General features: G+C 47.5%; 1 protein-coding gene across 3 annotated transcripts; it reads right to left on the bottom strand.

Moving 5' to 3' along the window:
• Positions 1-19,950: 19,950 nt before the first annotated feature.
• Positions 19,951-56,485, bottom strand: AKAP1 (A-kinase anchoring protein 1). Of its 3 annotated transcripts, none has more exons than XM_055326583.1 (11): positions 56,355-56,485; positions 35,585-37,259; positions 32,920-33,053; positions 31,178-31,304; positions 30,463-30,590; positions 28,513-28,690; positions 26,939-27,089; positions 26,440-26,507; positions 25,052-25,125; positions 24,755-24,817; positions 19,951-24,195 (listed from the first exon to the last, which is right to left on the bottom strand). In XM_055326583.1, the coding sequence occupies exons 2-11, from the start codon at positions 37,233-37,235 to the stop codon at positions 24,121-24,123; spliced, it is 2,649 nt and encodes an 882-aa protein (XP_055182558.1). In that variant the 5' UTR covers positions 37,236-37,259; positions 56,355-56,485; the 3' UTR covers positions 19,951-24,120. The 3 variants fall into 3 exon arrangements, with proteins under 3 accessions (XP_055182558.1, XP_055182551.1, XP_055182565.1); XM_055326576.1 differs by lacking the exon at positions 56,355-56,485 and adding an exon at positions 53,080-53,205; XM_055326590.1 differs by lacking the exon at positions 56,355-56,485 and adding an exon at positions 42,595-42,615.
• Positions 56,486-71,464: the final 14,979 nt, after the last annotated feature.

The raw sequence follows: 71,464 nt of genomic DNA, 5'->3' as shown, positions 1-71,464 counted from the left end.
TGCACCACCCTAAAGACAATTGACACCTCCTACCCTACCTAGCTGAAGGCCAGAATCACGGGCCTTGCCCACCTCAGGTCACTGCAGACCAAGGCAAGACAGAGTTTCTCGAAGTGTGCACATGATGGCACTAGAACAGGGGCGAGGGGCAGGGGGCAGGGCTGGGAGTGGGGCCAGGTGGCTCTTGTTATATAAGTTCCAACTGTAAAAACGTACAGATTTACACACAAGAAAAGATAGTGTCACATTTTCCAATGGCCTCTCCCTAACATCTCCTTTTAGGTCTTTTTTTTTTTAAGTCAGGTTTTCTGGAAAATAATGTAATTCGGTTTACAAGATGTCCTTTTGTGCTTAGTTCTTTGGAAAGAGCAATGCGTGTCCAGGAAGCAGAGTTCCCACACATGCATCTGTGTGCCTGGGTGCACACACCAGCACGTACGTGCGTGTGTAAAACTTAGAGTATCAGGGGCTCCACTTTTGGCTTCCCCACTGTGCTGGGCAGTCTGGTTCAAGTCCTGCAATGGCACTTACTAGCTAGGTGACCCTGAATGAGTTTCTTATCTTTCTGCTCTGCCTTTTTCCTCTTTTGTACGCAGATGGGTTGTGAAGATGAGTGATAATGAATATTAACAAGGTGCCTGACACAGGGTAATAGTTACCAACAGCAAATTTGCAAGGTTGTGAGAACAGCCAGAGTGAATGTACCTGGCATGTGGAAGCTGCCCCAAAAGTGTCCCCTGAAAGGAATGGAGGCCCTGCGTTAGACATGAGATCCCACGGTGAGAAGTTGCAACGCGGGGTCTCCCCCACGCCTCCTTTCTCCCACGTGGCTCTCCCTTTATCGATCTAGTTGTCCTTTTCGTTACCTCTCTGACAGAATGGTCAGATGGGGAGTCCCCTTCCCTCCCACACCGTTGCTGGGTGGCAGGAGGATGATGACCAAAGGCTGAGGTGTGGCAGTATAACGGTTAATTTTATGTGTCAACTCAATTGGGTTGTTGGAGGCCCAGAGAACTGGTAACATTATTTCTGGGTGTGTCTGTAGGGGTGTTTCTGGAAGAGATTTAGCATTTGAATCAGTAGACCGAATAAGGATCACCCTCTCCATGGAGGGTGGGCATCATCCAATCCCCCCCCCCATGGCCCAAATAAGGAATCACAGGAAGAGTGAATTTGCTCTTTTTTCTTGAGCAAGGGTATCCATCTTCTGCCCTTAGACGTCAGTGCTCCTAGTTCTCAGGACTTCAGATTCTCCATTGAATCTGAATGCAATACTGCATTCACAGAGTAATATCAAAAGGAGCGATGGAAGATGGTAGTCATTCTACATCTTTATTTTTATTTTTTTTAAAGATTTTATTTATTTATTCATGAGAGACACACACAGAGAGAGAGAGAGAGAGAGAGAGAGAGAGAGGCAGAGGCACAGGCAGAGGGAGAAGCAGGCTCCATGCAGGGAGCCCGACATGGGACTCGATTCCAGGTCTCCAAGATCAGGCCCTGGATGGAAGGCGGCGCTAAATCGCTGAGCCACCCGGGCTGCCCACCTCATCCTACATCTTTAAATGTGTGTTGCATTCACTCATGTGCTGCTGTGAGAGTGAGAACTGGTACAACTGCATCAGGAAACTGTGGGGCAGTATCTTCTAAAGCTGGACATATCACACCCAAGCCAAGGGAAGTGAGTACCTATGGCCACCCAGAATGCATGCACAAGAATACTGTCTTGCTCTGTTGGGGCTGACAGGAAGAAACACCAAAGGCGCCTGGGTGGCTCAGTTGGTCAAGCTGGGTTCATGGTCCCAGGGTCCTGGCATCAAGCCCCATGTCAGGCTCCCTGCTCCGCGGGGAGACTGCTTCTCTCTCTCTTGCTCCCCCTGCTTGTGCTCTCTCTCTTTCTGTCAAATAAATAAAACTTTTAAAAAAGAAAAGAAAAACAGAAACATCAAAGACCGGGTGGCTTATAAACACCAGAAATTCATTTTGGACAGTTCTGGAGGCTGGGAAGCCCAAGATCAAGGCTTTGGCAGATTTGGTGTCTGGTGAGAACCTGCCTCCCGGTTCATAGACAGCTTCTCGCTGTGTCCTCACATGACGGAAAGGACAAGGGAGCTCTCTGGGGTCTCTTTTATAAGGGCACTAATCCCATTCCTGAGGGCTCCACCCTCATGGCCTAATCAGCCATCACACAGGAGCACAAATATTCAGTCTACGGTCAATATTCATAACAGTTTGTTCATAATAGCCCCAAACTGGAAGTAACACAGATGCTCATCAGAAAGAGGATGGGTAAACAAATTGTACATATTCATACAATGGAATACCACACAGCACTAACAAGAATGCACCACAGCTACGTGCAAAAAACATGGATGATTTGGGACATAACATTCAATGAAAGAAGACAGAGTCAAAAAAATGTACACTGTATTAGTCCATCTATGTGCAATTCAAGAACAGACAAACCAACCCCTGGTGATAGAAGTCATAATGGTGGTTGCCTCTTAGGGGTATTGACTTCAAAGGGACATGTGAGAACTTTCTGGGTGCTGTAATTGTCCTGATCTGGGTGGTGGTTACAGGGATGCAGACACATGTAAAAACTAGCAAGCTGTATACCTGGGATTAGTACATTTTACACACACTTTACTGTAGGTGTGTCATAGCTCAATAAAAGTGAAAAAAAATTATATTCTTTTGCCAGATTCTACTATGTGTATAGAAGCTACAAATGAAGGAATCCAGTAATTGTCTTGGGAAAAGCACATTTATATTGCACTATATTATTTTTCATGTGTATGGCCCTAATTTTAAACAGGTACACATTTGAAATATGCTACAATTTATTTTATCTATTTATTTGAGAGAGAGAATGAGCTGTGGGGGTGGGGGCAGAAGGAGAAAGAGAGAGAAGCAGACTCTCTGTGGAGCAGGGAGCCCAATGTGAAGCCCGATCCCAGGACCTTGAGATCATGACCTAAGCCCAAGGCAGCTGCTTAACCAATTGAGCCACCGAGGCACCCCTATGCTGTAATTTTTGAAACTTGTTTTGACATTGCTTCATTATTTAATAAATCAAAGCTTAAAGATAGGCAGCAATGGTCTGGCCCTCTCGAGTTTCTGGGAGGCTCAATCATGGACACAGCCACAGGACAACTAAAGACGGTCAGGACCCCTGATGCACAGCTTGGAGAAGCGGTAGGGTTTGGCGCGTGCCCACTTGGGGTTGCCGATGAGGCAGGAGGGTGGCCCCTCAGGGGGTCTAGTCCACACACTGAGCCCTTTCTGCCTCCTGCCTAGGAGGCACCTGCCACTGTCCCAGGCTTTCTAAGGCCCAGGCTACACTAGTCCTTTCCACAGCTTTAAGGGCATCCTAAGGCATGGCTCTGTGAGAACACAGTTCTCATGGGACTGTGAAAAGAGGCCCAGGAGCCAGAAAATGCCAGGAAACTGCCCACAGCGGGAAGTCCAGACTGACTTCCTGGCGTGTGTTGTGTGAGACACACAGGACCCCACGATTGGTTAATGCTCTGTTGTCACTGTCTTTAAAATTCTTAATAGTCGTTGGACAAGGGTCCTCGCATTTTCATTCTCCCCAACAGATTCAACAGCTGGTCCTGGAAGTCCAGAGTTTTGGTGTTAACAATTGCTCATTAGGAGTGAGCCCCTTGCTGGCTGGGCCACTGGGCCACACTGCTTCACGTCTGCGCCTCCGTAACGTGGCGGCAACAGCAAGACTCATTGGGGAGGCGTTAGGGGAATTAAAGCAGCCTGCCGCAGCGGGCCTGGCACGTTACAAGCACTCAGTAAAGTGTTGTGATTGGCATTAAGATGATTGAGAGCCGATTATTGAGGCTGCAGCCTTGCCTGGACCTGTCTCAGAAATGCCTTTTCTAAAGGCAGGAGCCAAAGAAAGAAGCTTTGGGATTAACTCTTCCAAAATAGCAAATGTTCTCTCTTCGGCATTAGGTCTAACACCAGCTGCATTATTACACCCCAGGAGAAATGTGTCCTCATCAAGTCACAAAAGCCTGGCTTCAACCCACAGAGAGAACAAAAAATAGTCTGAAATCCCGAAAAAGCCAATAGCATCAGATACACGGTATCCAGTCCATCTTTGATTTGGGGGTTCACTGAAGCATGGCTGACCGCGGTTATCTTGGGTCCTAGGTGTCGCTTCTGTAAATAGACTCTTGTTTAAAAAAAAAAAAAAAAGACTGACTTGGAAAAAACGAAAGAAACACAAGAAGCAGAGAGAATCCTTTCTGTCTATATCCTTTCCCACAAAATTGACAGCTCTGAGAACTCCAAGGATCCCGTCTGTTCACATATCAATTAACCTCTCATAGCCTCTTTTCTGCCCTTGTACACAGAAGTACACAGCTGGAGATTAGGAATGCAGATGCTGGAGTCAGACTCTGGGGGGCACCTTAACATCCTCACTACCCAGCTGTGTGGCCTGGGACCAGTCACTGCGCCTTTCTGTGCTTCTACTGCCTCATCCATAAGTAGAGATAATAATGGTAATTACCTTCTGTGGTTCTTGTGAGGATGAAACAAGATCATACATATAAAGTGTAGAGAATGGTGCCTGGCATATAGTAAGTGCTCCAGAAACGTTAGCTACAGGTCATGAGCGTGTAGCACTCAGCCTCAGATACACAGAATCATGGGAGAAGTAGCAGTAATGCCAGTTGTTGTTGTTTAGACTGCCCCAGGGTCTTTGGTCATATGACTGCAGATCCCTGCTGAGGAAGCCTCCAGAAGGCAGGAGAACCACAAGGAGTAGGAGTGATTGTTCAAAGCCTAAGGAAAACTTTTTTTTTTCCTAAGGAAAACTTCAACCTAACTGAGATCTTCTCAGCATTTCAAGGGCAGGGCACCCGGGTGGTTGAGTGTCTGCCTTTGGGTCAGGTTGTGATCCTGGGGTACTGGGATCAAGTTTGGCATCAGGCTTCCTGCAGGGAGCCTGCTTCTCCCTCTGCCTATATCTCTACCTCTCTCTGTGTGTCTCTCATGAATAAATATATAAATCTTTAAAAAAAATTTCAAGAGCTCTGAATAATTTTAGATGCCAGAGGAAAAAAAACCCAGACCTTTTAGAGGTCTACATCCCTCACCTATATATGAGGCTCAGAGAAGGCAAGTGACCTGCCCAAGGTCACACAGCAGAATAGGGGCTGAGCTGGGAAGACCGCTCAGGGTTTAAGACTTGCCACAGCCCTGCCCTGCTCATTGCCTTACAACTCATTCAGCCAGAGCTTCTGGCTCCTCACACAGTCCCCCCCCCACCCCTCCATCTCTCGGGTGGGCTTTCTATCAGGTTACAGACTCATCTCATTCTTGGCCACATCCTGCTGAAGACCCATTTTTCTTACTGAATCAGGCCGCCATTAGGTCCTGAAAGCCCCATAAGTCTTCTATGGATGAGCAGATCCCTTAATCTATTACTCCGCAGTCCTATTTATATATATTTATCCATATGGCTATATAAATAGGGCTTTGAGACATATACGTGGCAGGTTATTGCTGTGGCATAGTTGTTCTCCCCAAGAGGAAAACAAAAATGATGTATGGCTGAGGCTCTTTTCCATGCAGCAAGCTCCCGTCTGATTTATTAAGAGTTAGGTTGCAGCCACATGCTCCGAAGGTAGAGAATCTATTGCAAAGTTATCTAAGAACAGGACGCTCCGCTCCACATGCCACAAGGCAATCTAGGGTGTGTCCGGAGCTCAAAGCATCTTAGAGCAGTTGCTCACAGGCACTCGCTGTGTCCCGGGCTAGTAACTAGGATTCCTTTGGTTGCGAGTTGAAGCAAAAAAAGGGGGCGTTTGTCCTAAGGGTACTGGATGTCTCTGGGAACTCAGAGAGGAATGTGGCCCGGTGTCCAGAGCGGCTGAGCTGGCGAGCTGGACGCCAGGGTGCATGTCCCGGCCTCCGCTCTCCCATCGGCCAGGGTGACATCCTCCACGTGGACAGCCAACAGCGCCCCAGCTCTCCTGGGGGGGCGGGGGGCTCTGTGACTGACTCGGTGCTTTCTCCGTTCCCAAGTACAAAGCCCCACGGAGTGGAACTCATGTTCCCTGCTTGGTCCAAGGGTCATGAGCAGTCTCGAGAGCCCAGAGCAGCTGCTGCAGGCGTCACGTGGACACACTGGGTGCGGCAAGGAGCAGCTCTCTGATGAGAGTGGGGGGGCTTGGTGCGGAAGAGCCCAGACCAAGCAACCCCATCTGTTCCCTTCACTGTGTGGGCTCAGAAGGGCACTTAACCTCTCTGCGCTCCTGCATCCTTAAGTGTAAAATCAGGATATTGGTGTGCTCCGGGAAGGCAGAGGTTTGTGACTGTGCTGTTCCCTGATGTATCTCCAGGGTTTAATCAATGCCTGGAACATGGTCATGTTCGATAAATACTTATTGAATCAATAAATGAATGAGAACTCCCATGCAGGATTGTTGGAAGGATTGAGATAAAACATTCAGAGGGCACTCATGTGCCAGGCACTGGTCTAAGCATATAATTGAATATAGGACCTATGCTTAGACCAGTGCCTGGTGCATGTGTGCACACGTAAGAAAAAACTACTTGCCGGAGGTCACGCGGCCGGGAAGTGGCATTCTGAAGCCACTATGCTACCTTCCCCTTCACTGATACTCTCTCGTCCAGGAGTTTCCAGCCATGGGTCAAGAGATAGAGGGAGTCTGAAGAAATCTGGGGTACAGGGCATGTGTTCACACGTGTCTAAAATATTGTGGCCAACCTGAATAAATTAGGCTGATCGCAGATACATTAATGGCCATTCCAAAGTGAATACATGTTACAGTATTCAATGCAATACAAATTCATTGTAAATCACAGGGAATCCAGCTCTGCAGCAGAGAAGGGTGGCATTCTGTATGAACACTTGGACAGCAGTCTGGCATTTCCTAGTAAAGCCGAGGGTCTGTACACCCTATGACCCAGTAACTGTATCTTCAGGGTTATGCCCTAAGAAAGCTCCAGACATGTGAATAAGGAGATACAGTCAAGATAATTCGCTGGAGCTTTAAAAAATGGAAATAGCGTAAATGATCATCAAGAGGAGAATGGATAAGCTGAAGCATTCAATGACTTTCTATCCAGAAAAATAATCCAGTTACACCCATTCATAGAATTCACCAGCCTGCATTGGTCCTGGACTTGTGAGACGTTGGTCCATTCTCCTGACCAGGCCTCAAGGTTCTTCATTTGCAAATGGGAACTTGTGATTAGACCGATGCTTTTCAGACTGCTTGGCAAAGCCCTGGAGATGCTTCACAGGTTCTCCAAACGTTTGATTCAGACGTCATCCTTCAAAAACAGTTTTAACTTAAAAAAAAAAAAAAAACCCGTAGGGAACAACATGCACATGTCAGTGTGCTTTGTACAAAACGTTGCAGACTGGCATGGCACTGCTGTCCCATTCTCCAGAACTCGGAATGAGCTCCCTGTCTTCTCAGTCTCAGTGGGGCAGATCCCAAGACCACGGGGTGAGCAGCTGTTAGGACCTGTTGCCATTTTCAACCAGTAATCTGAATCAAGATTTCTTTCAATTTTGTGTAACCAAAGCAACACAAAGCAATAATTTGTACGTGGTGCAAGATGATCATTGTCCCCCATAATATCAAATGTGTAGTTTTTGTTAAATTTTATTTACTAACATAATACAATTTTTTAAAGATTTATTTATTTATTTATTTATTTGAGAGAGAGAACACAAGTGTGAGCGGGATGGAGGGTAGGGATAGAGGGGAGCAAACTCCCCACCAAGCACAGAGCCCGACACAGGGCTCAATCCCACAACTCTGAGATCTCCACCTGAGCCAAAACCAAGGCTTGGATGCTTACTGACTTGAGCCACCCAGGCACCCCAATAAAAATTTTTATTTTTATATTTTAAAGATTCTATTTATTCATGAGAGGTAGAGACATAGGCAGAGTTGAGAGGCAGGATCCCCACAAGGAGCCCGATGCGGGACTGGATCTCAGGACCCCAGGATCACGCCCTGAGCTAAAGGCAGACACTCAACCACTGAGCCACCCAGGTGCCCCCCAATAAAATTTTTTTTTAAGAAACCTTCTTTTTTAAAAAAAGGTTTTATTCTTTATTTTTTTTAAGATTTTATTTATTTATTTATAGACACAGAGAGAGAGAGAGAGGCAGAGACACAGGCAGAGGGAGAAGCAGGTTCCATGCACCGGGAGTGGGACTCAATCCTGGGTCTCCAGGATCGCGCCCTGGGCCACAGGCAGGTGCTAAACCGCTGCGCCACCCAGGGATCCCCCAACAAAATTTTTTAAATAAACTTTTTTCTTTGGGTAATTTTGTATTCACACTTACATTGTAAGGACAGTCCCAAGAGTTCCTGAATCAGTTCCTCCGCATCTCTGCTGTCATACAGGACAGCATTGTCACACGTGACATACATTTGTCAAAATGAAAGCCACCAACATATTAAGTAAAAAGCTGTCACTGATTTTTCTACTTATGTCATTTTTTCTATTCCAGGATCCAATCAATCCAGGAGACCATGCTGCCATGAGTCAGACCTACATTTTTATTGATCCAATGTCCTCATTTCATAAGTAAATGTTATAAATGTAAACCTGGGGCAGCCCTGGGTGGCTCAGAGGTTTAGCGCCGCCTTCAGCCCAGGGTGTGATCCTGGGGACCCTGATCGAGTCCCATGTCGGGCTCCCTGCATGGAGCCTGCTTCTCCCTCTGCCTGTGTCTCTGCCCTTCTCTGTCTCTCATGAATAAATAAATAAAATCTTTTTAAATAAATAAATGTAAACCTGTAGTTTTATACTAATATAGTACAAATTTTATCTTATTTTGCAGAATAAAATTCCAGGAAGATTTCTCAGAGGGGAAAACAAAAGGAATTCCGTGTGTGTGTGTGTGTGTGTGTGTGTGTGTGTGTGTGTGAAGTTTGTAAACAAGTGGAGGAGCTGCTCCTAGAGGACTTGGTATGACTGACAATCCCAGCACAGAACTAGGTCTGTCGGGACTTGCCAAGGAGAGCCAAGTGCCCTCAGCTCACAGGGTGGACATTTCACACCCGTTTCAGGTTGAAATTGCCACTGACTGTTCATCCTGGGGGCAGGGGCAGAGGGATGCTCTTCTCCAATAAGATGAACGTGAGCCAGGTGTTCACTTATTCATTTGTTTTTTCAACCTGCTATGTGTCAGCAACTCTAGGAGTGGAAATACCAGTGAACAAAGCAGACAAATTATTGCCTTTGTGGAGTTTATATTCCAACAGAGGAGACAATGACAAACGAGAGGGAAGTAAGCTCTACGGTGTGTTAGATGGCAGTGCCTAGAGAAAAAACAAGACAGGAGAGGGGGAAATGAAACGCTGGTGAGGGGAAAATTTTAGATAAGGAAGGAGCAGACATCTGGGGGAAGAGCATTCTAGGCAGAGGGGAAAGCAGGTGCAAAGGCCCTGAGGCAGAAACATACCTGTGTGTTTGAGGAACAGTGAGGTGGGCCAGTGCAGCTGCAGGGCACTGAGTGAGAGGGAGAGACCAATCAGAAGGCTGGATGAAACATGAAGAACCAACTGCCCATGAGAAAGCCCAGAGCCTTCCAGAAATACCTGGAGACCCTTTGGGATAGCAATGAGGCTCTAGCTCAGCAGCAGGGGCTGAGCATCCATAGTGAGGGGGAAGGGCCAGGGGGATTACAGAGGGGCCCAAGTAAACCACTGGGGTGATTGGATATGTTCCTTATCTTGACTGTGGTAATGCACTCACCAGGGCATTCATGCCAAAATTTACCAAGTCATATACTTTAAATACGTGCAACTCACTGGATGCCAATTATACAGCAATAAAGCTGAAAAATGTAAATGGACTAACCACTCCAAATAAAAGTTAAGAGATTGTCAGAGTGGAGAAAATAAAAGCTTTGACTTTGTGTCCCAAGATTTCATTTATATAATATTGTGTGTATGTACATAAATTACACATATTTAAAACATTCTTACATATTCTATATTTTATGTATGATTATATATATGATTATATACTATATAACGTGTGCTTTTATATGTGTTATATTTATATTATGTGAATATGTTTAGCTTTTTTTTTTTTCTTAAGTAAGCTCCATGCTCAACATGGGGCTTGAACTCACTACTCTGAGATCAAGACCTGAGCTGATAGCAAGAGTAGGACACTTAACCGACTGAGCCACTCAAGCACCCCTAGCTTTTATATTTTTTGTCTTTTATCTCTCCCCGGGATGTGGGGGCTCAGAACCCCTGCCTTGCCCCCTCATGCTCCAAAGTCTTTCCTTCCTGTCCTAAACTGGGGCTTGGCATCCCCAATCTCCCCCCCTGGGGGCTACGCTTCCTGAGTAAGTAGCCAGCCAGTGCAAAGGCTGAATAAACAGTCGGTAGAAATTAACTTGAACCTTCGGGGAGAAGAACAAAGACTTTGGACGTGAGCTGGGGAGGGAATCCTAATTGCCAGCGAGAGAGGAGCGCCCGCGGGCTGCAGGAGACAGGAGACGAGGGGTGCTGACAGTGGCGGACACCGGCGGGTGCACTGCTGACTTGGTAAGTAGAAGGGCAAGAAACCTAACGGGAATGAAGTCACCGAGGGAAAGGGGAAGTGGGAATGAGAGAGGAGAGGGGGTGAGGGGTCCCGGAGGCAGCCAGCTGAGGATATGTGCCTGGGGCGGGGGAGGGGTTCCAGCCTCCCCCCATTTGGGAACAGGGGCCTGGGTGGCAGGTGTTTGATGGTGACGTCCCCCTGCAGATGTAATTACAGCTAAGGAGGCATCCCATGGAGGTTCCAGAGGATGAGCAGGGAGTAGAGGAGACGGGTGGTGGGGTCTTCAATGTGGAGGAAATGATGGGCCTCCTGGGCCCAGAAAGGGGGGGTAGACCCCATCCCTCGAGAACCCGCAGAAGCAAAGATGTCCAACCGGTCTGAGAGACTTCTACAAATCTTATCCTCACGCCTACCCACGTGGGAAGCTGATAGGCACAAATAATAAACGAAGTGCATCCTAGATGCCATGAAATTCACATGTAATTCCCACAATTGGAGGTGACCCTAGTTCACAGATGTGCAAATTGAGGCCCAGAGAGGTCAAGTAACTTCCCTGAGATCACCCGGGTCTTAGCCGGTATGCCAGCCCATAGGCGACCATAGATGTCGATTGCCTGTGAAGTCGGGAGATTTCAGTCTTAGTGGCACATACCCGTGGTCAGATACATCGCGTTCAAGGGCCTAAGACCCAGCAGGCAGGATGTGTCCTTTTAGCACACCACCTCCCACCTGGACCACCAGACCTGGCCTGGATCCACCAGAGGCCAGCCTGGCACCACCTATCCCAGACCTCCCCGCCGCTGGCGCAAGCCACCTGCCAACTGCTCTGCACGCATTTTCTCATCTCACTCCTCCAGCTCCACCTGAACGCAGCTCTAACTGGCACCGGCGGGATCTGAGGAAGTTCCTGACCCAGAGGCATGAGAGGCTAGAACCCAAGACAAGGGAAGAGTCATGGCACTCTCTCTGGGGCATTTCTTCCTACTGAGTGTCTGTGGTTTCTGCTTGAAGGCAAACACAATCATTCATTCATTCAACCAAATATTCTTGAGGGCCTCTGAGATTCTGGGTCCTGTTTCACACGCCAGAGTTATAGAAACAAAAGATACATGCCTGCTCTCAAGGGACTCACACCACCAGGAAGTGATGTCACAGCCACAGGACAGGTGGTGCTTTCTGGGGACCAGTGAGTGGGCTACATGCCACAGGTGGGAAGCCGGGGCTGAGGGTGGGAGAAGTACTTCCAGAAGGAGGGGGCCTGGTGTATTAGGGGAAGAAGAGGAGAACCAGTGGTGGACACAGCCCCTGCAGAGGCTCAGAGGGGAGAGAGCCAGAACTTTCAACTGTTTGCAATAATGGTTAAGGGTAACAGTGAGCTGGAGGATCTAGAGGAGACTCACAGGTTCTAGGTGGCATCAAGGATCTCCCCCGAGGATGGAGGGAATGGCCAATGCCCCCATCCAGCCTGGAAATGGGGAGAAAGAAACCTTCCAGGAGTGTTTCTTTCCCTAAAAGAAATGGAACAGACTCTCCAGGCCCTTTGACCAGGTCTACCCAGGCTAGTCCACCAGGATCTGAACATGGGTAACCATGCCAGGCCACCTCCGGGTGCCCCTGAAAAGCACAGGTGGGACACGATGTCCCTGTTGCACCATGTTCTATATGTCCGCAGGTCCAAGTGCAAGCCATAAATATTCATAGCTGGGAAAACAAAGTGATGATCCCTTCGTGTGCTCTGGAAGAAACCACAGAGGGCACCTGGCTTTCGCATCCTCCTGCCTTTAAAGGCTGTGTCAAAGCCCAGGAAGGACTACACCTTCTAAAACCTGGCTTCCTTAATTTGTTTAACAAAAGACATCTCCATGCTCTGTGGCCTCTTAATTTCCGTAGATGTTAAAGTGCAGAGAATTAAAGAATCAATGGCCAATTAAGGAGGCACTGGCAGCTTCTGGCCAAGAGCATATTATTTATTTATTCAGCCAGCCATGCTCATTTTTAAAGCGCCAACTTTCCATTTTGTTTCTGACATCAAAAATAAATCAAACTAAACCGTACACGTCATCGCTGAAAAAAAATTATTTGCATGATGCATTGCCCCTTTGAAGGCTCAGTAGCCACCTGCAAAAGAAATTTTTGTCTGGGTAAAGAAAAAAAAAAAGATAGAAAATTCATTCTGGCACTGGACTCCCCTTAGGATACAGATAGGATTGGAAAGATAGAAATCAGATTTTAATTCACTAGTGATTTTTTCCATCTACTCTCAAGCTCCTTTTGATTTCTGAACATCCATTTTCCTGGACTGTCCTGGGAGGGTTGCAAGGTTTTAGTACATAAACACAGTGGTGCTTTGGTGGAATTTCAGAATGGGCAGAGATCAATAACCATAGTGGGGACAGAGGCTGGCTTTTTCTGTTCCTGGTGCTGGCCTTCCATCTAGAGTAGGGGTTACCCAACGACCCCCTATTTTCTCCATCCAAATGACACTATTTGACAGGCCTTACCTTAAAAGAAAGATAAATTGTCCACCCAGTCTCTTGTCCCTTAACTGCTCCCCGATTTGTACAAGCCCTGCCCAAATTCGGACAATCTGGAGTTGTTCCTGTGATAGGTATCTTTTTTTTTTTTTTAAGACTATTTATTTGTTCATGAGAGACACAAAGAGAGAGGCAGAGACACAGGCAGAAGGAGAAGCAGGCTCCATGCAGGGAGGTGGAACTTGGTCCCAGGACCCTGGGGTCACGCCCTGAGCTGAAGGCAGATCCTCAACCATTGAGCCACCCAAGTGCCTCCTGCGACAGGCACCTTCACTCTCCCCCTGCCCCTGCAGCCCCATATCCCACCTTACTCCCACCCCCCCTCTAGCAAGCCTCCATCCCACTTCCTACTTACATCTACCCAAGCTACTCCAAGGTCAATTCTAGGACAGTGATCTCAAACATCAGTGTGCACCAGAGCCACCTGGATGGTGTGTTTAAACAGTTTCTGATTCAGTAGGTTGAGGTAGGTCTTGAGAATTTGCATTTCTGGTAAGTTCTGAGAATGAGACCATACTTGGAGAACTGGTGGAAGCAGTTGTAGGGAGGAGATCCTTCCAGAAACTTGTGCTGTGGCGCCATCTAGTGGTCCGAGGCCACTGTGGCAGCGATCTGTGCCCGGCAAATGGCAAGACCCTGAAATTCACCCCTCCCCACACAGCAGGAACATCGCGGCTTGAGTGGAGTGTATTCACTTTTGCTATCCCTAGGTCTTTGTTAAGCTTTTTATTGAAATGAAATGGTCTCTCTTCATCCTTGGAACAACCACAGGGCAGAAATGAGATTGAAACTTTTTGAGGCCAGAAGTGACAGCGCAAACAGACTTTGGTGTTTGTTTTCCGAATACTGCTAACCAAAGGCATGACAACCCTCGCACACTTGGCAGACAGCAAACAGCCACCTAGGTCACACAATACTTAAACCCTAATTTACCCCCAAACTTGGTCCTGAACACTCCTGGCAGCCAAGTCAAGGTAGGAAATAAGAGTTTCATCATGTCCCGACCTGTAGCAAAGGAGCGTACCTTTTAAGAGGGAAATAAAACTGCTCCAGGTTCTAGGAGCAGTAGAGTTCAAATTTATTTTTATTATTATTTTTAAGATTTTGTTTATTTATTCATGACAGACCCAGAGAGAGAGAGGCAGAGACACAGTCAGAGGGAGAAGCAGGCTCCATGCCAGGAGCCCGACGTGAGACTAGATCCCTGGTCCCCAGGATCACGCCCTGAGCTGAAGGCGGCGCTAAACTGCTGGGCCACCGGGGCTGCCCTAGAGTTCAAATTTAAGAGAGCATGAGTTTAGCTATGGAGTTAATTGAAAATGCAGATTCCCAGTCCCATTAAGACTTTCTGGGTAGGGCTCAGCAATTTGCATTTTTAACAAGCATTCCAGGTAAGCCCTGAAGCAAATGGCCTGAGCCCCAAATTGAGAAACATTATCTGAAAGACTGTGACCTCCTCTAATGGCGTTCCTCTACCCAGGGCTGCCCTGCCACTGACAGGAGCCATCAGCGATGTGCACACATCCACCAGCCACCTCTTAAAAAGCAAAGGCACACGTGTAACTGATCATATCTTATTTAACCCCATAACCAAAATATTTCATTCTTTTCCTTTAATCATACTTTTTCTCACAAGGTGCATAGTTTACACTTACAACACATCTCCATCAGGACAAGTCGTGCTTCAAGTGCTCCACAGCCACACATGGCCAGGGACTACCATGTTGGACAGGACCACTCTCGATGTGATAAAACTTGGAGCAGATGGAAATGTTCTACGATCTGCATTTAGGCATCATTTATTGAATACATTCCACGTCCCACCAGGCCCCGTGCTAAGTGCTTTTCATGCTTCATGCCAGTCATTTCATGCCAGCCCTCTTAGTGATCTCAAGATAGAGACAATGCTAGGATCGTCCACTGCCACCACCATGGCCACATGTCCAGAGGGCCCAGAGGATGCAGAAGGAAAAGCCTAGTGGAAAGCCTGAGCTCAGCTCCTGAGCTGATTTGACTGAATCCAATCAACAGGACAAAGTGGATTCGGGGGTGGGATTGGCCTGGAACCACCCATCTGGTTAGAGAGGATTCATAGTGGCAAGCAACAGAAATGGATTGGGGATTACCTGGAAGGCCACTGGGCAAAGCAACAGGACACCACCCAGAAGGACAGAGTGCGGCGCTGTCTTTCAGGAGCAGGATTCTCAGTCCCAGAAGCACATCAGAGTCATCTGGTGAGCTTTTTCTTTTTAGGATTTTACTTTTTTTTTTTTTAATTATTTATTCATGAAAGACACAGAGGCAGAAACACAGGCAGAGGGAGAAGCAGGCTCCCCGCGGGAAGCTTGATGCAGGAATCCATGTCAGGACCCTGGGATCACAACCTGAGCCGAAGGCAGACACTCAACCACTGAGCCACCCAGGAGGCCCAAAGATTTTAGTTTTTTAAAAAATTATTTAAGTAATCTCTACACCCATCATGAGGCTCAAACTTATGACCCTGGTATCAAGAGTCACACACTCTACAGACTGAGCCAGCCAGGGCCCCTCCTGGTGAGTTTTTAAAAACCCCAATGTGCAAATAACTATGGAAGTTAAACATATTCCCACCTTATGGCCCAGCAATCCTCCTCCCGGGTACAGGCCCAGGACAAATGAATATATACATCCACCAAAACCCCAAGAATGAGTCATAGCAGCTTTATTCATTACATGCTGCAGAAGACACATATCTTCTCAGAACTCACAGCGAGTGGAAGCAGCATGATGCAAAAGTACTTGCTGGGTGATTCTATTCATCCAAAGTTCCAGAATAGGCAAAGCTAATCTTACCATAGTAAAAGAATAATGGTCATTTGGGGAGAGGATGATGGCCAGGAAAGGGCAAAGGGTATGAGAGGAACTCCTGGAGTCCTCAAAATGTCCATCTTCATCTGACTACATTTACCCAGGTGTATCTATGTTAAGTGCATCATGCTCTACCCTCAAGAATTGTGCACTTTGTTTTTTTTTTTAAAGATTTTATTTATTCATGAGAGACACAGAGAGAGGCAGAGACATAGAGGGAGAAGCAGGCTCCCTGCGGGGACCCTGATGTGGGAACTCGATCCCAGGACCCCAGGATCACGACCTGAGCCAAAGGCAGATACTCAACCACTGAGCCACCCTGGTGTCCCAAAAATTGTGCACTTTATGTACCATACTCCAAAGGTAATAATTTTACCAAACATATCTCAATGCCCAGGCTGCAGCCCAAACCAATGCAATCTTCATCTCTGAGAATGGGTCCCAGGCACTGGTAGTTTTAGAAGCGATTCCAGTATGCAGCCAGAGTTGGACACTACTGCCCTAGAACAGAGCTTCTCAAACTTGCATGAGCACATAAATCCCCTGGGAGTCTCATTAAAAGGAAGATGTGGGTTCAGTCCGATGGGGATTGGGATTCTTCTCCCAGGTGCTGCCAGCAGGCACTCTGGGATTGCAGACCACACTTTGCTACCCAAAGAGGGTCTTCCTGGTCGACCCCAGGTTCTGTGCCCACCCTATGTGAGCGGAGGGTTTGTGCTGGGTCACCCTACCAAGAACAGGGTTTCTACCAGGAGTGGGTCTACAAGACACAGAGCTGCCCACCGCAGGGAACCTCAGGGACCCTGAAGACTGTGATTCTCAAAGGCTAAAGGTTGGAAAAGAGGCAGGAAATACTAAGGCCGCATTTAAGTTTGATTAAATAGGGGAAATATGCAGGAGTGTTTACAGTGGGGAGGTCGGCAGACTTTTTCTGAAAAGGACTAGGTATTTTTGACCTTGCAGAACATATGGTCTCTAGGCAGGTCCTCATGTTCATGGTTGTAGCACAATGGACAATATGCAAACCAATGCCCGTGGCTGTGGACCAATAAAACTAGTTACTAACACAGATCTGGTTTGTGGCTGGAGGCTGACATTCTGCTGTCATTTGTGTGTGAGGGATGGGCCGTCTTGTAGAAAACACGAGAAACTAAATCATCTCCCCTGGAGAGGAAACGTGGAGGCCTGGAGGACACAGCAAGGAGACACCTCTCACTGGTGATCTTTAGATATCTTTGGAATCATGAATTGTGTGTATCACCTATTTACAAAAAAATGAAAAACACAAAGATAGGACTCCCATGCATGATGGATTTGCAGCAGCCTCCTGTGAAGATGTGCCTCTTACCATCTCTTTCTCCAAGTGTCCACGAGCCAGAGCTACAGGACAGGCCCCATCTTGGGGGAAGGATGGTGGCCCTCGCTATGCAGTTGCCCCCCACCACTTTCACCTCTTTCCTCGGCCTTCTCTTCCTTCAAGGTGCCATCCTCTGCAAGGCGCCCTCCCAGAAACACAGGAATGCTAGCCTCACTCATCCTTCCTGGCAACACGGCTCCTTTGGCCACCACAAGGAGCAGCAGAGGCTTCGCACGCAGGTTAGAGCAGAGCCTGGAGTCTGGAAGGCTCGGTCCCTGCCCTGGCTCTACTGATTTGAAGCCTGTTTCCCACCTCACCAGTGGTTGCTGGGAGCCCCTAAAGAAGTGAGGGAAGGCACCTCCACGGGAAAGCACCATCTGTGTAGAGGTCACTGAGCCCACCTCCCCGGGGAGAGATGCTTCCTAATAGCCAGTGTCTGTCTCATCCTGGCAGCGCCCCAGCGGGACGCTTGGCATACAGCAGGCACTCAATGGAGAGAAAGACATCAGTGGAACCTGACAGAGCTCCTGCCTGTCACCAAGCCAAGCAAGCTGGAGAAAGGCAAGAAATCCATCTCGGGTTGAGGTAGGAGGTGTCTGCCTTCCGGGGCCTTCCAGGGCTTCTCAAATGGCGTCTGTCTGACCAGATGTCAGCCGGGCCTATTTCTAGCAACAAACAGCCAAGATCTCACCTGGATAATTTGCTTTGTAAAAATACAAAGTCAGCCTCATTAATGAATCTTCATGAAGGCTCTTATTTACGGGACAAATCAGTCTAAAGGCAAAGCTGTCAAGTACCTCTGTGTTGATCTAATTCACCCCCACGTTTTATGGATGGGGGATGGGGATAGAGAGGGCCAGAAACATGGTCCAAGCCCCATGGTCAGAGCTCTGAGTCCTCAGAGGAAAGGTCGGGGACCCAGCAGGAGGGACCATTGATCAGGACAGGCTAGGACAGGTAAGGACAGGCTGCAGATAACACGCAGTCTCAACCTCGGGTGACTGGTGACAGAGTTGCTTTGCACACCAACATCCATGGGGGATTGCCTGCATCTCTGTTCTGTGACATCGTCTTCATGCAGGGACCCAGGTACATGGACTAGGCTCCACCTGCAACACAGCCATCACTGGGAGTGACAAGTGAGTCTGCCTTGGGACATGCACTGCCTCTATCTCCCTTTCACTGACCATGCCTAAGTGCAAACGCACAAGGTTGCACAATCCTAACTGCAGGGAGGGAGGATAGAATTTTTGGCCAGGAGACCTGCACTCCAGCAGACATGCTCAGCCTTATAACTGTTGGTGTTGTCAGGACAAAAAGACAGAAATGTTCAGATGTACAAGGTATTCTGAAAACCAAAAAATGTCAAAAATAATACTCCAGACAAAAGTGAATCCAAATAAAGACCTCGGGAACAGCTATGTAAAAAATAGTAGGAGCAGTAAAGCCGGCAAAACAAAGTTGGGCCAAAATGTTTCCTGGTAACGTGACTGAAGCTTAACAACACCATTCTAAAACTCTTGAGATAGAGGCATATGTGAAAAAAGTTTGGAGTTCTGAACTGGATTCTAACTAACCCTACCAAAACCCAAGTGTGGCATGCACACTTGTAGGAAGAAAGGCAGAAATCTTTCTGCTGAGTTTCTCTTTGGAGGGGAAAGGAGGCCTAACTACATATTAAGAGCAATATAAATTCAAAGTTACTAGCGAATAACTGATATCCACTGATAACACAGACACGATATTAAATGCTAAATTTAGGGGCACCTGGGTGGCTCAGTCGGTTAAGCGTCTGCCTTCGGCTCAGGTCATGATCTCAGGGTCCTGGAATCAAGCCCTGCATCGGGCTCCCTGCTCAGCTCAGAGTTTGCTTCTCCTTCTCTCTCTCCCTCTCCCGTTCCCATCCCCCCTTGTGCTCTCTGTTCTATCAAATACAATCTTTAAAAAAATAAAATAAAAATAAATGCTAAATTTACTACAGGGAAAAATTCTGATCAAGCAAATGAGAAAAGCAAAAGCAAAACAAAACCCAAAACAATTAGAAAAGAACAGAAAAATGAACTAAATGGCAAATATTACCACAGTGACCACAATGAAATCAGATTCACCTACTGACTTCTTAGATTTCACTGAAAAAATTTTTTAAATTCTAGTAGTGTGCTGTTTATAAGCCATCCACTCACCTCATTAAATAACAAAGAAATAAATAAAATTTAAAACAAAAAGCACCAAACAGAATACCACAGATATTTGACATTGATGAGAAAATATCTCCCATGAGCTTCTTTCAGAAGTTTCCAGTTAAAGGGGCACCTGGGTGCCTCAGTGGTTGAGCATCTGCCTTTGGTTCAGGTTGTGATCCTGGAGTCCTGGGATCGAGTCCTGCATCAGGCTCCCTGCAGGGAGCCTGCTTCTCCCTCTGCCTATGTCTCTGCCTCTGTGTGTCTCTCATGAGTAAATAAATAAAATCTTTAAAGAAAAACACAAGAATTTTCTAGTTAAGAAGGACAGAAAAATGTGACAATACCAAAATCTTTTAATGCACTTTTCTTGGGAATGGAAAGTACAGACCAAAAAAAAAAAAAAAAGGGTGGTGGTGATGGGAGAGGGCAAGAAAGAAAAACTAAATAGCAATAATTTACAAGCTCAATTTAATATATTACATAAAGCTTTATAACAAACCAACATGCATTACTTTTTCCAAATGTCGGTAAAACATTCACCATGATTGCCTTTCAAAAAAAAAAAATCATGCTAAAGGTCATCTGGAAAAATAAATGTGCAAAAGAACCTAGAACTTCTCGAATCAGATAAGGACAAACATAAACATAAGGCGATCAGTATGGGTGTGACGGTGATCAGTGGGACAGTCCGGTACCCAACATGGCAGCCACTGCGGCTCCTGAGCTCCTGAGCCATAGTTAGCTGAGAAAAGACAGCTGGAAGGGTAAAATATACACACAGGATTCCCAACACTTGGCGTGAAAGTACTATAAAATCTCACTGATATTTCTAATGTGTATTACATGTTAAAATGTTGGGTTCAACAAACTATTAAAATTTCACTTGGTTTTATCTTTTCTATTGAGGCTCCTAGAAAATTTTAAATTATGCACGTGGCTCACATGTTCTCCTGGACACTGTTGGTCTAGAAACAATCCAGATATTCTATTCTCTGTCCATATCACTGATGACATTTGCCAGTGGAGATTCTTTTCCCTTTTCAGATCATCAAAGATTAAAAATGTTCACTCTAGCCTAGATGCTACATGTCATTCCTGGCTTTATTTATATTTCTTACATTTTAATTCCTCATATAAGCAAAATGATCGATCATCTCCTGCCATGGTGTTTTTCCCGTTCTAAGTTGTAAAACTTTTCTGCAGGCTGATGATTTAATGACTGTAGCGTTTTTACCTGGGGGTGTGGAACAAAGCATAATCAATTCTCACGTTGCTTCAGAGGAGCCTTGGTTGGGACCTGCCTTGGGGCAACAGCCTGGCTTTGAGTGTCCAACTACAAACCACTTTCTAAAGTCACCATCTGGGGCACCGGAGTGGCTCAGTGGGTTAAGTGTCTGCCTTGGGTTCAGGTCATGAACCCAGGGAGCTCTCTGCTCAGCAAGGAGCCTGTTTCTCCCTCTCCCTTAGCCTACCACTCCCCCTGCCTATGCTCTGTCAAATATATAAAATATTAAAAAAAAAAAAAAACCATAAATGAAGTCACCATCTATTTCCAGGATCAGTCTCTGCCTCACTGGGGCATCATGAAGAACAAGTATTCCCTGCAAAACAGCACACTATTTGACACAGTAAACTCTCCATCACTCCAGCCACTCATCTTGATTTATCTTAAACCTGTGATGGTTAAGCGGCATGCTTGGGGCTGCACAAGGTGTAGCAGGAACCCAGGCTCCAGCCTCCATGCTAACACCCCACTGGGATCAGCCACCCCCTCTGCAGGGCCTCAGGACAGGAGGAGGGTGGGAGTGGGGGAAGCAGTTGAAATAAACACCTACAAAAAAAAAGAAGAAAGAAGGAAGGAAGGAAGGAAGGAAGGAAGGAAGGAAGGAAGGAAGGAAGGAAGGAAGGAAGGAAGGAAGGAAGGAAGGAAGGAAGGAAAGAAAGAAAGAAAGAAAGAAAGAAAGAAAGAAAGAAAGAAAGAAAGAAAGAAAAGCAGAAAAAACACCCACAGGGAGAACAAGTTGGAAGCTCTAGCCTCCTGCACCCAGCATGCCACCTGTCTCCCCCATACCCCAGGGCAGGTCACCAAGTCTCCCTCTAGCACCAGGAGTTTTCAAAGTCATACTTAAGCTGTCCCCCGGATGTTAACTCAGAGGACATATCTAAAATATACTGGCTCAAAGGGCCAGCATCCAGAACAGGGGAGGGAGGACCTCTATAAATCCACTCCTCTGTAAGAGCAACAAGATTATTAGCAAAATGGTCAAAATCAACTTTTTCCAAACTCTGTAATCTGAGAAGGGTGAATTCAAAGAGTGCATGCCCTTCACGAACCTCCAAACTCAACCTTTCCTCCCATATGCCAAAACCTCCTTAAATGGACCCATCCCTGAAGGCTAAGACTATAAGCCGTGAGTAGTCCACCTCCTCATCCCCATTGCCCCATCTCCCAGTCCTGGGAGGCTTGTCCAAAGGATCCTGACCCATCACTTGTCATCCTAGGGACTATCTCATTGGAAGCCCTTGTCTTGTCTGGATCAACTTGGCTTGGTCTCTGCTTGTCCACCACCCTGTCCCCCACCAGCCACCAAACTAGCTTACAGGCTCCTACATACCCAGTCTGCTCCAGTGATGCAGAATTATACAGAAAAAGCTGAGACTGGTTGTAACCCGAGCTGGCCCACATCATACCCAAATAATGCTGGGATTAAAGATGACCTGCAACTACAAATACATGAGAGCTCACCTTAGGCCAAGCTCCATACAAGCAGGGGACACTCCCGTGATTTTACTTCATTGCCTTGAGGTTAGTCCCATGAGCTAGTCCCAAGCTCTTAACCACTTGTTACCCACAGCCAGGGGGAGTGGCTGCAGATCTGTGGGAGGATTCCTTCAGTGTGAAGGACCCTTGGGCAGCCTCCACTCTCCAGAAACCCTGGAGGGTGGGAAAGCTCTGAGACATAGAGGTCCAAGGGCCAGAGCCTACCTTTGCCCTTAAGAGGAGCGGCCATTAAATCAAAACTTCATTCTGGAGCACCTGGGTGGCTCAGTGGGTCAAGTGTCAGCCTCTTGATTTCCGCTCAGGTCATAATCTCAGGGTGGTGAGATCGAGCCCCACGGGCTCCGTGCTCAGCAGGGAGTTTGCTTAAGATTTTCTCTCTCCCTCTTCCTCTGCCCCTCCCTCCTAGGCACACATGCTCTAAAATAAATAGATCTTAAAAAAAAAATTTCATTCTGCTCCTCATGTAGGTGTATACTCTTCCTACTACTGCAATAGATGACATTAATTCAAAGTTCTATTGAGAATGTAGAAAAGAAATGTAGAAACCAGTGCTCATTTAAATTCAGGCCTGGCTATCTGAGACACTCACGAGGGGAAGCCAGAGGAAGCTTGGCTGCCACCTTGTGGGGCAAGGAGAAGAAAAAGCTGGGTGGAAATGTCTGGCTGATCTTCCAAGAGCCCCAGGGATCCTTTACATGGATCCCTCTGGCCCCCTCAGGGCTCCTTTCCATGGGCTCCTCCAGCCCACCACACTCAACCACCTCCTCACTCCCCATTCCAACCCTCTCACCCTGGAAGAAATGGACTCAAAGCTACAGTGTATACAGTTCAAGATTTATAGAAGTTTAAGTTACTTTCTTATGTGGCACAAAGCTGAAGCCAGTCTTAAAAAAAGAATCAAACACACCACTGTAAGGTAATTCAAATAAGTTGATTTTTTTTTTTAACAAATTTGTACAGGAAAAAAAAAAAATCCCCGCTCACAATCTATACCTTATAGTCACCCTGTCCAGTATTCAGAAAGCCACAGGAGGAGCTGGCAGGGGCAGCTGTGCTCTGCAGAAGTAACATCTGCTTACAGAAGATGTGGGGTGTGGAAAAATCTTGAGTTCCCTTTGTTCTCCAGTGTATCTTATACAAAATATTACATTTTTTAAACATATATTTACAGAGTTTGCACAAATAGAAAATGGTTACAAATTACAACCAGGCTTAGCAAGATAACAGTTCCCCTCCCCCACAGACCAAGGCCGGAGGTATGACTGCTTCATTATTTACAGATGCATTAAAAAGTCTGCCTTCTAGAGACCTAGATGAAGTTTATAAAAACTGGTTAAACATCATAAATTCATTTACGTAAGCTGTACAAGTAATCAATACCAATTAGTGATTTCATGTCTTGCTCCCTGAAGAAAGATTTTAAAGTAAAAGAAACCCTCTCAGGCAACACATCTCTTGGCCTGTCTGCTACAGTTGGTTTGGTTCTGAGTGAGGGGAGGAGGTGGGAAGAAAGAAGGGAATGGGGGTGAAGGGGTGGTAAAGGACAACCTGGTTGAGACAGTTTTACTTTCACTTTTTTTTTTTTTTTAAAGGCTTGGAACCAGGCTAAATCGACTGGCTTGTTAAACACCGTCCTATGGCTTTGAAAGAACCCATGGTTCCCTCCTTGTCTCAGAGAGGAGACTTCTCAACATGACTACAGCAGGAAAAAAAAAGAAAAAAAAGAGGACTTTCTGGGGAAGATAACGCTTGTTATTCTGATGTAACGTCTTTGCCTCAGCGCCAAGCCCAATTTCAACAGTGCAAAAAGACTCCAGAAGCGGCTGTGGGGGACGGGGGTCAGAGGCTCGCGTAGTAGCTGTCTACCCACTGAGCAAGTCCTCGCTCCACCAGCGACCGGTTTATCAACACCGCCTAGAAAACAAAATTCCCTTGAGAGCTTTGCCCACTGCACCTCTGGGCCAGTTGTCAAGCCAACGTGGGTTTTCCCCTCTCTCAGTCTCAGATAACCATCACACACTATAGGTCCAAGAGAAATAGGGGGTGAGGGACAGGACTCTTCTAGGCCAACAGGGGCATTGATTTAATGTTCCATCGGCATGAGGGCAGACTTTTCAGCACACTAAAGAAATCTAAGCTTTAACACCATGAAATGGGGTGGAAAACCCAGGAGACACAAGGTCCCGAAAGGTTTAGCTAAGGTCCAGGAGGACCACTGACATTTCGTTGCGGGGCACTGCGGGATGTGTAGCAGCGTTCCCCAGCCTCTACCTAAGTGATGCCGCTTACCATCACCACCCTCAACTGGGGCAACCAAAAACATGTCTCCAGACTTAATTAAATATCCCCTGCAGGGAAGGGGGCAGTGGTCTATAGTTACATCCTCTGATTAGCTCAAGAGGAAATAATGGACGAGTCAGCTTCAAATCTATGGCTGCTGGCCAGTCACTTGAAGGAAAAGAACAGAACTTACTTCATTTCCAACCACACTCCATAGCTGAATTAGAGGAAGGCCAGTAGGACTATAACTTGTCACCTAGAAAAACAACAGAAGAAAGCAAGCACGTTTAAAAGCTACCCCGTGCACCACTCCTTAAAGACTGCTGGCCAACCCCGGTCCCAAGCCACAGAGGATAAAGCAATTCAAAGGTCAGTTCCCAAGAATCCAAGATCTTGGATAAGAGAGGCCGGGAGGCACTGCACAAGCCAGGCAGGAGGCTCCTTAGACAGACCCTCTCCTGTCCAGCCTGCCTGCCTCCCACCCACACACCTGAGCCAGCAGCGCTGTGTTTCCTGTCATCTCGCTCATGGCTGCATCCGCTTCAGGTGAAAAGTGGTCATCATCTTTAAAAGGAAAAAGAAAAGCAGCATTTAGGCTTTCACTGAGGCAAAGTATTCCTGTCACTCACACAGCTTCCAGGGGTTTTCCGAGCGGATGTCTCAGATGCCGCTTCACCTGCAAGAGCCACCTATATAGTAGGTACAGAGGCCAGGCCTCCATGGGGCTCCAAGCAGATACACCCACAGGGTCTCCACTACATGCTACCTGCTGTGGGACAAGAGTGAAGGGACAGGGACTCTGCCTTCAAGGGGAACATGCCACCACCACATTTAGGTGCTGACAGGGCTGAATCTTGTTCCACTGAGGCAGTGACAGCTGACAAATGCAGGTGTTCCCCCCACTTTCTAGATGGGGACACAAAGACAAAAGGGGATGGCCCAGTGGTAAAGGCTGGCCTCAGGTCCAGGCAGTGGCCACAGAGCGCAGTGTGGGCAAGTCCCCTGCTAGAGGGCAGGGCATGGGGGTGGCACTCTGCATCAGCTTATGCAGGTACACACAAGGACAGAGACACAGGTTCACCAAGGTCTGGGGAATGCCTGACAGAGGAGGGAGCGCTTCGGCGGGCTTGGATAGACCGTGGAGAAATGAAGGGGAACAGGACAAGTGCAAAAGAAGAAAACAGAAGGAGGCCATGGCCCAGCACTTGGGCCGGCAGGATGCAGGCAGCCTTCAATGCATCTAGTGCATTTCCCGGTGTGGACCAGAGAGAAGAGTGTGGGATGATCGCACTACCACCTACAGATACAAAAATCCTGGTCACCGGTAGCTGCAACTTGACCACCATCCACATATCAGTTCCTGGGTTATGTAACTCCTGAAGGACAGATACTATCCCACTTTCCAGAGGGTTAAAAAAACAAAAAAAGGTTGGGGGGAAGGTGAGGATAATAACTTGCCCAGGACCACTATGCTAGTCCCTCTGGGGATGGGGTCAGTGTAAGATCCCACACAGGTGAGTACCGGCAAAGTCCCCGCAGTCCCCGCCGAGCAGTACCGTGGGCTCCCATGCCTGCCCTCCACCATGGATGCTAGGTAGGACCCTGGGTCTCGACCACGTTTTAGAAACTGCTTGTGTTAGAAACCTCTCAAAGGCTGGCAGCCTGGATAAAGTCCACCCTGAAAGGTGCTGCTGGCATCACTAAGTATTCGTTAGAGATGCACGTCCTCAGGCCCTAGCCCAAATCTGTTCAATCGGAAACTGACAGGGGCAAGCAATATGTGTTAGCCTATGTCCTCTAAGTGCAAATAAGGGCTCTCAAAGAGAGAGACCTACTCTCAACCACTGTTCCCACCATGCCAGAGGCCCCATCTGTTACCTGACAAGGGCATCACACTGTCCAGAAGGACCTCTGCTCCCTGGAATGGCAGAGTCACAAAATCAGATCTAGAAAGGCAAGGGAGGAACACTGTTTATGAACTCACAGGCCAACTCCACTTCAGCCCATATTTACCTTGTGATGTAGCGCTGTGAGCCTCCCACAACCCAAGACGAGGCAAAGCAGAAGCATATATGTTACGCAGCAGGCCGCAACTCCCAGCATGCCTGAACGCAGGCCTCCCTGTGTAGCAACCTGACCTCAGAGCGTCTGCCATCAAGCTCCCAGAGAGAAGCTCTTGGGGCACCTCTGCCACAAGAGGCCTTTCTAGCTGGGAGGAACAACATGGTCTGTTTATATCAGACTCTGCTAAACCAGAGTAGGCACCAGAAGAAAGAGTCAACCTGTGTCCCAGGGTTGGCAGAACTGAGCCAGCTAGGCAGGAACCCCACAACCCAGGTACGCAGGGTGTGTGTTTGTCTGAGGAGGGTGGACCCACCGGATCTGCCGGAGCACGTCCACTTTCACTCTCTTATATCCACCGTAGTCCACATAGCGTATCTCCACTTCATTGCTCTCCTCATAGGAGGCCACCACTTGGGCTCGCCACCAGGCACCGTCCACACCGGGGGCAGCGCAGATGACCGTTACTGCAGGTCAGGAAGAGAGCATGTGGATACTCCTGGCATAGGGCAGGGCACCAAGGGTCACCCCAGTCAACACTACCCACCTCCCCACATCACTTCCAAGGGGCCAGTGTCTCCACAGGGCCAGGAAATAGCAAGGAGTCTCCAAAGCTCCCCTGGAGCCCAAGAGTGTATTAAGGGAAGGATCTGGATGGGAAATCTGGCCTCCCATGTGTACTACCCAAAAAGCTCTCCAGACCAAAAAAGCACTCTTCCAGATCCATTTACTTTGAAACCTACAAAAGCCTTAGATGGACAAGGATGGATCAGAAGAAATCAAGTAAAATCCCAAACTTAGAGAATGGGGACTTATATTCTCTAGGGAAAGTCCCAGAAAGAATCAAGAACCTCCGAGTGCAGCAGATCTCATTGGCCTATTATCTAGAGCCTGTTCTGGCCCGAGGTGACTCAGAAGTCGGTCAGAAGACTCCCAGGCTTAAAACTCGCCTTTTCTAGCCTTTGCTTCAGGAAGGCACCAAGAGCACAGGTATCCCAGGCAGCCACGACCAGGTAGCAAGTGTGCCAGCAGTCACCCGCCCTGTGACCACAGGGCCAGGACAGATGGAACTACAGCATGAAGACCTGCACACATGGCTGACCACACTGAGTCCTGACCTTGACCCTTAAAGGGAGCCTCTGATTCAATCACCTCTTAGATCCCAGTTTGGTCTTCACTGCTGGATCAAAGCAACATTAAAAGACTGACAATTAAATCCTATTTCTGCCACAGGTAGCTTCAAAGGTTTCCTTAAAAGCCTTGGTGCCCATCAGGGCACTCCAGGTTAGGAGTCCCTGACAGGAGTGGATGAAGAGATGTTCTGACATTGGATTCTTGCCAACAAGGGCAATAAGGAAATAGTGACAAAGAAGACTCAGGAGCACAGCTAAGTTTAGATCCCAGGTCCTGCTCTTATATCACCTGGGCAAGCCACCTGACTTCAGAGCCTGCTTTCTCCTTGGTTGCAGGAAGGTGAGTCACCCCACCCCAGGGGTCTATTGCTCTCAGGGAGCTTCAACAAGAACTATCATCTGGATCAAGGACTTTACATATAACACACATTGAATCCAACCCTGATTCCTGAAACAATGGGCATCACTCCATTCAACAGATAAATTGCAGAGCTGGGATCTGAGTTCATGTGTCAAAACTCTACTCTAACTCCATGGGACTCTTGTCAGCCAATGGGAAGACCTTTTCCATTGGGATAGTTGGGAAACTCAGCCCAGAGTAACTCCACACTGATGACAAAAACTTAGGGATGCTGTTCCCATGAAGAATCCCAGAATGGCCTCCTCCTGGATCAAGACCAAGGGCAGAACAGGTCACCCCCAAAACTCCTCCCCTTGAGAACCCAAGGCTCCCCAGTGACCCTGGGGCAGCACTTACTTTCCACTGGGGTGGGCAAGGTGGGGATTCCTGGCTGAGAGTAGCACAGGTACATCTGCTGATCCAGGCTACGCAGTGCATGGAAAGTGGGATGCGTGTGCTGCTGCACGAACAAGTGCCCAGCGTTGACCTGGTTGACCACAATCACCTCCACAGTGATGCCATCAGGGAGCATGAGCTGTAGAGAAAGGGGAGGGGCAGCAGGCACTGCAGCAATCCTTCTCTTATGTTTGGATAAGCCTTGAGGCACCAGGGCAAGTCTCTGAACTGGCACATCTTTGTAAAGGGCATGGCAGCCCAAAGCAACAAGGCACCCAAACGGCAGAAGTTCAAGGAAAACTATGTCAGCCATGGAAAGTGTGGCTCAGCAGCGCTTACCCTGCAATACCAACAGTAACCTGTAGAGGAGGCCTCAACTCAAGGCTGGGCAGGGAGGAGCTAGCTGGGGAAGTAGTGTAGGGGCCCGGGGCAGGGTCCCTCTCTCAAGGGGTCTGTAACACCCAACGAAGGCAAGGGAATGGGGAGCCACGGAGAAAAAGTTACTGGGGCATAAGAGGTGGGTGGGCCCCAGGCCCCTGAGCCAGCATCCTTGGCCCTGCTTGCTGACTCCAGGAGCTGCAAGTCCAACAGGACCCCTCTACTCTGTTCTCCTGCCAGCAAGAACCCGATAGTCTGCGTCACACCATCTCCTCCTCTCTGCATGCCAGACCTCCTACCAACTCATTCCCACTCTGGGATTTGGAATGTAGGTTTTCTCAGTGGCTAGGCCCACATCAAAGACTTGTCCCTAGACACTAGTTTTCCTGTTGCCAAGTTACAGACCACATCTAGGTACTCTGGACACAGGAAGATGTGCCACCTTCCTGACCTTCATCCCTCCCTGGGGTGTGGCTGGTTGAAAGGCACCTGGGATCTCCTCTCCAGTTCTACCAAACCACAGAGAGTACAAGGGAAGGAAGCCATCCCAGCTGCTCAATTATTTAAAATTAAAGAATGGGTCTGGTCCAAGCCTGCTGGGGAAAAAAAATGCTAGGATTCAGAAGTAAAGCACAGAGTGGGGTCAGACTGTTCCCAAATATCCAGAGGGAAGTAACAGGACACTCATCCCTCCTGCCATGGCATAAGCATCTTTGGAGGGAGTGGAATAATACAGAACCAAGAAGTCAGTCATCCCAAACAAAAGCGAAGGAGACAATTTTCTTGCAGCAGCCCATGTGTGAAGTATAGTCATCATCTCTGGTCTACAGAACTCTACAATTCTACCTGGGAGATGAGGCTCAAATAGAGCTGGCAGGATGCTGTAAGATCTTGAGCAATAGGCCCCAACACACAGAGGCCCTAAGATAGAAGCTTCCTCCTCCTGCCAAGCTCCAGGAACAACCTCCAAAAGAGCCACCTGGCTTCCAGGGCTGGGTGGGGAGAATTTCTTATCCTTTATAATCTAGATACTTCCCTTGAGAAGGAAGGGGAAGGGAATCCTTCACCAGAGCCATTAGACCCATCTCGAGTAGGAGTAAGGAACATAAGGACCCACTACAAGCCCATCCAGGCCCCCAAGGCTGTGACTCCGGACATATCACCAGCTTTAAGGAGATCCAAACCAGTCTGGGTACACCCAGTCTCCTGGATAGACTATACTCCTTTCTAGGCAAATGCCTTGAAAACACAAAAGATGTCAGGGCAGCTGAGCCCGAAAAGAATGGTCCTTGCCAAGTGGGGACAGAGGCATGTCTGGTTTTGTACCAGCACTTCAGCCTCAAAGCCCAGCCACAGAGAACACAGGCTAGAAGCAGAAGCAAACTGACCACAGGAGGCTAGAGGGGAGGGGTCACAGGCATCAACAAGCTCTTGGCCTTCCTGACCCACGGTCTCAGGGATTTCTAATCTGGGGCAGGTTGGCATGAAAGGGAGACAAAAAGGTCTGGTCTGGTCCGCCAGGTGCATGCTCACCCAGGAAGTCATTGGAAGAGAAGGCAGTGCCAGTGATGGCAGTGGGGGAGCGTAGATATTGGTGAGGTTCAGCTCCTTGAACTTCTTTCCAATCAAGTTCAGCGCCTTGTCTACATGATGCTGAGAGCCTAAATGGGGTAGAGGCAGGAGAGTCACAGTGGATACGACAAACTACAAAACCAAACCCATGCACACACCCCACCCCGCAGCTTTCCTAGAGTTCAAAGGTATCTTTACAGAGCCAAAAAGCTAAGTTTTGCCTTAAGAAAGGTTATCTAAAGAGGACTGAAATCACCAACCTATCAAGTGATACCACTGCTGTTGTGTCCATGCTTTGAATGCAATAGGAGGCTAGCTGATGGGAAAGGCCCAGCCCTCACCAACCGGAGGGGAATCATGTTCTGCTCTGTGAGGAATTGTGTGAGGCAGCGGGCACCATAAATCCAGGCCACCCCAGCCTGCCTGCCATGTGAGTGCCCACGCCTCTCCTGGCCACAAGATCTGGGGGAGGGAGAGGAGGCTCCTTCAAGTAGCTGAACTGGAGAAGAGGGCTAAAGGAAGACCCCCCCCCATCACCACCACCATGTTCCCTTCACCTGGGATGAGCAGGGGTTTCTATTCAGAGACTTAGATTCCAAAAAAGGGAATAACTGAGATTCAAATGCCTTACATTTCAGGGAAGACAACAAAACCCAAGCGGACAGCTGCCACTGACCTTCTATGTGGCAGATCTGGATGTTCTGGGTGTAAGGCAGGGTGGAGATGTAGATCTTGGCACCAGACGTTTGCTTCAGAAAGCTCACATACCGCCCCTGCTTGCCAATTAGCCGACCAACTAAGTGCTGAAAGAGAAAGAGACGATTGGGGTGTTAATAGGAAACCAATTCCCTACGTTCCCAAAGACTTACCTTTGTTTTACACAAAGTGAAGCTCAAATATATCATTAACTGTGAACATACCAGCACTCATTTGCCAGGCACTGTTCCGAGCACTTAGCTATGAAACAGATAGCTTTATCACCATTTTACAGATGAGCTTAACAAGCTCAAAGAGGCTAAGTAACTCACCCAATATCACACTGCTAAGCGGCTGAACTACACAGTCTGGCTGGCTCCAGGACTCAGCAGTTCCCATTTCTTCCCTGACAACCTGGCCCACATCCAGAAGGCTGCAAAGCCAGCATCTTCTCCTCCCAAATCTACACTAGGTGAGGTTCCACCACAGCACAAGGGTCGATTTACAACTCCTCCGACCTCTTCAAGTCTATCCGGGTTCAAAGATAAAAAGGCTCCATTTGAAAATAAAAGTTGAAGAAAGAACCCTTGGGCTTCTGCTGCCAATTGATAGTGGGCCGGAGCCTTCAGAGCACGAGGCTTGTAGAAGTGCCCAGCGTGCCAAGAGCTCAACGCAGACAGAAGAAGCCCAACTTAGCCATGATGTAAGGCGAGCTCTGAGACAATCCCACACAACCGCACACCAGCGGAGCTACCAGGGACATGGTCGCCCTGTACCTAGAGCTGTCTGGGTGTGCCCTTTGCAACCACTAAGGGAGGAGGAGGCACGACTATCAGGGTCACAGGGCAAGGGGGGAACCACCAAGGGAGTCAGCACCCTGGGGTCAAAGCAGCCTGCCTGACCTAGAGTTCAAACCAAGCCAAGTCTCCATGGCGGTGGTAGGGAGCTAAGTTCCTGGGAGAATTCAGTTGGCCCATTATTTCTGAGCCCCCGCGATAAACATCAAGATTGAGCTAATAAATTATAAGTTAGAACAGCAAGAAGCTCGAAAACACTTTGGTACCCTGGATTTGGGGACTGGTGAAGTAAACGGACATTCCCACAATGAATAATGCAGTTAAAATTATATTTTCAAAAGAATAATGCAGGAAAATTAAATTGTTAAATATTTAAAAGCATTAATTAAAGCAACATAATCTCAGTTTTGTTTAAAAACCACAGGGTGCAAGACGAGAAGGAAACACAAGTCTTCACAGCCACTCCCGGGGGTAAGATTAGAGCAGCTTGTTATTTTCCTCAAACGTTTCTATACTTTTCAAGCTCTCTGAAATATGGATTTATGCTGTGCTCAATTATCAAATATACTTTGCACTGGAGAGCTTTGAGCAGAGCACCGTGAAGGGACTCCCGCTTAGCCCACGTCCTCAGGCTGGTTTTTGCTAGCATCTCCAAACAGATCTGAGCCCCAGCACACAGGAGGAAGCCCCAGGGAGAGCGTAAGTACCCTGTGTGTGAGTTTGAAGGGGACGAGAATAGGTCCCTCCTGAAGGCAGCTGAGGGAACTCCACTTGGCAGGAAGCTCTGTGGGCCCTGGCAGGGTATGACACTCCTGCTCCCTTCAGCCTCTGGCTCACTCGGGGGGCAGCTTCAGGTTTACTGTCTCCCTCTCCCTTAAGTTCGATGACCCTGGGCGTGTAGGAGTGTGGAGCTTGCAGCCCTTACCTTTGGCACCTCAATCTCCCAGATGATGAGGTCGACCTTCTTAGGACTAGAGGCTGCTTGGGCATTCTGGAAACTGTCAGTCTTCCTGGGGCCACAGCAGCCATCCACTGAATCCATGCTGTTCCCGTCCGAGCCTGCAGGGGTGGAAGCAGCATGCACAGACACACAGAGGCCAGCTAAGAGCAGTCAACAATGAAGAACTTCCAAATTCAGATTCCCAGGAGGCCCCCACCCCACACCCCCTCCTTGAGCTTGGCAGGTGACTGTCAACCCGAAGTCTAGAAGGGTTAGAACAACCCCAATGAAAGAAGGACTGGGGGTGTAGATACACCTAATTTTAGCCTGTCACTCACAGCTCCACTTGCTGAATTGGCAGCCACGCCCAGCCACAGCTGCTGGAGCAGAGACAAGTGGTGAGCTGGGAAGGGGAGTCCACGGGGTGGGGGAGCAGGCCAGCAAGTCCACATGGTCCCAGAAGCTGTATATGTGCTGGCTTCCACAGAGACCAACCAGTCACAAGGGGTCCCCACCCCAGCACCTATGCCAGCCCCTCAGACCAAGGGACCTAGGCCTGGGCTCCATGGGCAGTGAACTTCAGTCCAGCAGAGCTAGAAGAATCCTCCCTTGCTGGCTCGTCTGAGGGCCCCATTCTCATCTTGCACTGGGGCTCTACTGGAAGTAGATGAAGGAAGGAGGTCCTCCTTTCCCTCTGCTTAGGCCTGACTTGTGCAACTCTTAACATTCTGGGCTCATGGTGGATCTTTACCCCTTGGTCCCAAGACTGGGCTGAAGTTCATGCCCCAGACAACAGAAAGAGCAGGAAGCAGGCCCCTGGCATCAATGTGGTCTGCTGCTCTCTTGCTCAAGAGTGTGCCAGAGAGGCTATCCCAGAAAAACAGGGGTCCAGACCAGCTTAAGAGAAAGGCCTCTGGCTTAAATATGGAGGACTTAACTACCAGAAATAGATTGCTCCCAAGATTCTACTACTTAGGTTATTATGCACATGGTTTCTCCAAACTCTGGACATAATCCTTTGCCAAGCAACGCATGTACTGTCTGGATGCACAGTAAGGCTTAAGAGATTCTGTCCCCAGATAAGGACAAGTCACCTTGAGAGTGACCTTGTCCCTCAACATCAGGGGCCCCAGCCTCTCCTGGACAGAACAGGCCTGGCTGATACGGACCACTCCAGGGACACCCAGAGGTGGCTCAGACCACACAGCACTCTAGCAGTCTGTGCTCACAGGCCAGCTTCCTCAGTGGGCCCCCTAGGCACCAGGTAGGGCTGTGCATGGTCAGGTACATCAGATGCCAGGGAGGTGGGAGCTTATGCTTTGGCCAACTGAGGGCCAAGTGAGTGGTATGCCACGCTCCCATCTCTTGTTCCTGTACCTCCCCACGGTCATAGCCTTCTCTTCCGCGAGGCCTCAACTCAAGGCCTTCACCACACCTGAGTAGCTGCCACAACCAATCTAGAGGTGGCATGACACAGCTCTAATGGGTCTGTTAATTCAGCTTAGGGCCAGTGGATAAAGAGAAACTCCTTTATTCTTAGGAAGATATTTGTTTACCCACTTTAAGATCTTTTTTAAAAAAAAGCACACACACATTTTAACATCCCTGAAATTTGGATGCATCTTATATGCTCTGGCCTTCTATGATCACAATCCAATAACGAGTTCTCTTTCACTTAGAGGTACAGAAATCAGTGATGTCTTCTTAATCAAACCAATAGCCATCTTGGAGGTGACAAAATGTGGTGTGTGAAACACACTAGATGCTACTGAAAGAAGTAAAATTCCCCATAAAGACTCCCTGCCTTCCTGGAGTGGAGATGGTAGAGCATGGCTCCAGGACACACAAGTCAGAGACCCCCACAAGGAATTCATGGCCTCTCTGCAGGAGATAATGGAAAATACCCCAGGGTGGCTGTGAAACCAGGGTCAGGAGTTGCTGACCTGTCCATTAGCGGTCTGAACTGTCTATGCTGGGGTCAGCACCCGAAAACCCCAGTGGACACTTCATTACCGAAGTGCCCCTCTTTCCTGGGGGTGGAACTGCAGCTCACAGAAAGGAAATGGCGGAGGCCCTCTGCGGAGGAATAGTGGCGGCAACAAGGCAGGAGGGCGAGAGCCTCCCTCAAGTGTCAAGGTTGTGGCCGCTCTCTGGGCACTTACCCGGTAAGAGCTTCTGGAGAAGGAAGGCAGGTGAAGACATGGGAACAAGCACATGATTAAAAGGAAATAAACCATTAAAAAAAAAAGTTCACACCCATTCTTGGTACATGGGAATTAAAGCTAAGGAAGCCTCTCCATTACAAAAACCTTCAAGAGGTGGTTTGAGAGAGAAAAAGAGGCTCACACTGAGGTTAGTTGACAAACCCAACATTGAGCTGGCTCCTTCAGGAGGACTGGGGAGGGTCCTGGCTGCCGAACCAATTTACAGCTCCCATGGCTCTGCGGGTTCAGGACAGCCTAACTTCTCAGTTACCCACCAGTGTTACGCTGTACCCCGACTTTCTGCAGGCCAGCTGGGACACGGAGTTGAAGAGCATTACTACTGCAGAAGGAGCAGAGGGAGGGGCAGACCAGCAGCCTTTGCCCAGCATACAAAGGGAGCACCCCCACCCCGTCCTCTAAGTGAGGAACATCCAAGACCCTCCTACCTCCCGAATGATCTGCTTCTGCTTCCACGGTCCATCCATCCTCATTCCCCAAGTCTGATAGCTCCCCCTTCAGTACCCCATTGCTGAAGGGCACAGTACTTTCTGGCAGCGGTGGGGAAATGGTCTGGCCCCTGGGGCTTGAGTTGGTGTCTGTACACAAGTCTTCAAGCCCCGAAGTGCTGACGGAATCTGAGCACTGCTCAGAGGCCACTGAAGGGACATCCTGGCTGTTGTCATTAGTACAGGTGATGCATCCAGCACTTCTCACCAGGACACTTGCTTCATCTGGAGACTCTCCCTGAGGCAGAGCTGGCGACGGGCTGGGGGCCAGGGAGATGTGGTGTGCAGAGTTCTTTGGCTTTCTATCCTTAGTGGGGCTGGACAGAGGGCTGCTCAGGCAGCTCATGTAGGTCTTTGGTGATGGCAGGTCCTCTGTGGGCAGGTCTGGCAAGGGGAGGGCAGGGTCTGACTGGCCAGAGATCGCCACCACCTCTGCCACTGCCTCCGTCACTGTCTCCGCCACCTTCACCACCTCCACTACCTCCACAGTGGCTGGAGTGGGCTCAGCAGCATCTTGCCCCAGGGAAGTTTTCTGGCAGACTGGCACACAGCTCTCCTCCTTCTGCCCTTGCAATTGACCAGCTGAAGCCTGATGCACCCGACCTGCAATCCTGCCCATGGTGGTGGCCAGCACCTCTTCAGTTGCCTCCAAGATCACTCTAGAGATGATCTGGTAAGCAGCCTGCTCAATCTTCTCATCTTGCTCCACAGCCTCCTCTTTGCCCAGCTCTCCCATGCTGTCTGCATCACAGGCTCTGCTGCTGACCCGAGGTGCCAGCAGCTCATCATCCTCCATCAGCTCTGTGTGAGCCGATTCGATGAGGTTGCTCAGCAGCTTCCCCGCTGCATCCTCCTCCACCTGTGGCCAGCTGCCCTTCCCCTTCTCCCCTGCTCCTCCCAAGGAAGCTGGGCTAGGCGCCTTGCTGATCTCCGATTCAGAGTCATGCTCCTGGAACAACACACCCTCTTCCAGCACGTTTTCTCCTAACACTGCATCACCAGTGCCTTCAGCTCCATTTGTTTCTCTTGGCTTCTCTTGGAGGGCTGCAGCTTGGCCCTGCCAGCTCAGTCCTCCTGTCCCATTGAATGGGGACTCTCGCTTGCACACCTCAGCCGCTTCATGGGGGAAAGGAACACCCTTTGGGGTTGGAAGGGGACACTCCAGAGGGATGGACCTGGCTTCATCACCCGTCAGGGCTAGTTCCACCTTTGCGCTGTCATCCCTGAGTGTTCCTGGTCGAAATCTTGGGTCTGTGGTGTTAGGAAGGCTGCCTGAGGACTCTGACCTGCGACAGGTTAAATGTGGCCGCAGCATGGCTGGGGGCTCCATGGGAAGCTTGCTCACAGTAGATGGCTCCTCTTCTGCAGACAGTATGATGCTGGGGGACGTTGCTACTACTGCAGGACAGGGATCCTCCATGGAGAGTGGCTCTTTGATGGCATGGCTAGCCCTCAGCTCCACAGTGCTGGCCTCCACCTGTCTGTCCTGACTGCTAACATGCTTTTTACGAGAAAAAAACCACCACCAGCCAAGGACTGCCAGCATTCCAGGCAATGCCAAGGGGAAAAGTGAACGGAACTGGATGGCCATCCTGGATGCCTGAAGAAATTATACCTGGAGAGGAGGGGAGAGAGAGAGAGAGATGCTATGAGAGCCAAGTATGGGGATCCCGATATCACTGCACAAGAAGATAAGCAGCTGTTCTCCCTCCCCTTTCCCTGTAAGGCGCAGCCCTCCCCCCTGCTCATATCCACAGCGTGATCCATTAGAGGTGAGTGGGCAGGGAGATACACCCATTTCTGCTCCCTTGTCCATGCATACTTCCTTGAAACAAGATGAGCCTTCTCTTAGACCCAAATCCCTTCCTTCATCACTTCTCAATGCCAAATTCCATGTTCCCCCAAGGGGATCATGTGTTTGGTGTTTTAGTTCTCTAAACTCCCAGAACAGTTATCTATTTAGGTGACTTTGGAGTATTTTTTTTTTTGAAAGAGAAAGTGAGTAAGCTTGCAGGGGAGAGGAGAGGGAGAGAGAATCTCAACCAGACTCCCTGCTGAGTACAGAGCCCAAAGTGGAGCTCAATCTCACAACCATGAGATCATGACCTGAGCCAAAATCAAGTCAGACGCTTAACGGACTGAACTACCCAGGTGCCCCGACATTGGAGTATTTTTAAGTACCCGTGAAACCATATGTATATATGTCCCTCACATTACCCACAAAATCATGAGTCAATGAAACAGTAATGCAGCAAGAGAGTGATAGAACAAAGGAGGAGTAAGATTTCTTTATTTTATTTTATTTATTTAATCTGAGAGACAGGGAGACAACACATAGGCAGAGGGAGAAGCAGGCTCCTCACAGGGAGCCCAATGCGGCACTCGATCCCAAACCCCGGGATCATGCCCTGAGGCAAAGACAGATGCTCAACCATTGAGCCACCTAGGCGTCCCAAGGAGTAAGATTTCAAAAGGATGAGGGGGATGCTCCAGGGTGAGAGACCAGCAAAATATACAGTGGCAAGATGATACAAGTCATGCCTGAAGAAGCAAGCGGTTTAGTGGACTCAGTGAGGGTTCTGGGGCCTCATCGTGGAGTCTGAACTTTATCCAGTAGGCAACAGGGAACCATCAGAGGTCTGCACAGCACACACACCAAACTTGTTACTAGTTGATCCTGGGAGTAGGATGAACAGCATATCGAGAGACACAGACGTGGATACCTCAGTCAATTGGATTCAGGCCAGGAGAAATGATAAAGGGCCAGAAGATGGTAGTTGACATGTAAAGGAGAGAAGAATCTCAGTTTTCTTCATCATAAGATGGGGACACAGCTCATAAAGGATGGTTGGTACAAGATACGTATTAAGTGCTATGCAAAGCTGGGTTAGCTCTCTTTAGAGGTACGTGACAGACTTATTTTAGAATGCTTATAATTCAGTACCTCCCATGCCAGTGAATTTTATTGTCTGAAAAAATCACATCTTCCTAAAACCAAAAATCCTCCACTGATAAGGTGAATTATACCTTAATTTGGGTTTGTGCTTTATTGTGCTTACTTTGGATTTGTGCCTCCACTGGGAATCACTGCTCTAGGACTCTGCTTCTCAAGGAGCAGTCTATGGACCAGAAGCACTAAGCATCACCTGGGAATCTGCTCGAAATACAGCCCCAGCCCAGATCTACTAAATCACAAGCTGCATTTTAACAAGACCCCCAGGAGATTCACAAACACATTACAGTTAGTAAAGGAACACTGGAAAACATATTCTGCTCCAATGTGAGGGCGTAGAGAAAGCCATAAACCTTCTTGCTAATCTTTGAAAGTGAATCCGTGAGATTGGAAAATATAAAGCACAGCTAAGCAGTGGCCAGGCTCAGAAGATCCTATCAATCCCTCTAGGCAGAAACTTCGATGATGATGATGATGACGACGACGACGCTCCTTACAACTTCAGATTCAAAGAACCTCACTAGATGCTCTCCCTTTGTATCACTAAATCCTCAACCACGTGGTCTGGAATGTATTGCCAACAGCAAGGTTAAAATAGCTCAAGGTCACCTGGGTGACTCAGTCGATTAACTGTTCCATTCAATCTCAGCTCAGGTCTCGATCTCAGGATCCTGAGCTCAAGCCCCAAGGTGTGCTCCATGCTGGGTGTGGAGCATGCTTAATATTTTAAAAAAATTAAAAAGCTCAAGGTCAGGGCACCTGGTTGGCTCAGTCAGTGGCACGAGCGACTCTTGATCTTGGGATTGTGAGTTCGAGCCCCACGTTGGGTGTAGAGATTACTTAAATAAATAAATAAAAACTTTAAAAAAAAGAAAGAAAGCTCAAGGTCATACAGCCTAGGACTGGAACTCGGGTTCTACTCCACATTAAGTCTGGAACACATCTACGTGTCTGAGGAAATGAGGCATCATATGGGCCAAGGAAAGGGGAAGTTCATATTGCTCTTAAAACGCTATAAGCTATGACCTTAAAACCCCATACCTGCAATCTTCTCTTTAAAAAAAAAAAAAAAAAAAGAATAAATGAGAGTAACTCTGCAAAGGCAAAGGTCTATATAAAGGCTTACTGGGGCATCATTTGAAACAAAATTCTGGGGAATCACTGTTAAATATATTGCAGGATCCATGGACATACCAGTGATCAGGAAGGAAACTGATCTCATGTACAGATGTGGATGTACAGATGCCATGTACAGATGTCATGTACAGATGCCATGACACTGAAAATAAAAGCTGTAGACCACCATATGCGGAATGTCTATATCCGCATAATCCTATTGAAAAACTGGGAAGGATACACACCAAGTCTTTCGGTTGTAAGACAGGGAACAGTTTTGCACATTGATCCTGTATCCTACAACCTTACTGACCTCATTTATTAGTTCCAATAGTTTTTTTCTTATCTGCTAATAAAAGATAAAAATCTCTTCCTTTGGGGGAAAGAGATTTTTTAAACCTCTGTCAGCAGTTCTCCAACTTAGTGGCATATTAGCATCACTTGAGAAGCATTTAAAATCCCAAGGCCAAGGTGGCACCCTAATCAATTAAATCAGAATCTCTCAGAGTGAGACCAAGGTACCAGGTTTTTTTGGTTTGCTTTAGGTATTTTTTTTTGGGGGGGGCAGTTGTTTAAGATTTTTCTATTTTTAAGGAATCTCTATACCCAACACACTGGGCCCAACCTCACAACCCCAAGACTAAGAGTTGCACGCTCCACTGAGCCAGCCAAGTACCCCTAATTCAAGTGATTCCAATGTACACTCATGTCAGAGAATCACAGTTCTAGAATAATGTGTACACCACCTGAAGAAGTGGTACTTGCTTTATATTCAATGTCTTCCACATAGAAATAAAAATAAAATCTGACAAGGAATAGAGGCTGTGGGGGAAGGGTGCTCTCAGGATAAGGCAGTATGCCTGTGACAAGGCCTACTGTCAGAACAGTGCCCCCCAACAGGTGACATGCAACAGTGTGGCTCAGGTCTGAACCAGGTTCTCCTCTTGCCAGTCACTTTAGATTCTGATTCCTCACTAACTACCCAATCTCATTTCAGCAGGGTTTATAACTAGGATTCCCACGATCTTCTACCAATTCTCTGATCTCAGGAACAAGATTACTTGGAATGGGGTAGAGAGGAAGATAAAGAATCCTAGAACTTCATTAAGAACCCACAGAGGGCAGTCTCCCTGTTTTACACACAAGGGGCCCAAGACCAACCTCAAATTGAGGTGTGTGTGTGTGTGTGTGTGTGTGTGTGCGTGTGTGTGAGTGAGAGAAAGGAGGGAGTTGCTACCCAAGATACCAGCTGCCTCTCAAAATAGCTGGGAGCGGCCTCCACCCCTCTGGTACTAGAAGATGATCCTAAGGGTCCAGCAGTCCACCCTCCCCTTCATCTCTGGAGAGTCCAAGAATTGCCTATAAGGCAGAGGCCCACACTCCCAGCCTGGTTTTGGTCCTAGTTGATCCACACATCACCCGGTCCCTGGCCCCCTGTGTCACTGTCCCCTGGCCTCCACCTCATCCATTCTTTTCTCAGACCTAGTTCACACTGAACACAGGACCCATCACTGGGGATACAGCACTGCTCTGCAGTTTGCCAGGACACCTCTACCACTCTCCCACCTAAAAATCCTCCCCGCCCCCCCCCCATCCCACCTGTTCAGCAGAGACTCAGGCTCCAAGCCCCTAAACCCACCATCCACAGCCCTCTACAGTCAGCTATTCACACCTCAGGAAACAAGTTTCTATACCATTTCTGAGCCAGATGTCTCCTGCTTTGTGGCACCAGGGCCCTCTAGGACGTGTTTATTAACATGGGTACCCTGAGGCCACATCACCCAACCAAAAGAATACTGTATGCTGCACCTAGGTCCCCAGTGCCCACCACTCTCACTCGGCCTACAGCTTAGGAGCCAGGAGACAGTATCCCTGCTCCTCCAGGGAAAGTGCTTTTCTCTATGAGGAACTACAGGTACAAGAACTGCCCAACTGAAGTGCTCCCCCAGTCTGAGAAAAGAGGTGTATGGATCCCCAGACAGGAGAAGGCGTGCTTTGTTTTCTTCCTTGCTACCTGGGGCCTGTGATTAGAGGTATTAGCCATCTCCACCAAGAACAGAGCCAAGAGCCCCTATGATCAGCAGCTGCCCCCCACAAAGGAGTCCCGCTGCCTGGAGGCGCCTCTCGGAGCGCCAGGTGACCAAGCAGTCCTTCACTTCCTTAGCCCTTAACTTCCAAGGGTCTTACCCAGCCAATCTCACCTCAGTTAAAAGACTTCTGGTGAATTGATGAGGTGCCATGTGCCCCACTTTACATGGTCTGAAAGGCCTAGACAGGGGCTGTGAGAGGCACCAACCTTTCCTGAATTCACAGACAGGGCTGCCTTCACCTGTGCATATACACATAGGCCCACATGTGCAGGTGTGCACACTTCAGCCTTATAAGGCTCTCTGCTACCTTCCTTCTCTGGAACAGACTCCTGAATTGCTCTCTTTGCCCTGGTTTTTGGTTTTCTGTAAAAAAAAAAACTGAACTTCTCCAGATCTGAGTAGTGTTTAACACCATAGGTCTAAAAGCCTCACACTCACAAGCTAATTGAAGGCAGCCACCTCCCCCAGGGCCTCCCCCCTCCTGAGGCCCCAGACACTCAGGCAAGCCAGAGAAAAGCCTTGGAGAAGGATACAGCACCCTGCCTGAGGGTTGGTGGGGAGGAGACATGGCTATTTTGAATCTGTTGGAATTAAATAGCTGCCTGCTTATTTTTAGCAGGTCCATTTGCCCGGGAATAGATGCACGCTGGCTGGTTGCCCAGTGGTCACACAGAGCTGAAGGCAGGCACGTGCCGTGGCCCCACAAGGCCTTGAGGTTTACCTGCTCTTAGTTCTAAAAGGATTCCTTTCCTTTCTCCCAGAGGAACCTGCAGCTTCTCAGAAAAGCTTACCTCTGGAGAAGTAATGGCCTCACTCCCAGCACCGATGACCAGCCCAGTTACTGCAGTCTAGAGCCTTCTGCTAAACAAGAAAACAAATTTCTGGGAACAGTACAAACAGTGTTGGTCCCAGTGACTAAGCCCATTTGGCTGCAATTATTGTGGAAAAAAAGAGCTGCATGTAATTAATTGATGGGAAAGTTGATCATAAAAACAAGCACTTAGTAGCCAAGTGGCCATCAAGTCCACTGCGGACTTAGGCCTGGTCAGTGAAGTCACATCCACTCAGCATTCTGAATGGACTTTCCTATACCACCCCATCCCCACACCCCACACCCCTGGCAAGTTGAAATTTGAACATTTCCCATATTCCAGGGTTATGTGTTCACATTACCAAAGACTGGCCCCTGGTGTTCAAGACACTCCATCTCTAGAATGCCCAGGACATCAAGTTGTTCCGGGGCTTTTCCCCTTGAAGGGGGTCTTCAAAGGACAGGAACAGCTAACATGATCCAGGACCTGAAGCCCAGTATTTGCTACCACTGCATTCAGAGAACAGCAGGCTATGGGCCAGGTCAAGGTCCCCTCCTCCCTTTTTCCATCCCATCCCCTCAACCCGCCCCACCAGTCTACTGAAGGAAGACCACAGAGGTCTGTGCAAGACCACAGAAGGGCCTCTTAGTTTCATAGGATGCTTTTACCTGATTCCTCATCAGGTTGAGGTTACGCACATACGTTCACTCACGTAATAATTCACACACGAATACGCTTAAGTTGCTGCAAGAAAAAGATTCTGTCCACCAGAAGCTCACAAAGTGTGCTGAATAATCTGTGTGTCTCTCACACATAGACCTGCACCAAACTGAGCCCAGTATCAGAAGTAGGCAACAGAACCCAACTGCCTCAAAGGCACCAAGAATTTGCTCAGGTTGCAATGGTGGGTTAAAGACGTAAATTAAGGTTCTAAACCCAAGATGCCTTTGCAGGTGGAAGGGAGCAGCAAGTCCCAGACCAGAACAAGTCCTGGGAGTGAAGCTGAAGAGCTGGTAGGAGGCCAGATAAAAGGAGTTTGACCTTTACTGTCAAGGCAATGGGAACAAGTGGCAGCAACTGAAACATAGCCAAAGCAGAGCAGGTCACAAGAGGCAAAGGCCAGGGTGATCTCCAAGTGGTGACTACAGTCCAATATTGGCAACTACTTAGTCACAGGGGGCTAACTTGAAATGTGACCAGTGAAACTGAGAAACTGCATTTATATTTAATATTAATTGAAATAGCTACATAATGCTGGTGGCTACCTAAAGGATAGTATAGTCCTAGAGGGCCTTCCCAGCAGACCAGAAACAAACATAAGAGCTAGATAAATGCTGTGACAGCCAATGCCTACCTTGTTGGGTGGTATCTGGTGCTGCCACTGAGGGTGGGGGATGGTGGTAAGCTGGGCAATTCACCCTCAGCATGGCTGGGGCCCAGGAATCAGAGTGCTGGAGCCATGCCTCAGGGACGTTGGTCTCAGCCCAGCCCTGATGTTCAAACAGTTGTTACCTTCATCCACAGGGGGCCTGTGTGGGCTGTGACTCATGTTGGCACCCTAAACATTCCAAATTAACTCACAATGGGGCTGTGAAGTCCTCCCCATACTGACCCCACATCCTTCATTGTGATGGCCCCACAGAGCAGCCAGGTGAGGCACCGTGGCCAGCCCATCCCCACTCCCTGTTCTAGGTAGATCAGCTGTCCAAAAGTCACAGAACGCTTCCCAGGCTCTTCTCCAGGAGACTGAGGGCTTAACCCAGTACCATCAGGGTGTGAGTACCTGCTCAGTGAAGTCTTCTCCAGGCAAAATGGAGACCTAGAATCCAATCCCAGGAGCTCCAGGTAAGAACCAGAAACAAAAAATCCCATCTCTGGACATGGTCTCAAATTAAGAATTGTTTCTCCTCTAGTTCAATTACAAATTCAACTTCCAGTTTGGAAAACTTGGTAAAAAAGAGAACCCCCACACAAAGGTGAAATGCCCAGTCTCCCTTGTTCTGCTGACCAAACACTGGGCAGGTCCAGTCTCATTAAGTTATAAAGAACAAGGCTGGGGGGGTGAGGGGTGGGAATCAGCATTTTCTACAAAGGTCTTCCCATTGCTTCAGTTAGGGAGTAGGAATGAGGTTTTCAAAAACCTTAATAAAAACCATGTCACATCCATCCCCAGCTCTTGGCAACCACATTGTTTTACCAGTAAATTCTGACAAATTTCTGAGGATAGTGATAAAGCAGGTACCAGGGAAGCGTTTCTAGGTACACAGAGTTTCCGTCCATGACCACAGAACACTACTCAAGACTGCCCAAAAGATAGGAAGTTGTGCTCTGTCAAAAAGCTTACCCAAAAAAGCTAATAAAGGTGACACATACCTTCAGGAGAAATTAGAAAAGATGGTGTGAGGCAAGCAGCCCTTCACACCATCACCTCAGGTGGGCAGATGAACAGGTGAGATGCTGATTTTCCAAATGGCAGATGGTAGAATATGACCAACCCAAAAGTCACATAAAGGCCTAATGTCATTCCTATCCAACAAATACTTATGGACACCTACAGGGTACAAAGCACAGCAGGACACAGAAATGAATCAGAATGTACTTTTGAGGCACTTTCAAGTCTCACGTTTTTTGTTTTTTTTTTTTAAGATTTTATTCATTTATTCATCAGAAACAGAGAGAGAGAGAGAGAGAGAGAGAGAGAGAGAGAGAGAGAGAGGCAGAGACACAGGCAGAGGGAGAAGCAGGCTCCATGCAGGGAGCTCGATGTGGGACTCAATCCTGGAACTGCAGGATCTCGCCCTGAGCCGAAGGCAGATGCCCAACCACTGAGCCACTCATGTGTCCCAATCAGTTTCTTTTTTGGGGGGGAAAAAAAAAAACAATGACCTTCCTCAATGGGCTGTTGGTGCCACCCTTAGCCACTGACCAACTGACAATTTTGGTCCAAGAGTCAGGCAAGTATCCTGGATGGGATGGGGAACAAACAGGAATTAGGCTGCCAGTTTCCACAGATTAGAATGTTCTAATGTCCTGGGATGGAAGAGGAGAGGTTATTAGCCTGAATGCCAGCACTGTGAGAGCTAAGAGGGCTTCAGTTATCCCATTCAATATGCACTTTCATTCCGTACCCATTTTTCTCACTACCTAATGCCCAAAACCAGACCTCCTCTCATTTAAACTATTTCATAAAGTGAAGCCAGATCTTCTGCTGGCATGGTGAAAGGGATGTGGGCACCTCATTGTCTTTGCTAACTTTCCACCAGCCTTCTCATCTTCGGCACACCCCAAATTCATGCCTTCAAAAGGACTTGTCCTCGTGCATGAGTTAGCTTGCTTCTTGTCAGCTGCCTACCCTCCCCCACTTTTTCTCAGCAAGCTACTGAACGATGGGCTCCATCAAGACAAGGGAGCAAACCAAGAAAGGATGGGGCACCCTTCCACAAAGCAACACAAAAGAAGAGAAGACTGGATTCCCAGGATGAAGGGGAAGCAGGGACAGGGACAGGGATGCTTCCCAGAAGCAACATGAACAGTTGAGAATCTGCTGTATTTAAGTCCAAAGAGGTACTCCGACAGCAGTGGCCAAGGTGCAGTGAAGAGCTGTAGATCAAGTAAGACACAGAAAACAAAATTGAACACAGGAAATTAACTAGGAGAGGAAAGGAAGGGGGTGGGGGACACAAGAAAGGAAATATGGAAAACCAAGGACTTTGTGCCCATAAGCAATATTTATATCATAATGTATACTCTGAACAGAAACTTGACCAGAAGTTGTGCTAACTCTATACCAAGATGAGGGGAGAAAAAAAATGTGTAGGAATGAGTCAAGACCTTACTTTCCAGAGTAGAAAAACAAACCAGATTTTAAAAAAGGAAGAAAGGAAAGCAAGGAAAAGCATCCCACTTGCAGATATAAATGGCAGGAAGGACAGCCTATAAGAACTGAGGGCAGCTGCCTCTAGACAAGAGGACAGGTCAGGGAGCACCTAAGGGTAAAGGGCTGTTCTTTCAAACCTCATGTACAGTCAAAGTTAAATCTTCCTACCAGTAATGCTTTGATAGAACAAAAAATACATTCTTAACTATTAAATAGCAAGAGATGCTCTATCACCACAGAGCTTTGGGACTCTTGTTAACCAGTATAATATGTAGTGAATGTCAACTCATCTACGAACAAACTTGTAATGCTTTATTTTCCCCATAATTGAGGCCAAATCTGATTCAGAGCCCCTCAATCACCTTGCTGACAAAACCGTAGTAATCACAAAGAACAGGGGCTTATTAATGGTAAGACCCTTTCGAGCCAAGGCACCAGGTCTCCCCATCCCACTGAGGTCTAACCAGCAGGACCCCTCAAGGCTAGTCATTTAACATAGATTTTAATTCCCACTGTGAGCCAGGTTCCATGGGAGAGGGGGCTGAAGGAGGTGGTGGAAAGAGCCCTCAGAAAGCAAAGGCCGCAGGCGGGATAGGGAGTCACATTTCAGAGACGACACTGTGAAGATACAGCAACTCAATGGCATAAACCTGAAGCCTCCCTCAAAGGCGTTCAGAAAACTGAACCTAGGCACCCCTTGTACGCAATGAATTCACTATATTCCTGTGCATCTGGAAGGGTCCTAGTTATCACTCAGTCATGTTCTGTGTTCTACAATTTAGATGAAGAACCCAGGTTGAGAAGAGCTGGGTAAACTGTGCCTGGAAGAGAGGCAGCTTCAGACAGAATGGTCAGGAACGCCTCTCTGAAGAGGTGGCAGCAGAGCTTGAACAGTGAGGAGCACCTGTGCCAAGATCTGGGAGGACAGGGAAAGGAGAGGGGGAGAAAGTTCCAGGCAGGGAGAACATGTGCCAAAGTACTAAGGCAGGAACAAACTTGGCTGACTCAAGCGACAGCAAGAAGGGGAGGTGAAGATGAGGTCGAAGGACTGCTGCCAGAGAAACTACTCCCCACCATCACCCAGCTGAAGCTGTGCTGAAGGTCAAGGACCCAGGACAGGTTCACCGAACTTCCTCCACAGGAGAACAGACTTGCCCAAAGAGCCAAGGGGCTGTAGTTTCTTTTTTCTTTTTTCAATTTTTTTTTCTTTTTTCAATTTTTTGAGTGATGCAGTTTTGAATTTTATTTTTAAAATTTTATTTATTTAGGAACACCTGGGTGGCTCAGTGGTTGAGCCAGGTCCTTTGGTTCAGGTCATGATCCTGGAGTCCCGGGATCGAGTCCCATTATCGGGCTCCCTGCAGGGAGCCTGCTTCTTCCCCTGCCTCAGTCTCTGCCTCTCTCTGAGTACCAATCATGAATAAAATCTTTTAAAAAATAAAAATTAAAAATTAAATAAAATAAAAATTTTATTTATTTAAGTAATCTCTATACCCAACATGAAGCTGGAACTCAACCTTGAGATCAAGTTGCATGCTCTTCCAATGAGCCAGCCAGGTGCCCCTGTAGTTTATTAACAGAAGCAAATTCTAGAATCTATGTCAGAAATAGAGTGCTTCTCTGGCTGGTAGCTCAGTGGGTACACACTACAAGAACCCAATAGGGGCTCACTTTCTACTTGGGAGTTCTCAGCAAATGCATTTGCCAGGAAGCCCTCGGGTCACACCACTCAATAGCCTTGGAGCCACTGGAGGTCCCTACCTAGCCTCCCCTGCCCCCCACCCTCTCAGATGAATCTGTTCTAAGAAGGCAGTCCAGCCCTGGGGAGCAGATGGGAATGGAGGCATGTGCGTGTGAACACACACACACACACACACACACACACACACACACACACACACACCCTCGCTACTTCTTTGAATCAGACTTTGCAAAAACAACCTCGGTCTCCAGCCAACATAAACCATAGGCAACAGAGGGCCTTATACGGCTAGAAGGTTTCTTAATCAGAAAAAGATAAGATGGGTTGGAGTTACAGGAAAGGGGGAAGAGGAAAAAGAGGGGAGAAGACAGGACGGTGGTAAGGAGCAGAATTCATCAAACTCTTTCATCACATCTCTCCAGCTTCCATGACTCCCCAGGAGCAATTCCTGGTGAGGGGCATGGCTCGGCCACCTTTCATTTTTGTTTTGGTTTTTAAGCCAGAGGATGCCAGTAAATCAGGCTGCCAACAGAGCCACAGTTTTACAGTTTTTAGTGTCTGTGTGGAAGCCTGCTCTTGGGGTTCCTGGGCTGCCTGTGTCACAGGCCTGCCTGGCCCAGGAGGCAGGACCAGGCCTCTGCCACAGATCCAGAACAGAAAAGGAAGCCCCAGGGACCTCTTAGGCAGCCACTGCCCACCCCCGCCCCCCAACACATACCCCATGATAGTTTCTTTTTTTTAAAATTTTTTTTTTTCGTGAGAGAGAGAGAGACAGACAGACAGACACACAGGCAGAGGGAGAAGCAGGCTCCATGCAGGGAGCCCGATGCAGGACTCAATCCTGGGTCTCCAGGATCAAGCCCTGGGCTGAAGGTGGCGCTAAACCGCTGAGCCACCCAGGCTGCCCCCCATGATAGCTTCTAGGGTGACTTTATTCTCCTTCCTCCCCTGACAGGGAGATAGGAGCAGCGTCTGCACCAGGACCTGCTTGTATGCTGAAACCACATGTACTTGGCCTTCCTAAAGGATGCCACCTGCTAAAAATAGGACACAGCACAAGCTTGGCTGGGTGGGCCTCACCAAAGTCAAAGGACAAAGCAAGGAGGTTATTCTCAGCACCGCCTTTTCTCATCAGAGCTCAAGGCACATCAGGGTGCAGGCCTCCTTCCAAGGCAGCCTAGCGAGTCACTCCTCCTCTCTCTTTGGAGGGACAGGAAGGAGGTCTATGGAAGACTGAACCAGCCTTCAGATCCATTGTCCCAGGCCAAGGCCAGAGGAGAAGGGGCGGGGTGGCAGGGCAGCATGCTGAGGGCTGGGCTTGAACAGATCCCGGGCCTCCTCCCATACAGACAGAGCAGGCTTCTCCCAGGCGACAGCCAATTGAGGGCTGGGGGATGGGTCTCATGACCTCCATGTGAGGTCTGACAGCCCACATTATTATGTGCCAAGGAATGAGGGACCTGAGGTTGTCTTTTCAACCAGGTGACTGAGCTACACCAGAGTGTGCAGAGCAGTTTCCAGGCTCTAAGGCCCAGCTGCCTAGCCTCCAAAGCTCTTAGTCAGTCATTCTTTGTGCAGCTCAAAGCACTGGACAGTTGCATAATCTGGAACTAAAACATGACTTTGGAAAGACAAGAGTGTTAGAGTACGATCCTGAACTTCAGTTTCCCATCCGATGGAAACATCCTGTAAAATGGATTATGAATACCTCCCTCACCTGGACTGTAATGAGGCTGAAATGACTCAAGGCACCAAAGAGCCTGACTCTATTTGTGGGGTACATCATTTTAATCTTTTAAAAACCCAGTTTCCTCTTCCGGATGAGGATGGAAGGATAACAGAGCAGTAAGTAAGAAACCGCCTCTAAGCAGGCAGCTAGAGAGAACCCTCATCTTAGTACAAAGCAGCTCAGCAAACAGGGGTAACGTTAGCTTCCTCAGGGCCTCAGCTCCCTCACACGCAAATGAGAAATACTTTACCTCATAAGGTTGAGATAAAATGAGTCAACACATTTGACTCTTGAACACGGATTTGAATTGCATGGGTCCACTTGTGTGTGGATTTGGGGATACAGTACATGACTGTAAATGTTTTCTCTTAGGATTTTCTTAACATTTTTCTCTCTAGCTTACTTCTTTTTAAGACTACAGTAAAGAATACACATAACATGCAAAATCTGTGTTCATCGACTACTATGTTCAAGTAAGTCTTCTCCTTGGCAGTAGGCTATTAATAGTTCAGTTTCTGAGGAGTCAAAAATTAAACGTGGATTTTTTTTACTGCATGGGCTGGAGTGGAGGGGTTAAGGGTTGGTGCCCCTAACCCTCACATCATTCAAGTGTTTGGAAAAAACCCTCCTAAGGTGCCAGATATACAGTAGATGCTTAACAGGTACTTGTTATGCAGCCTATGCTGGCTGGTCCACAAAAAGGCAGCTCTCACATTATATTGCAAAGGTCAGTCTAGCAGGGTTCAAACTAGGCATGCCCAAGACTAGCTAAAAAGGTATCTGGAAATAAAGCTCACTCCCCAGAGCTAACCCCACACCAACACTTCTGGAACCCCACTATCGCCCAACTCTCTCCATTGCCTTCTGTAAAAACAGGCCTCCTAACACCCCAATGGACTGGAGGAGTAGAATCAAAAGGATGCTTGTTTTGTAAGGTGTCTGCAAATCTGGTTCAGCATTGGTCCCACAGTGGGATTGTGCAGGAAGTCATCAGGTGGGTGAGTGAAGGACCAAGTAGCAAATCTGCTGACATCTGAACACCAAGGACAATGAGAACAGGCCTTAGACAACCAGCAAGGACCTTAATTTCTCAAACCAAAACAGTTTTCCAAGGGCTTAACATCTGTCCTCCTACTTCGTGCTCCCATCTCCCAACTCTTCACCACGCTCCTCTCTGAACCATTTCATAATTGATCACTCCCTTCCAAACTGGCAGACCAGAATTTGCTTCTTAACATGCCATGCATAGTGCTGATAAATAATTTGTCACCAAAGCTGTTGGATTTGTGGACTATAAAGGACTAAACCCAAACATGTGATGCTTTACAAGGTGAGGCAATTAAGCTTTTACAGTTGGACCAGAGCTAAGACCAGTGCTATCCAACTAGAACCTTCTGTGATGGTGAAAATGTTGTAGGCCTGCAGTGTCCAGTAGTGGCCATGTGAAGATACTGAGGACTTGAAAGGAGACTAAAGTCACCAAGGAATGGATTTTTTTAAAAAGATTTTATTTATTCATGAGAGACACAGAGAGAGAGGGGCAGAGACACAGGCAGAGGCAGAAGCAGGCTCCATGCAGGAAGCCTGATGTGGGACTCAACCCCGGGACCCCGGGATCACACCCTGAGCCAAAAGGAGACGCTCAACCACTGAGCCACCCAGGCATCCCAGGAATGGATTTTTAAATTGTATTTAATGCTTAAAAGTTTAAATTGAAACAGATTCACATGACTAGTTGCCACCCTATAGGACAAGGCAATTCTAGACTGTCTCCTCTAAGGACAGATTAAGGAGGTAAGAATAGAGATACAATAAAAAATAAAATAAAATAAGGGGCACCTGATTGGCTTAGTCAGAGGAACATGTGACTCTTGATCCCGGGGTTGTGAGTTCGAGCCCCATGTTGAATGTAGCGATTACTTAAATAAAAAATTTTAAAACATATTTAGCACAGTAGCATCTTAGAGTTAAGAGAACTGGAGATGCACTTAAAATAGTGGACTGTGGCATGTTTTTAAGTCTTTGACTTACACTATCCACAGAGCCATGCTTCCTAGCCCAAACACACCCCTCCCCATATACAACCCTGCAGATAATTCCACCTTGCAGCAGCCCAGAGACACTTTAAGGAGCAGAATCTGAATACTCTTGATTGATGCTGACCAACCCTCCTTTTTACCAGCTGAAAAAACAAACCCCAAAAGGGTTTAGAACTACTGCTAGGTTTCAGTCCTGAAAGCTGTACTCCCATCTTTACCCCCTCAAGCCAGGGCTCTACCCAGCTAAACCAGTGTTGAAACAAGCCTCATGAGCCCTCAGCACTGTGCATTTTTACTTTTCATAATTCACCTGGGGTTCTGCTTTGTTCCTGAATACATGGGCCTCAGTAACACCAGGCTGAGTGAAGGCAGCCAGCCAGTATTACCAGATGGGGACAGAGTGTTTACTATCAACTGCTGCAAACAACAAACTGAACTGTAGAAATATCCAAATGGCCATGATTCAGACAGAATCAAGACCATTTAGAACCATTTAGGAAGAGGAAAAGAAAGTTAAAGGAAAGGACACCCTGAAAGCTACTTATTACTGAAAGCCAGTCTTCAAAATGCTACATGGTAACACACACTCCTTCACTGCAACAATCTGCTTAGAAAGCAACAGAAAGATTAGGAGAAAAGCCCACGGATTTGACTATTCCTTGGTTCTTCTCACAACAGAGGATCTAGTTTAAGTGCAAAGCCACACTTGTCAGTTTCTCTGCCCCTCAATTTGTATTTATATTAGCCATTGAAACAATCTCGATTGACCTCCAGCATCACCCTCCTCAACAATACTCTGAAGTGTGAGGATTAAAGGATCAGAGAGGTGTTTGCTTGGAACTCTCCCAGCACAAGACAGTAACCGTCAAGGAAAAGGTATCCTCTAAATTATAGCTCCCACATTCCCACCAGCTACCTCTCCAGCCAGACTCTGTCCCACTCAAAACATTGTCACGGATCCTGTTTTCCACAGCCCAAGTATAAAATCAGGTATCAGAGCCAGCAGGGCTGCTCCATGGAGTGCCATATACAATGGGTACTTAATGTTAAATGATAATAAAGGTGAAACCCTGCATGAGGCACTACACCAGAAAGGGTTTTGGATAAAAGAACTTGCCTCAGAAAGCCAAGTTTAGGGGGGATCCCTGGGTGGCGCAGCGGTTTGGCGCCTGCCTTTGGCCCGGGGCGCGATTCTGGAGACCCGGGATCGAATCCCACGTCGGGCTCCCGGTCCATGGAGCCTGCTTCTCCCTCTGCCTATGTCTCTGCATTTCTCTCTCTCTCTCTCTCTCTGTAACTATCATAAATAAATTAAAAAAAAAATTAAAAAAAAAAGAAAGCCAAGTTTAGGATTTAAATACATCCCACTCAGATTAGCAACTCAAACAGTAGGAGAGGATTTCAGTGGGACAAGAGGCCCAGAGGACCCCTGCCTCCCCAGAGCAGAGGAAAATAGAATGGCAAACAGAAGTCTTAAATCATACACAAAACTGTTGACCTCCTCAAAACAGCACAACAGACCAAGCTACAGAGAGGTCCTCTCATTCCAGACTCACAGAGAAGATTAGACAGGAGTGGCCTGGGGAGAATAGGCTGGTAGGCACCAGCTGGCCAGGCACATGAGGTGCCCACTCCTCAAAATCCTGAAACGTGCACTCGACCAAATCATGTTGCCTTAGGCTAGAGCCAGGAGGCTGGTAGCACAGTGTGGGGAAAACAATTTGTTTTCCTTCCAGCTAAGTTTCCAGGTCAGAGGTTAGGGGGAGGGGTATTTTTAATAAAATCCAAATCACTCAAGTCATTCAAGAGAAACTTAACGTTAATCTCAGAGATTCTTTAGGAGGAGAAAAAAGCAACACTTGAACAGCCATCATGAACCAGGCACAGTGCCCAGTCTAAAATATTATCTCAATCTGTCTTTAGGATGAGAGGGGAACACTGTAAAGACTAAAACTAGCCTTCACCCACAAACGATGGCTATGGCCAGGCCTGGGTCCAACGCCCATGAATAAAACAAATTGCTTTAAAATACTGATGCTCAACATTCTTATACTGGAGCCACATCCACTTGGCGCCTGAGCACTTTGACAACAGACACCTATGTGCTCACCCAGCAGTGGCCGGGCAAGATGTACTTCCTAGAAACAGCTGGGAGGAGGAACAGATATGCATACAAAAGGCTCCAGCAACTTGGAGATGTCTCACTCAAGGGCTTAGATGAGATCAGTTCTCTGCAAATTTTAGACCATTACCTAGCAATGTGCATGACAACACAGCCAGTTTAATCCAGGTAGGCACAAAAGTTTCAGAGCTTTGTATATCTTTAGGATCAGAAGGCCCTCTTCTATCCTAGAACCACATTTCATCTGAGAATAGACCCAAGAATTACTACCCAGAACCCACAAAACTAGTTAAGAGGTGAAAGAAGTTAAAGTTCAATACAAGTCAAAAGGCTCCCCAAACACAGCCTCACGCGCTTCCAGTGCTCAGAAAGGTTTTTTTTCCTTGTTTTATTTATTCTTTAGCAATCTCTATACAGCATGGAACTCGAACTCACAACCCCCAGATCAAAACTCCCATGCTCTACCCACTGAGCCAGCCAGGGGCCCCTCAGAAAGTCTTAAATAATCAGATGAACAACTTGAATGCCAGAAACAGAAAAAATCTAAAAAATGATCAAATCATGCTCATGCCACCCTCTACTCATTTCAAAGATGCTCTGTGCCTTTAAGAGCAAAGGGGATGGGTGGTGCTTACTAAGAGTCCAAGCTTTGCTTTCTGAATAGTTAAAAAAAAAAAAAATTGGGAAGGACAAGAGCACAGAAAGGTTACTAGTTACCAGAATTACCAGCTTTTTGTGAATGGTCTTCCTTGATCAGTAACGGTGACAAAGGAGTGGGGGGGGGGGATAGCAAGCCAACAGATACAACCTTACCAGGGTCCAGCAGCCCAGATTTCCCTGCAGCAGATACATTTAAACACAAAGTAACCTGCACATCTGTAGGGAAAAGATCGCGGGCTTAACCTAATTGCTCTGCGCGTACCGCTACCCGGCTTGAGCGGCCTGCCTCACACCTGGAGTGGAGAGCACCGGGTTTCTGTTAGCGGCCGCCCTAGAGGAGGAAGGCACCCGCCAACCTGGGCATCTCTGCAGGAGAGGAAGATCTCGAAATGCCCAGAGCTCCCAGCAGTCCAGGTCGGTTCAGCACCGCCCACCACCAACAGCGCCTTTCCCTGCCTAAGCCTCCGTGGCGGGGGCTGGGGGGGGTGAGAATAGGGAGGCGCTGTACCCTAGGGCACAGTGTAACTGATGAAAGCCTGCCGCCGAGGCGTTCAGACCACAGTCTTCCCAGGCACCTTTTGACCCATTAACTCCGAAACTAGCGTAGTCCCCCCCCCCCACCCGTCCACCGCCTAGGCGGGGGTGCGGGCCGGGTGTGACACGTGACCCACGCGCCCCCGGGCATGAAGTCAGGGGGCACACGGGGCAAGGCAGCCTCCACCTCGCCCGACAGCCTTGAAGGAGCTGCAAACGCTAATCCTCCTGAGAGGCCACCAAGCCTTTGCCCTCAGGACCCTAACTCGGTTCAACAGATCCCTGCCCCCAAACAGAGTTCCAGGCACCGCCGCGTCCTAACCGCACCCTCCGGGTTCCGCACACCCAGCCCTTTCCCCAGCTCTGCCGCACTCAACTCCCGGGGGCTAGGCTCCCTGCACGGGTCTGCCACGCCGGGCCCGGGTGGGGAGCAACCCAGCGCGAGCTCAGGGGGCCCAAAAGTTGGGTGAGCTCCCCGAAATGAGCAATCCCACCCTAGCCCTTCGGGAGGAAGAAAAGGGTGCCCGCGGGCCCCGGGGCGCCTCCTGGCCCTGCCCACAGCCCGCCCCGCCGCCGCCGCCCCTCCCGGCTCAGACCCGGGTACACACGACCTTTGAAAAGTAAACGCGTGTGGGGCTGGGCGACCTTGGGTGGGACGCGCTGGGTCTGCCTCCCGGGCGGGTGCGCGCGCCCTGGGAAAGTTAAGCGGCAGAGGGTGCCCCGGGCGCCGCGTCCTAGCCGCCCCCCGCCCCCCGCCCCCCCGCAGAGAGCCGAGGCGCGCCAGCCGGGCCCCCGGCGGCCGCAGACCACGGCCCCCGCCGCGCACCCGCGACCTGTCAGCGGCGGAGGGCGAGGGGGCGCGCGGGCCCCTGCAGGGGAAGGGCCTGCGCGTGACAGCAGGCGGCGGGCCGGGGCCCCTCGGCACGCGCTCGGCGCCGGCAGCCTCCGGCCTCCGGGGCACCCGGAGCGCGCGTCCCCACCACACCTGCACCGAGGCTCCCCTGCGCCCCACGGCGCCGTCCCGGGGGCCCGGCCGCTGGTCCTCGGGCCGGCCGCCCCGGCAGCCCCCAACTCACCAGGTGCTCGGCGACAGTCGGGATGCAGCGTCCTCGCCCGCCGCCGCCGCCGCCGCCCCCCCCCCACCCCGGGCCCAGCCGCCCTGCCCGCTGCGCCGCGGCCGCTCCCCCACGTGCTTGCCCAGGCCGGAGGAACACAGAGACATTAAGTACCGAGGACGCGCAGCTACGTGCCCGCCGCGCGCGACGCAAGGCCCCGCCCCCGCCCGCTGCCCCCGCCCCGCCCCACGCACCTGCGCGTGCGCGCCGCCCGCGCTGCTCCCAGCTGCGCCAGCGAGGGCGCGGTCTCCAGCGCTCCGCAGACATCCCGCGGCCGCCGCCCGCAGCCGGGCCTCGCTCGGGCTCTCGCGAGACGCCCTGTAATCTCGGCGGGCGGGGGGAGGGGCCTGGCGGGAGCCCGCGGGCGTCGCGGAGCCTCCGAGGTCCAGCGCGGGGCGCCCCCGCCGGGCTCCGTGCGGTCTGCGGGGGTCACACCGTCCGGCCGCCCTGTCGCGGGCAGCCCCCCGGAAAAGAGCAGACGGGCCGCGAGGGCTCCCCCGGAGCTGCCAGGACTTGTAACGCTTAATCAGGCGGCCGTTACTAATTGCTCCATTAACGACTGCATCATAGGAGTACCTGCCACGGCTCAAATGCAACTTTCTTTTTTTTAAGATTATTTGTTTATTCATAAGAGACGCAGAGACATAGGCAGAGGGAGAAGCAGGCTTCTCTCAGGGATCCTGCACACACACACACACACACACACACACACACACCCAGGTCATGCCCTGAGCAGAAGGCAGATGCTCAACTCCTGAGCCACTCAGGTGTCCCTGCAGCAATGCGACTTTTTTTTTTTTTTTTTTTTTTTGTGCCTATTTTCACATTCAGTGAGGTATCGAGTTGAAAGGTGGGTTTGAGGTTTGGAAGAAATCCTGAGAAGAGAGGTGGTCACCATGAGTCACTAACTCTGCCCGCGTGGAGGAGGAGAACATAAATTGCGGACAGTGGACAGGATGGGGTCGCAGGGGGCCAGGCCTGTTCTGTCTTAAGAAACGGGGACGCTAAGTAAACATTTGGGTGAAATACAGAAAAAGAGATCGCGGGGATCCCTGGGTGGTGCAGCGGTTTAGCGCCTGCCTTTGGCCCAGGGCGTGATCCTGGAGACCCGGGATCGAATCCCACGTCGGGCTCCCCGGTGCATGGAGCCTGCTTGTGTCTCTGCCTCTCTCTCTCTCTCTGTGACTATCATAAATAAATAAAAAAAATTTAAAAATAAGTAAGATGCAAATTTAAGTGACAATGAGGTACCTTTTACCAGTTGAGTTTTAAGTATAAAGTCATGTATACATACGAATTCCAATTGCATGCTGTGATTAGTGCTCTGCAGGAAACAAAGAAGAAGCTGAAATAGGCAAGAAATAGCAAGGTTCTCTGGTTCCAAAAGTCAGAAGATCCCAAAAGTCAAACTTAAACTGAAACCTAGTGGATTAGGAAGAGTCAGCCTTGCAAATAGTATTTGGGAATAAGGATTGGGAAGTATTCTCAGCAGAAGCAATAACATAGGCAAAAGGAAGAAGCAGCTTCTGGCGAACTAGAAGATCATGGTGGGTGGAATATAACAGGGGTTAGGGGCAGTGCTGGGAAGGAAGGTTGCAGACAGGGGGAAGAGGATGCTGGTGAGAGGGTAAAGAGAACTAGACCGCCTTATAAACTATAGTAAAAATAGGATTTTATTCTACTCTGCTCAGCCCCAAAGCCAAGCATGCTTCTACCTCAGGACCTTTGCACTTGCTATTTCCTCTGACTGGAATATTCTGCAGAACTCTGCAGAGTTGACGCACCTCTTTCAAGTCCTTTGCTCAATGGTCATCTTTGATGTCTCAGTGAAACTTTCCTGGTCTCCGTGTTTAAAATTGTAATCACACACAGACACTTCTCTGTCCCTCACCCCTTCTTTTTTTTTTCTTCATAGCACTTATCACTATCTAAATTCTATATGATTCATTTATTCACAAGAAGAGACATTGGGGGCATGGCACAGGGAGGGCACTCAGTAAAAAAGATGTTTAGTGAATGAATGGGAAGCCATTAAAAAAAGGTTAAGGAGAGAATAATACTAGGGGCGCCTGGCTGGCTCAGTCAGTTAAGCATCTGGCTCTTGATCTCAGCTCAGGTCTTGATCTCAGTCAGGGTCATGGGTTCAAGCCCTGCATTGAGTGTGAAACCTACTTAAAAAAAAAAAAAAAAAAAAAAGCAGAGCAGCCCAGGTGGCCCAGCGGTTTAGCGCCACCTTTAGTCCAGGTCATGATCCTGGAGACCTGGGATCGAGTCCCGCATCAGGCTTCCTGCGTGGAGCCTGCTTCTCCCTCTGCCTGTGTCTCTGTGTCTCTCATGAATGAATGAATAAAAATCTTTAATAAAAAAAAGAGAGTGATACAATGTAATTTCTGTTTTTTTTTTAATATCTGTTTTTAAAAGGGAGCTGAAGCTGCTATGCAAAGAATGGGTTAGAAGAAGACCAGTACAGAAGCAGAGAGATCAGTAGGAAGACTGCTGCAGTGGACCAGATGAGAAATGGTACTGGCCGGAGGTAAGAGTCATGGCAGTGGGTATGCAGAGACTGCTTTGGACACAAGATATATTTTGGAAAAAGTATCAGCAAGAATACTTATGCTATTGAGGATAAGGAAAAGGGAACAATGAACAATGCTTCCTCTGGCTTGAATCATTGGTTTCATTTGGGACCCACTATGTTTATAGTGTTTTTGGACATTCAAGTGCAAATGAATAGTTGTACATGCAAGTCTGGAGCTTCAGAGAAGTGGCTCAGGTCGGAAATACAAATATGTATTAAAAATCATATAAAAGTGGATCTTTTAAAGAAAGACAATGCCCTGCTGGTGATGGAGGGATGGACTGTCTACAGAGGAGAACCTGGGAAAATGATATCCAAGCAGTTAGTCCTAGACACATTGGTAGAAAAAAAAATGGGGAGCGGTAGGAAGTAAAAGAAAAAGATGAGACTATGAATATGATTATGAGGAGGGGCAGAAAAGCAGAGTCAAAAGACTGAAGATCCACCCAGCAGCTGTTGCTGAGGAGGAGGTGGCCACAAGGTCAGGGCAGTGCACAGATCTCAAGGCAGCCCTTGTATGAGATTAGAAGGTGAAGGAATGAGAAGGGAGGTAAGGACAGAGGGCCATCCTAAGAAGTTGGCCCTGAAGAAAAGAAGATGACCAGGCTTAAACTTTAACATCACCTCAAAATGGGCAAAAGTCTACTTAAGGCAAGAATTTTAAGCTAGGATGCATAAAACAGCTTCAGGGATGTTTGTGAACCCCCTGAAATTGCTCACATAGTTTTATAAGTATGAATTTTTTCTATGGAAATAGTCATGGATAGCTTCTATCAGATTCTCTAACCCTGATGTTAAAAAATAATAACAGAGGCACCTGGCTGGCTCAGTCTGTAGAGCATGTAACACTTGATCTTGAGGTCATGAGTTCAAGCCCCACATTGGGCATAGAGATTTTATTATTTTTTTAAGATTTTATTTATTTATTCATGAGAGACAGAGACATAGGCAGAGGGAGAAGCAGACTCCCTGCAGGGAGCCCAATGTGCACCTCCATCCTGGAACCCCAGAATCATGCCCTGAGAGTGAAGGCTGACTCTCAACCACTGAGCCACCCAGGCCCCTGCACCCAAAAAAAAAAAAAAAAAAAAATTTTAAATATAAGAATAAGAATCTAGTAAATGGAATAAGACAAATCTAGTAACATTGTATTTTAGAAAAACCAGGGGCTGCGGGTGGGGGGAATAGGTCAGTCAGAAGGAGGAAGTGACAAAGGAAACAAAAAAAAAAAAACAAAAAAAATGCTGGAGATTAAGTAGTGACTATCTCAGGGAGAAGGTACTCAATCTAATCTGATCAAGACACTGCCCTCTCTGGTAAGTGGAAATGGCCCAATCAGAACCCAATGGTATTATTCATTTAAATCCTAGAACTCTGCTCCTCATCCTGACTCCATACCCACCAAGCAACCTTCTGATAATTCTCTCCAAGGAGAGAAGCCATGGATGTACCTGTGGCAGGCGCCAGTCCAGCTAACAGGTAGATTATGGTCTCTGTCAATTGCATAAATAGCCCTCTTGTTTTCTACATCTTGTATACCCTGTGAAGGTTTGTTGTTTGAGTTGACTTTCAGTTCTGAGACTTGAACATAGTGGAGTTTTTGAGCCTGCTGTAAGGCTGAGTAAAGACTTGATACAGGACCATGGCAACTTTCATCAAAACATCACCAATACATCGTCTTGTGAGGCTCTTATTTTTTTTAAGTAGGCACCACACCCAACGTAGGGCTTGGACCATGACCCTGAAATCAAGAGTCACATGCTTCACTGACTAAGCCAGCCAAGCTACCCCTCTGAGGCTATTAGAAAGTCAACCAGTTATCTTCTCTGGGCAGATCATCCAACGTCAGGGAGCACATGTTTGAGAAATGTCCTGCCTTTCTTAACTGGAAGCATCTACAGAAGGAACTTTTTCAGTAGTAGCAAATACGAACAGTCTCCTTAACAGACAATACAGTGAAGGAGTGTCCCAGCTCCTTCAGTTGCACTGAATAAACAAATGAAACTAAGTCCCTCCCATGCTGCACTGGTTATGCCCCAGGATCATATGTATCTACAGAAAAGAGCAAATGATCTACTCCTCAAGAAGTCAATAGAAAGAGTTAGGGAATAATAATACCCATAGCTAATACTTAATGAGCGCTTAATGCCCAGCATGGTGCAAAGCACCCCTCGTAATCCTCCATCAACCTCAAATACTAGGTATTCCTATTGTATACTGCAATCCCATTCTGCATCCTTAGTCTCACAGTGGTGGAGGCAAAGTTTTAACCTCAGAAATCTAGCTTGGAGCCCATGGATTATAACCAACTCACTACAGTGAGTACTCCCCTCCTGGAGGCAGACGTAGAGTCAGCGGGCAGTTTTATACAGGAACATGTCTGCTATGGTCTTGAATTATGTCCCCTGAAAAAAGATATGCCAAAGCCCCAACCCCCGAACCTCAGAAGGTGACTGTATTTGGGAATAGGGCTGTTGCTAAGCTGAGGTGAGGCCAGAGTTGATCTGACCCCAAAGCAGTCTGATTAGTGTGCTTCTAAGAAGATAGCCATGGGAAGATGAGAAATGCAGGGAGAAACACCACAGGACAACAAAGGATTGGATTTATACACCTGTAAGCCAAAGAATGCCAAAGATTGCCAGCAAACCACCAGAATTGAAGAAGACACGACACTTCTCCAATTCCTTAATTTTGTACTTCTTCCTCCAGAACTGTGAGACATGTTTCTCTTGTTTTGAGCCATGCAGTGTATAGTATTTTGTTCCTACAGCCCTAAGAAACTGACATAGTAAAAATAAAATAAAATAAAATAAAATAAAATAAAATAAAATAAAATAAAATAAAATAATAAAATAAAAAGAAAGAAACTGACATAGTACCTTTCTTTTAAAAAAAAAGATTTTATTTATTCATGAAAGACACAGAGAGAGAGGCAGAGACATAAGCAGGGGGGAGAAACAGGCTCCCCATGGGGAGCCCAATGCAGGACTCAATCCCAAGACCCCAGGATCACGACCTGAGTTGAAGGCAGATGCTCAACCACTGAGCCACCCAGGCATCCCAATACCTTTGTTTCTTGAACCTGTGGAAGCAAGTTGGTAAAAGGGAATGTGAAGTCACTCAGCTGGTGATAAAAGGGGGTGTCCCCTTCCTCCTCTCTGGCCCCAAGGTGTCCTGGCTCCACAGAGCAGAGGCCCCATCCAAGTGGCTATCGTGAAGGGGCCTCACATCACCAGTACCCAGGCTCTGGCACTGTCACCACCATATATTTCCTGGAAACTTTTCGCCTACATATTTAAGACCTTGATTCTGGGTCTATTCAGTGGGTGTCCTAGAGGGCTATGGTTGGCTCTTTCCCAGAGCCCCCTCCACTCTTTTCAGCTTCTTCCGATAGCAGTACGATTGGGAAGTAGAGCTAAGAAACTCAATGAACTACTTCAGACAGGATGAAGTTGTACCCAAAACCAATTTAGGTCCTTTTCCTATAGCCAAGTTCATACATATAGAGAAGCAATTAATTATCGCAGATTGTTACTTACTTCATTTTATCCTGTGGGTGGTATTTGCTGCTAGGCCACCTGTTGTGATCCTCCCAGAAGGCCACCTGACCATGCTGCATGCCTGTATAGGGATGCTTGAGTTGCTTGGACTCTATAAGAACACTGCAGTGAACCCTCTCTGGCAAGGTTTAAAATGAGTTGAGTGTTTTGTTAGTTTGCATAACTTTTGAATGCCACTGCAGCTGGATCTACTGAAACGGCAAGGTCTAGAAGTCTCAGATAACTGCAGGGATGAGAACCGCCCTGGGGATGAGACCCTTTGCCAAGGTGACTCATGTCTAGGAGTGATGATGTTGAACACATAACGCTACAGGAGCTCAGACACTGCACCCAATCTTTCATTGCCCTGTGCCAGGCCCCATGGTGAGCAGAGTGCAATAGCACAGCTTGGGTTCCAGGTTCTACTTGCCCTTGGGCTAGATGTCCTTGTGCAGGACACAAACTGCACAACCTTCTATGACATTCCTATAGTTGAGAGTGAGTCCTAACAGAATGAGTGCTGTCCACTATGACACAATCGGCCAACCAGACCTCTGGGGTTTTTTGCATCACACTGCGATGGTTTTATTCACTTAACTGCTGCCAAAGCCTAAAGTATTGCCTTGTTCAGCACAGGTTTTTATTTGTTTTGTTTTGTTTTTAAATTTTTATTTTTAAGTAATCTCTGTACCCAACCTAGGACTTGAACTCACGACCCCAAGAGTCACATGCTCCAATGACTGAGCCAGCCAGGTGCCCCTCAGCACAGGTATTTTTTTAAAGGTTTTATTTATGTATGCTTGAGAGACATATAGAGAGAGAGAAAGAGAGGCAGAGACACAGGCAGAGGGAGAAGCAGGTTCCATGCAGGGAGCCTGACGTGGGACTCGATCCTGGGTCTCCAGGATCACGCCCTGGGCTGAAACCGCTGAGCCACCGGGACTGCCCAGCACAGGTATTTAAAAAACACTTGGCTCAGCGGTTTAGTGCTGCCTTCGATCCAGGGCCTGGTCCTGGAGACCCGGGATCAAGTCCCACTTCGGGCTCCCTGCATGGAGCCTGCTTCTCCCTCTGCCTGTGTCTCTGCCTCTCTGCCTCTCTCTCTCTCATGAATAAATAAATGAAATCTTAAACAAACAAACAAACAAACAAACACTTGCGGCAGGCAGTCTCTCCTTTGCTGGCCTGCCCACTGCTCCCTTGTGACATGTTCAATAAACGTCTGCCTCCTTTGTTCTACCTTGGATGAATTCTTTCACTGCCCACATGGTCAGCCTCCAACCAATCAGGTCGCCCCACATTTGGTGGCCCTCAAGGGGGAACCACTGCTGTGCTGTGCCAGGACTTCCCCTTGGTGGACTGATGAGTATTCCTTGGAGAATTGACGACCTCCAACCAAGGTCGCTCTTCAGTGAGGATCCAAAGCCCCAGAAGAGTCCGCCAGACCACTCTTGCCCAAAAGGGTGAGGGATTTCCCCCCTTGCCCTTCAGAGTGATCCTTCCCTCCCTCTCCTTTCTCTTTTCAGCAGCTAAACCCTAGTGTTCCTCAGACAACTGAGGGTCTCTGGCCACGGCAGCTCCCTGGTGTGGTTTGAAGGTCTGAGGGCAAATGAGTTGGACTGCTCATGACCTCCCCTCTCCCACTCTGTCCCCCTGAGGCCTCCTTTCCCAATGTGTGGCACAATTGGCAGTGGCAGCCCATCGAAGGTGAATCCGCACATTTTGCAGACTTGGTTGGGACCCTTTCCTGAAGCTGGCTGACTCTCAGCCGCCTTGCTTCTTTCAGCACTCCCATTTTTCCTTTGTTCCCATGGGTCCAGTCACCATCTTGATCTACAGGCACAACACATTACTATGGGTCTGAGTAAATGCAACAATTCCATACAAGAATGCTGATTCCACAAGGGTTCCAGCCCATGCCATCGGAGGGTCCCCTCTCCCGAAATCCCATGGACCTGGCTATCAGAGAATTTCACTCAAATCCCTTCTCAGCATGTTAATCTAATACCATGCTCTGGTCTCCAACTGCACAGAACCCCTGATGGACACTTTAGGTAGGGACAGCCTCCCCACCTCCATCTAGCAGGAAACAGCTACTGAAGATGAGCCCTCCACCCAAATGCCAAAGATTTGTCATCATGGAACCATCAGGGAGAATGCAGAGGCCACTTTTAGGCAAACAGGCTTGAGTAATGGAAGCCTGAGTGAGGCAAAGAGCCCATAGTGACTATTGGGCTGAGTACAGACAGGCCCAGCAACTCATCTCAAAATAAAAATAGGCCCTAGCTGACCAATGGGTTACTTACAACTGGGAGGCAATAGGTACCAAATAAGTTCCTATGCCTTCTCACTCCCATCCATAGCTACAGCACCCCCCCCTCCGCCCACCTCCTGGCAGACAGTCTCTCCTTTGTTGACTGCCCTGCTGCTCCCCTGCAGTGTATTCAATAAACTTCTGTCTCCTTGTGAATTAATTAAAGAAAAAAAAAAAAAACACTTGTAACCTCAAGTAACTTGACCTAGCCTCTCAGTTTCCTCATCTGTAAAATAAGGATAATAACAGGATCTACTTCATGTGATTTTTGTGAAGATTAAGTGAGATAATCCATACAAAATACTTTGCACAGTACTGAACCCAAGAAATAAAAGTTATTATTCCTTTTCAAGTGCTTTTATTAACCAATCAAGAGCAAAGTCAAAACTCACTCAGCAGATATGTGATAACAATTATTTTTGTGCCAGGCCTTGTCTAAGGTGTGATTCCAAGGTGAATACTCCCAATCTGGTAGAGAAGGCAGACACGAACATACATAAAGGCCATGTGCAGTGGGATCAGTGCTATGACAGAGGTAAGTACAGAGGTGGGATGAAAGGTAGCAAGTGTCACTGCGTTTCCTTCCACTTGTCTTAGAGTTAGGGAAGCTCGAATGGATTTCTGGTACTCTTCCTGCATTTGACATTCACCAAAATAATATGTATTGCTTGCGTTAGCTGTTGTTGCATACCAAATCATCCCAAAACTAAAATGGCTTAAAACAACCACGGATTGTTAGCTCAGTGGGATGGTTTGTTTCTGCTCCATATGTTGTTGGCTGGGTGACTTGACTAAGGTTGGAGGATCCAAGATGGCATCCTTCACATGTCTAGCGCGTCGGCTGTGTTTGCTGGAATAGCAGGGCCTGGTGTTTGTTTTTCTCTCTTTGTGGTCTCTCCACACTTCCCTTTTTGCTGGACCCCCCTATCAGGGGCTGGGGGCTCTAAGAAGAGGAAGGCTTAAGCTGCCAGGTGTCTTAAGACCTAGACCCAGATCTGGGCAACAAGTTACTCAACCTCTCTTCCATGCTCTTCATCTGTAAAATGAGGGGCAGTAAGATCTAACTTGCCAGGTGTTTTTTGAGAATGAGAGAGAGTGTAATGAAAGCACTGGCACATGGTAGATGAGACAGTTGAGCAGTGATAGAATATTGTTTTTGCTAGTTTTCTTGACTTTCTTCTTAAGTAAGGTAATATGACTGGTATATTTGGAAACATTTTCCCCCCACCTGTTATGGGAACACCCAACAGACCTCTAGTATTGCCTGCCCCTCCCTAAAAACCTCAGCAATTATGCCATGGAGTTGGGGCTTGGCTTTGCGAATTTGTTCAACCTTTTGGAAAGCAATTTAGTAATCATTAACAGACTCATAAAAAACGTTCTTATCCTTTGACCCAATAACTAGATTTTCAGAAAATTATCTCAAAAGAAAAGCCACATACACATCAAGTTCTTCATTGCCATTTTCTGTAGAGCAGTCTAAAATAGAGAAGCAGGGGCACCTGGCTGGCTTAGTCAGTGGAGTGTCTGACTCTTGATCTCAAGGTTGCAAGTTCAAGCCCCACATTGGGTATAGAGATCACATAAAAAAAAAGAGAAATAGCTTAAGTGTCCAATAGTAAGGGAATGGTTAGCTAAAATATAATACAAATAAATACTTTCTGGAATATTATACAATCCCTAAAATGACTATTCTTATCACTATATGATAGCATGGAAAATTTTTTTAATATATTTTTTTAAATTTTTATTTATTTATGATAGTCACAGAGAGAGAGAGAGAGAGAGATAAATTTTTATTTATTTATGATAGTCACAGAGAGAGAGAGAGAGAGACAGAGGCAGAGACATAGGCAGAGGAAGAAGCAGGCTCCATGCATGGGGAGCCCGATGGGGGATTCGATCCCGGGTCTCCAGGATCGCTCCCTGGGCCAAAGGCAGGCGCCAAACCGCTGCGCCACCCAGGGATCCCCAGCATGGAAATTTTTATAAATAAAATGCTAAGTAACAAATTCAGAACTCAAAAATGTCTCTACATGAAAAAAGACTAGAGCCAGACATGGAAAAAAATTTGTGTGTTTGGGAAGTGATTTTGGAATTGATTTCTTTTCTAAGATTTTATGTCTTTATTCACAAGAGACACAGAGAGAGACAGAGGCAGAGACACAGGCAGAGGGAGAAGCAGGCTCCATGCAGGGAGCCTGATGTGAGACTCAATCCCGGGTCTCCAGGATCACACCCTGGGCTGAAGGTGGTGCTAAACTGCTGAGCCACCTGGGCTTCCCTGATTTATTTTCTTTAAAAATGTTTTTTATCATTTAAAATCAAAATCAGGAGAAAAATTTAGGCAAGCCCATATAGAAAAAAAATGGTTTACTAAAAAAGAAAGGTCATAGAGTAAATGCTAGAGAATAAATTGCAGAGCTTTTAAAAATACAAGTGCCTGGGGCACCTGGGTGGCTCAGTCAGTTAAGCGTCCAACTCTTGATTTCTGCTTAGGTCTTGATCTCAGGGTTGTGGGATGAAGTCCCACATCAGGCTCTGCACTCAGCAGCTGAGATTCTCTCTCTTCCTCTCCCTCTGCCCCTCCCCTGCTCACACTCTTTCTCTAAATATGTGAATAAATAAAATCTTAAAAAAATACAAGTGCCTAAGCTTCGTCCTACAGATTCCAATGCAGAGTCTCAGGTAGGGCTTAGCTATTTTTTAAAGATTTTATTTATTTATTCATGAGAAACATGGAAAAGAGAGGCAGAGACATAGGCAGAGGGAGAAGCAGGCTCCGTGCAGGGAACCCGATGTGGAACTCAATCCCAGGACCCCAGGACCATGCCCTGAGCCAAAAGAAGATGCTCAACCACTGAGCCACCCAGGTGCCCCAGGTTTAACTATTTATATTTTTTCAGAGTTCCACAAATTATTTTGATGTACACCAGGGCAAGACCCGCTGCGATGGAAACATCATTATTCTTTCAAATGATCTAATAAACACTCTGATCAGAAATAGTAATACAGGGGCGCCTGGCTGGTTCAGTGTTACAGCATGTGACTCTTGATCTCAGGGTCATGAGTTTGAGCTCCAAGTTGGACAGAGAGTTTATTTTTAAAAAATAGTAACACAAGGAAGATTTACATAATTAAAACATTTTCCCCCTAATAAAATATGTTCCTACTTGTGGGCCTTTTCTATTTCCATTTATTTACTTGTACTCTGATAAATTTGTAGCCTTTTACATAATCCAGAACACAAAAAAGACAGCTTTCGATAAACACATGTGGTTCTGTATAATATAAGGAAAAAACATGGCATAAGAGCTGATGGCCTGAGGTTTAGCAGGAAGAGTAATAGAAGCAGAGAAAGATCTCATCTCCATATCAGTCAAAATATATTGACAGAATTTCAAGGACGATCTCCCCGCTGTGACCAGCTGTGGACCTTTCCTGAGGAATAGAAGTAGTGAGTAGTTTCATGAGATTTGATATGCATATTTCTCTTTCTTTTATAACACTGGCATTAACCCACAGGGATTTATTATTAAAGACTGAAGAGTAGAAACTGAAAAAGCCAAACTGAGCCTTGTTCTACCCAGCTTAGCTTTCAGAGAATATGATGAAAGAGACAGTAGATTCTTTGAGAAAATCCTGGAGTTAAGCAATTTTCATGATGACTGTGTTTCCTAAGACCATCATTTCCCAAAGTCTGGTCTTTGTATAAAATAGTCCCTCAGGGGGATCCCCAGGTGGCTCAGGGGTTTAGAGCCAGCCTTCGGCCCAGGGTGTGGTCCTGGGGTCCTGGGATGGAGTCCCACATCGGGCTCCCTGCATGGAGCCTGCTTCTCCCTCTGCCTGTGTCTCTGCCTCTCTCTGTGTCTCTCATGAATAAATGAATAAAATCTTAAAAAAAAAAAAAAAGGATTCTCTCTCTCCCTTCCTCTGCCCCCCCCACACTCTCTTAAATTAATTGATTAGTTAATTAATTAAAATATATAAGCAGAACATAATGTAAAAAAAAATAGTCCCTCAGAAGACTGGAAGATATTGCTTGAAAAGGGATTTCACCATAAAATTAGTTTGGAATGTAGGATTTAACCAAGTTAGAAAGATTTCTTTGCAGGACTTCTCAGGGCCTTTGTGAATCTCTAAGAAAGAATATAGTAAGAAACATGAAAGCCTTATGTTGGTGGATGGGATATACTTTACAAAACACTTCCATAGGCCATGAGATTTCCAGTAAAAGCTAAATAAATGTTAGTTGTTAAAAGCAAAGAAAATTAGTATAGGGTATTATAGTCCTAGGTTTATATTATTTCATTTGGATTTTTCACCAAAGAAAAATTAACTTTTATGTGAAAATCAGGAGATAATATTTAGAAAATTCAAGAGCTTCTCCAGATAAACTCTTAGGATTAATGAGAAAGTTCACTAAAGTTTCCAGACATAAGATCCTTGCCCCCTCCCACAAATAGATTTCCTATATACCAATAGCAAACAATTAGAAACTTTAATCTTAAAGATATCATTTATAATAGGGCCAAAATCTATACACTATCTAGAAAGAAGTTCAACAAAATATGGTCTAACTACTATGTATAAAACTTAAAGTCTTTATTCAAGGACATAAAAGAATTCATAAACAGAGAGAGAAATTATATACCATGTTTATGGTTGGTGAGACTCAATATGGTAAAGATGTAATGGCCTGCATCTTTCACTTACTTCATTTCCTAAAACTTCTATTTCTCTTTTACCTTTCATTTTCTTGTTTCTTGTAATATCTAAGAACAAAGATGGTCTCCACTCTTACAGAAGGTCTTCCGCCTGTCTTAGCAAGTCTCTCATGAGACATGTTTCAGAGCTCCATCTAGAGATGCCCAGTAACACCTGGCTGGCTCAGTTGGAAAGGCATGTGACTCTTGATCTTGAAGTTCTGAGTTTGAGCCCCATGTTGGGTGTAGATATTACTTTTTTTTTTTTTTTAATTTTTTTTATTTTTACGATAGTCATACAGAGAGAGAGAGAGGCAGAGACACAGGCAGAGGGAGAAGCAGGCTCCATGCACAGGGAGCCTGACGTGGGATTCGATCCCGGGTCTCCAGGATCGCGCCCTGGGCCAAAGGCAGGCGCCAAACCGCTGCGCCACCCAGGGATCCCTTTTTTTTAATTTTTTTTATTTTTACGATAGTAGATATTACTTAAAAAATAAAATCTTAGAGGACACCTGCATGGCTCAGTGGTTGAGTGTCTGCCTTTGGCTCAGGTTGTGATCCCAGGGTTCTGGGATAGAGTCATGTATTAGGCTCCCCACAGGGAGTCTGCTTCTCCCTCTGCCTGTCTCTGCCTCTCTCTCTGTGTCTCTCATGAATAAATAAATAAAGTCTTTAAAAAATAAAATAAAATATAATCTTAGAAAGAAAGAAAAAGATGCTGAGTAATATATCCTAGTGGTTGTTTGTAAGAGTTGCAGTACAGTGCAGAAGGGTCTTAAAGCATTTTAGTGTACTATCAGATTTTCTGAGCACCTATGCAATTTATTTGTGTCTTCCAACCTTTAGATATCTCTTTGGATATCTAGAAAGGGCTTTCTTTGTGCCCCAAACTGCCCAATTTAAAATTATTTGTAGATGTAAATGAAGATGGCTTCCTGGCTCACAGCAATACCCACAGAGGCCACATTTGTGCAACATTTCCTTTGATAATAAATTCAACCCCAAATCATAAAGATGGAGAGGAGGTAATCCAGGCTGGGTAGATTATAATGCCTCTTTCCTCTGCCCTATAATTGGACGAGATGGTGAACACATGGCCCAGGCTGAGCTGATCAGTCTTTCCTGATGGAGGAAAGAATAAAGCTAACAGAAAAAGAGCAGAAGAGACCAGTTATTTTTTAACTTCTGGCTTTAGTCACCCCTGCACTTTCATGGGTTGAGGATATGAGCCAATAAAGGTCCCCTTTTTTTTTTCTTAAATTTGTTCAATATGGCTTTCCATCTCTTGCAACCAAAGAATCTGTAATAAGTGGGACACCTGAGTGGCTCAGTGGTTGAACATCTGCCTTTGGCCCAGGGCATGATCCTGGAGTCCCTGGATTGAGTCCCATATCAGGCTCCCTGCGAGGAGTCTGCTTCTCATTCTGTCTATATCTCGCCTCTCTCTGTGTGTGTCTCATGAATAAATAAATAAAATCTTAAGTAAATAAATAGTAAAAAATAAAAGATTATTTAAAAAAAAGAATCTATAATAAGTAAGCAGATGGAAGCTTCCATGCTTCAACTGCCCTGAAGTCTACACAGGCTACTAGTAGTATAGTCAGAGGTTATTCAGGGAAGTAGAAATGCTACAAGTTATGGGATAAAGAATTTATTACAGGAAAGAGAGCATGCACAATGGTGAGAGTAGCTCAGGAAGTACAGAACCCGTAGGAAAGTCAGGAATCAGAGAAGAGGTCACTGTTTGGTCAATCTGAGAAGTTAAACACATCCAGAACTGAAACGAGATGGCAAAGGCAAGTTCACAGGAGGTCAGTGGGAAGCTGTGCCCCTATGTAGTTACTTACTTTGAGGATCACTGTCAAGCATCTGGCATTGAGTCTTGGGTCACCATCAGTCAATAGGGCCAGCAGTTGGTAAAAAAAATGCAGATC

Source organism: Nyctereutes procyonoides, unplaced genomic scaffold (assembly GCF_905146905.1).
Source record: "Nyctereutes procyonoides isolate TBG_1078 unplaced genomic scaffold, NYPRO_anot_genome, whole genome shotgun sequence".
NCBI classification, from domain to species: Eukaryota; Metazoa; Chordata; class Mammalia; order Carnivora; family Canidae; genus Nyctereutes; species Nyctereutes procyonoides.
The sequence above is the reverse complement of the archived record's forward strand: the minus strand, read 5'-3'. Positions and strand labels throughout refer to the sequence as shown.

Bases quoted from the DNA above. Each gene is read 5' to 3' on its own strand.
- AKAP1 (XM_055326583.1), bottom strand. From the start codon at position 37,235: ATGGCCATCCAGTTCCGTTCACTTTTCCCCTTGGCATTGCCTGGAATG. The intron at 30,591-31,177 runs GTCAGTGGCAGC...TACCCCATTTAG, and splicing joins CCAGATCTGCCACATAGAAG to GCTCTCAGCATCATGTAGAC. The intron at 24,818-25,051 runs GTGTGTGGGTGG...TTGTTTTTCTAG, and splicing joins ACACAGCGCTGCTGGCTCAG to GTGACAAGTTATAGTCCTAC.